We start from the raw sequence: 72,089 nt of genomic DNA, 5'->3' as shown, positions 1-72,089 counted from the left end.
AACCAAGCAAATTATTTTACCACTTCTCAGCCAGTTCGCTCCGAACACCTCACTCAAAATGCTCCCTTTTTGTTTACAACCACCTCTTCAAAAGCTCAACTCATACCGCCAGCACATGACACACATCAAGTTCCGCCAGTGTATACTTATACCACAGCTCCACCCATGACACAGATTCAAGGACAATGTCGCACAAATGTTGATCATTATGTCGAAGTTGAAAATGAGGCACAGTCAGTTAATGATGAAATGATAAATAGAAAGCTCAAAAGTTTGGAAGATGCCATGAGAAGTTTGCGTGGACTTGGTAGTAACCAAAGCGTGAGATATGAAGAATTATGTGCATTTCCTGAGGTAGAATTGCCACCAGGTTACAAGATTCCAAAATGTGAGAAGTTTGATGGGTCGGGGAACCCTTTCTTCCATTTGAAGGTCTATTGTGAAAAGTTGATTGGTGTGGGGAAGAATGAAGGGATAAGAGTCAAACTATTCAATCAGAGTTTGAGTGGAAAAGCCTTGGAGTGGTATTCTAAGCAAGATACAACCAAATGGCGTACTTGGGATGATTTGGCAAATGCTTTTGTGGATCACTACAAGTTTCATGTTGAGATCGCTCCTGACAGAATCTCAATTACAAAGTTGAAGAAGAAGTTCACCGAATCATTTCGAGAATATGCTATACGGTGGAGGGAAGAAGCATCTAGAGTACACCCACCCATGGAGGAGACAGAAATGGTTACTTTCTTCATTCAAGCACTAGAACCGGAATACTATGAACGTTTGGTGACAATGAGTGGAAAAACTTTTGCAGAAGTGATCAAAGCTGGGGACATGATCGAAGATGGCATTAAGACAGGGAGAATAACAAGTCTAGCAGCTTTGCAGTCTACCAGTAGGGCTATACAAACTGGTACTCTCGGAAATGGAAAGAAAAAAGAGAAAGAAGCAGCATCGGTGATGGCCTTGGGAAACACATCATACCGCCATCAACGACCACCGCGATACCAGCCTAACGCTCACCACTCACAATATTTCCAATATTCTCCACATCCCTACGACCAAGCTTTGTCATCTTACCAACCTCAATCACCACAAATATCCTACCCTGTTTACAACACACAACCAGCATATCGAGCTCCACGACCACCAACATATCCAGCTCCACCATCACAACCTCATCATCCAAACAATGCATCCGCACCTCGCCCAAATAAACCGTTTCGCAATTTCACACCATTGGGAGAACCACTGAGCGTTGTTTTCGAAAGACTGCAAGCTTCAGGCTTAGTATATCCCGTGGAAGGTAGAATTCCAGATCCATTACCCAGAAGCTTTGATCCCACTAAAACATGTGCATATCATTCGGGGGTAAAAGGCCATTCCACTGATCGTTGTTACGCATTGAAGCATAAGGTTGAGGATCTTATTGAAGCAAAACAGATCACGGTCAAACCACCAACACCAAATGTGGTTAACAATCCACTCCCGACCCATGATGGGGCCACGATAAATATGATTGGAATAGATGAAAATGTTGACGACCCAGCCGAATTTATAGTGCCTGTGGATCGTGTGGAGGATCATGATTTTGTAGCCGTTGCTTCTCCGGCTGTAGTGATAAGAGGTTGTGTGCCTGTCGAGATATTAGGAGCTTCATCAACGCCTGTGGAAGTAGTTCAAGCACCAAATCAGTTACCAGTGCTCGATACAAAAGCCGTACCATGGAATTATCAACAAACTGTGATGGAATGTCGAGGAAAGGACACGATCACTGACAAGGTTAAGACATCAGGAATGACAAGGTCTGGAAGATGCTATTCTCCAGAAGAGCTAGTTAGATTGGGGCAAGTTAAGGAAGCCAATGTACCTCCCAAAAGGGTCGTGACTGAAACCGAAGCAGAAGAATTTTTTAGGAAGATCAAGGCCAGTGAGTACTCAGTTGTGGATCAGTTGAAAAAGACCAATGCTCAAATTCCTATTCTCTCTTTGCTTTTGAGTTCAGATATGCACAGGAATGCACTGTTGAGGATTTTGAATGAAGCATATGTTCCAAGCGAAACAACTAGTGAGGCGTTAGCTGGGATGATTGAGCGCGTGCTTGACAGTCATCGAATCAGCTTCGATAATGAAGAATTGCCGCCGGAAGGATGCATGCATAACAAAGCACTCCATATAACTGTCAAGTGTCGTAACATGTTTGTGGCTAAGGTATTAGTTGATGGGGGTTCTGGACTCAACATCTGTCCATTAACAAGTCTGAAGAAGATCGGATATAATGTTAGCGAGCTCAAGACCAGTGATATGAATATTCGAGCATTTGATGGGGCTCCAAGGCGTCCTATTGGGGAAATAGAGTTGAAAGTGTTGATTGGCCCTGTTGAATTCATTATGGACTTTCAAGTACTTGATATTTCCACGTCATACAATATGCTGTTAGGTAGGCCGTGGATTCATCTGGCTGGGGCCGTACCATCTACTTTGCACCAAACTGTCAAATTCGAGTGGGATCAGCAACAAATATGTATACACGGAGAAGGAGACACGTCTTTCTATCTAGAGCAATCCACCCCATTCGTCGAGGCAGAAGGAGGGTTCGACGGAGCAGCTTACCACGCTTGGGAGGTTGTGAATGTCACTAAGGAGAGTGAAGTATGTCAAACTCAAGAGTTCAAAAGATCATGTGCCGCAATTATGGTTGCAAAAGAAATGGTGAGAAATGGGTACCAACCTGGCTTTGGGCTAGGGAAAACACTAAATGGGCGGGTTGAGCCAGTCGTTCTCCCTACGCAACAGTTTACATTCGGTTTGGGATATGAGCCAACTGAGGAAGAAGTGAAGAAAGCACGAAAGAATAAAAGGGAGGAGATTGCATTGCCAAAACCTATTCCTACCATTGATCAAACTTTCTCAAAACCTTCAGATCTGATTGTTGAAGTTGCCTATGATGATATCGTGGAGGGAGTCAAGAACCTGTTCGTGGAAGATGAAGATGATCATGCTGCGATAATCAAAGACTTTGCTGAAATATTGACTTTATAGGCTGCTGAGCCAGGACCTGAGTTGCAAAATTGAACTTCTATCTTAGCCCCGGTTCGTCGGGAGTTTCAGTATTTTCAGTTTAAATTTCCTTTTGTAGTAGGCCGGAGGCATCAACTAGAACATTTAGTTCCTTTTGTCATGTTGCCTCTATGTTTTGTTACGGCCTTTTTAAATTAAGATTCTGTCATTTTGTTTGTAACGAACTACGTTTGGCCTGACTTCCTGTTGGATACGTAGGCAGCCCACATCGGGTTCGGCCACTCTTTTCAAATCATTTCAGTATCTTTGTTTATGGTTGGAACTACGTTTGGCCTGACTTCCTGTTGGATACGTAGGCAGCCCACATCGGGTTCGGCCACTTTTTCAAAATATTTCAGTGTTTTTGTTGTATGAGTGGAACTACGTATGGCCTGATTTCCTTTTGGATACGTAGGCAACCCATATCGGGTTCGGCCCCCCTTTATTAAAAAAGAAAAACAAAAAATTCAAAAATCTTTATTTTTACCACGAACTACGTCTGGCCTGATTCCTTTGGGATACGTAGGCAACCCGAGGCGGGTTCGGCCCTTCTATCTTAAAATTTTTATCTTCAGTTTGTCCAAACATTTTGGTTCCTATAAAATACATAAGGATTTTTATACAAGACTTGGTCTTCCCACCGCTTAAATTCATGTGTCTTAGTATCTTGAAACTGGGTACAAATTTTTGAAATCGGTCAAATCACTTTCAAAAAATTTTCATTACAATTTTCTCACTTTTCGATCGTTTAGAACCAAGCGTTTCCAGGACTTGAAACTGGGACAAATTTCGAAGTCGGTCAAATCACTTTCGAAAACTTTCATTATAAGTTCTTATTTTTCAAATTGTCCAGAATCAAGCATCTCTAAGACTGAAACTGGGACAAATTTTTAGAAGTAGCATAAAAGTGGTCTTAAACAAAAGTCCATCCATATTTCTAAAATGTGAGTAAATTCAAAAATCGAGTCTTCTTAATCATGTTACATATTAGAGCCACTAAGTATTTCCTTTCAAAGTCATCTAAATCTCATTACTTTTATTTTCAAAATACATTTTTTTTATAACTGAAACTCCCCGGCAAAGCAAGATATATGGTGAGACATCGAAGAACGTGGACGCGACCGAGACAAAAGTCAATTCAAGGGCCAAGTTCCCCGACATGCACAAGTCAACCAATTTTCTTTTAAACTCACAATTTTTCTTTGTTGAGACAGGTCCAATTAACATGAACACGGTGCATGTATTAAATTATGGGCGTGATCAAAAAGTTAACTTTCTTCAAAATGCAAATACTCTTCAGCGTGGATGCAAAGGTAGCTTATGCCGAACGGTGGGCGTCGTTCCACTCATCACGAAATTTCAATTGCAACAGTGGACACAAGTTCATCTTCTCAACCAAGGGCTGTAAGTATAATTCTTTCAGACCCAACTATTTATTCTTATCACTAACAATTGTTTTAGCTCGTGACATTCATCGATGGATCGAATACATATAATCATGAACACTGACCTTGATCACCTGTTATCGGTTACAATTCCTCAATTTCGACATCATTTCATACATGTTCAAATCATTATCAAATTCTTTTAGAATGAAGTATGTTAATAAGATAACAAGATCGAAATATTGCATCGTATATCAAATTGTGGGGGTTAATTATATATTTAACCTCCGTCACAACGGGACATGGATTAAGATGTGGATATCTTTTTACAATACTATTTCTAAAGTGGACATGGATTTACATTTACATTGTGGATGCGAGCATGGAAGTGGAAGTAGAATTATATTACAAAAATATACATATAATTGTAGAAAGTGGATACAGATTTATGTTTCGAAAGTAAAAGTGAATTTATTTTTGCGCCGTATAATGCAGACGTGAAAGTAGATGTAAATTTACTGTTGTACCGTATAATACGGACGTCAAAGTCGACGTGGATTTATATTTTGTACCGTGAAATGCGGACGTAGATTTATATTTTGAACTGTGAAAGTGGACTTGGATTTATTTTTCTGCACCCTGAAAGTGGATGTGGATTTACATTTTTGCACCATGGGAAGTGGACATGATATAGGCACCCACCTTAAAATGCGGGTATTTCCAAATTCAAATTAGGCACCCACCTTAGAATGCGGGTATGTCAATTTTCAATTTTAGGCACCCACCTTAGAATGCGGGTATTTCAAAATTTAATTTGGGCACCCACCTTAGAATGCGGGTATGTCAATTTTCAAGTTTAGGCACCCACCTTAGAATGCGGGTATGTCAATTTCAATCCAGGCACCCACCTTAGAATGCGGGTATGTCAATTTCAATCCAGGCACCCACCTTAGAATGCGGGTATTTCAATGTTCAATTCAGGCACCCACCTTAGAATGCGGGTATTTCAATGTTCAATTTAGGCACCCACCTTAGAATGCGGGTATGTCAATTTCAATCCAGGCACCCACCTTAGAATGCGGGTATTTCAATGTTCAATTCAGGCACCCACCTTAGAATGCGGGTATTTCAATGTTCAAATTAGGCACCCACCTTAGAATGCGGGTATGTCAATTTCAATCCAGGCACCCACCTTAGAATGCGGGTATTTCAATGTTCAATTCAGGCACCCACCTTAGAATGCGGGTATTTCAATGTTCAAATTAGGCACCCACCTTAGAATGCGGGTATGTCAATTTTCAATTTAGGCACCCACCTTAGAATGCGGGTATTTCAATGTTCAGTTCAGGCACCCACCTCCGAATGCGGGTATCTTATATTTCAAGTTCAGGCACCCACCTCCGAATGCGGGTATCTTATATTTCAGTTCAGGCACCCACCTCCGAATGCGGGTATCTTATATTTCAAGTTCAGGCACCCACCTCCGAATGCGGGTATCTTATATTTCAGTTCAGGCACCCACCTCCGAATGCGGGTATCTTATATTTCAAGTTCAGGCACCCACCTCCGAATGCGGGTATCTTATATTTCAGTTCAGGCGCCCACCTCCGAATGCGGGTATCTTATATTTCAAGTTCAGGCACCCACCTCCGAATGCGGGTATCTTATATTTCAGTTCAGGCGCCACCTCCGAATGCGGGTATCTTATATTTCAAGTTCAGGCACCCACCTCCGAATGCGGGTATCTTATATTTCAGTTCAGGCGCCACCTCCGAATGCGGGTATCTTATATTTCAAGTTCAGGCACCCACCTCCGAATGCGGGTATCTTATATTTCAAGTTCAGGCACCCACCTCCGAATGCGGGTATCTTATATTTCAGTTCCGGCATCCACCTCCGAATGTGGATTCAACTTTCGAAACAGGGGCTGCAAGTGTAACTTCTCCAACCCTGTCTTATTTACATATATTTCTTTATTGCTAACAATTGTTTTTAGCTGGTGGCTTTTGACAACATCAAAGTTGGCATCACACATCAAATCGTGGAACTATTTCTTCGGCAGCGAACTGGGGAAATTTGTCGGGAAGGATAATCAGACTTCCCGACACGGGTCAAAGATCTACCTCGAACACTCGCCTCTAATTACAAGTATTCTATTGCATTCCAGCAATTCAATTTTCAGAATTCTCGAGTTTCTATCATAATACCCAGTGTTATCATAATTCAATACTGGGACAATATTTTGCAAGTTTCATGCCAATCGGGGTTCAGGTGTCGTAATTGTCCCAGAACTACACTCGACCCGATTCTCGTACAACCCGAGATATGTAGGCAACTCAGAGACCGGAGTTCGGTCATAATCCCCTCAAGTTTCCTTTAGCCGGGACAAAATAGGCTATTGAGTCGACGTCTTTGCCCGACAACTCTTTTCATCATTACCGGGCAAAGAGGGACAAGTTGTTGACACCCAATTTTGTCCCACCTCTCCTCCGAAATACCTATTTGTGCTTCTAATATTTTTGAGAAAAATAAAATAAATATATATTATGTTACTATAATTATTAGCCTCTTATTAATACCGTCATTGCATTATTCTATCAATTATTATTATTACTATTACCGCATTTATTATAATTCACAATTTTATCATTTCGGCATTTTATCAGCTTACGCACACGCATCGCATTTACCTTTGCATAATTAAATAATAGTATTTATTTCACTGTGGATTTTCAAAAATATTGTTGTACTGCTATTATAACACCATATGACTTTATTACCCGAGTCCTAATAATCACACATTTTGTATTAAACAATATTTTGTCACCCTCGGTATATCATTAATTAAAATGGGTCTTTTATTCAAATTTAAAGCCAAACTATTTCTTGCACTCGGTCCGCATTTTGACTTACCGGACTCCAAATTAAAGCCCGATTGACTCTTGGTAATTTTAGGACTAGTCCGTATCCCTTGTCTCAATTTTTTAGAATAATCCATGTTTAATTTACTAGTCCGTTCTTTTAATACCCAGTCTAAAATTTGACCCGGTCCACAAATGGACCGGGTCCAATTCATTTTTCAGCTGAATAAGGAAACCCTTTTAGGGTTTCCCCATCACTTTCCTCCATACCACCGCCGCAACTCCCTCGTCTCCCTCCCCATTTTCATCGTCATCTCCACCATCGCACCTCCCTCCGCCTCCCATCTCCGCCGTCTCCATCTATCTCTCCGTCGCCACCCACCTCGTCATCACCCACCTCCATCGCCATCGCCCTAACTCCACCCACCTTCCACCATCTCCACCGCACCTGTACCCCCCACGTGATTTCCACTTCCTCTGACTTCGCCCATACCTCTGCCATCCATCTGTTCCACTCAACTTCATCACTGACACCATCACGCCCCCCATACCCCCACGCTCCTCTGCCACTCCACTCCTTCTTGTCCCCGCTCCTCTCAAATTCAAACAAAAATTAGTCTATAAATATTGGTTTCATCATCCATGTTAAGGAGGATTTTTTCGGATCAGGGAGAACCCCCCAAGAACGAGGTCTTTCGATTCATGAAATCCCCCTAGAACCGTTTTTTCTTATTGATTGGTGAAATCCCAAGAACAACTTGTTTCAGCCGCAAAAACCCCCTAGAAATTAGGTTTCAAATTCGGAAAATCGCAGGAATTCCCCATAGATAATATTAATTCTTTTTCGTTGTATTGTTCGATATCGAGTCAAAATCCATATCGCTGTGTTCTGTTCTTCCCTTGACATCTGTTTGGGTTCAGGGGTGTATAAAATTCGGGATTTTAGTATTTCGAAGTATATTTGAAGTGTTCGAGGCTAGATCGAAACCTTCGCCACACTTCGCTGCCCCTGAAGAAGGTCGGTAAATCTTCCTTTAGTTGTTTCTCCTCCTATTTTAGTCTTAATTGCTAATTTCTGTCATGCCGTAGTTGTTGTATGTTTGGTTGCTTGTTTGATTTAATTTCCATTTAGTATTGGTTTAAGCATAATTAATGAGCATTAGTTGCTATTTCTAGTCATCTTCTGTTAGCAATGATTTAAGTACGATTAACAGACATTAGCTATTGTTATTAATAGACTTACGAATGTTAGTAGTTCAGCATGAGTAGTTATTTTTAGCTACTGGTTTTTTTTGGGGGGGGGGGGGGGGGGGTTAGTTACTTGTTGATATTAATATCGTCCAGTTTGATATGCTGTTCATATAATGCCTAGCCTATTCCCTGTTACAGCCTGTTATATTAAGTGTAGGATTGGTTGTTGGTCCAGGCCTGTGTTTAGAGATTCATTTCCCTAGGAAGATAATAAATGTGTTATCACAATAGTGATGTTTGGTCTAAGTTGTGTGTGAAGGTTTGTTTTTTTTCTTGAAACTGAAACTGGGATTGTCCAGCTTATTCTTTTCTGAATCAGTGTGTATGTATCAACTTTTCCCTCTTTTCTCAATCATGACTGTAAAACACCTGTGTTTCCTGGGAATCTGAATCTGTATGACCCTGTATGGAACTCTGCATGCTTGCTCTCATCAATTGTATGTTTGCTTGCTTCTGTTTGTTGTCTGTTAAACTAGAAGTTGATAATAAAAGCATGGCACCTATGAACTCACTGGGTAACCTGTGAAACTTGTTGAAATCTCTGATCATCTTTGTCCTTTAATGTCCATGGTTTGATGAATAGCTTAAGCACACTGCACTCAAGTATGTTACGTTTATGGTAAAGGTTAGATTTGTTTTGGAAAGTATGTGATTAAGAAGTCTACACGCCTTGCCCAAATCCCATTGTGATGGTGTAGTCTTGCCATGAATCTTGTTTAAGCTTAAAGTCCAGTCTACTTTAAAGGGTTATTCATGACTTGAAGCCTGAAGCATGCTAGACTTAGTGGATGTACCTCTGTATAAACAACCTGCAAATAAATGAAGTACTTGAATGTGTTAAAAGCTCACCAGAATCCTGTATGTATTCTCATGAAGTGGTCTGTGCCAAGATAAGTTTTAAACTTGATAGTTGCTAATACTCCATGTCCTCTGATAATCTCATATATGTTTGAATGTGCCATCTTTGGCTGAATATTTGTTTAGATGGTGTTTCTTTACACTTGACCATGTCTTTCCCTTTCTATGAATATTGGTGTTTCATCTTGATTGTCCCATGTGGATTGGAAGTGCATTGTTTCCTTTTTGAAATCTGATCTAAACCCATAAAATGTTAGTATCCTATTAGTCTGTTAGCCCCCTTTATGTGGAAAATTCATGCTTATTTTGATTCCTCGTAGTCATAATAAAACTGCAAATAAGTAACAGAATATCTAGTATGCATGCTCACCTGATCAAACACCATGTCTGATGTCTGCATATTATCCTCATGTTCGTAATGCTGTGCCTACTGGTTGTAACACCACATGCTACTGCCCTCTCTATGTGTCTGTTAAGTTTGAGACTGGGATAAATATTGAGTCATATATGCGGTATAAAATTCAGTGTATGAAGCCTAAGCATTGAGTATTTAGCTCACCTAGGCCCTGTTTTTGTCTTGTCGAGCTTTAAATTAGGTACTGAATTGCCTAGAACCCCCTTTGAGTATTAACATGTAAACAGAGATCTGGTATATCATGCATGCAGTTTGGTTTTTGCCTTTGTATGCTGCCCTTCCCTTTACTGCAGTTTGATCGAATCCAAGTGGAAATATAAGTGATAGAGGCTTCTAAATGCTTCTTCTTAGTCTGTTTGAATTGTGGGATTGGTTTAAATCTACACTTGCCGATATATCTGATATGTTCAGCTATTAGTGTTTGTCCTCTTCGGATTTTTCTTCCTAGCTTTATTTTATCTAGAATTAGGATGAACTAGTTTGGTTTTATAAGTTGTGCTCTGAGTCTAGTGGGGAAGGAAAGTATAGGTATCTGCAGTGTCTCCTTCATGCACTCTTATCTGTTTAGATGGCCTAGTTTGATTAAAGTTGCTCATGTAAGATTCTGGACTATTAATTTCTTTATAGAAGATTTATGGTTGCTCCTTCTTTGAAACTATTTTAGAATATGTTTAAGGTGATGTAAAGTGATCAAAATCAGTAGGTCAAGAATGTTGTATGTTTCCTATGCTGATGTGATTCGTCGTGTTGGAGTATGAATTTTATTCGTTTAAAGCATGTCGCATTTTGTTTCCTTTAAACTCTTCTTACTTTGTAACTTTGTCAAGGAAAATCTGGTATGGATAAAGGATTCGTCGAAAGTGATTTAGGTTGTTATCGAAAGAGCTGATTGTTTGGCCTCCCGTTTTCTCACTGTTTTAACTAAAATCAAGAATGAGCATTAATGTAGTTTCAATCTGAAAATATCAATTTGTTGCAAAAATAAGTAATTAAAACTCTCTCTATGCATTCAAATCTTCTATGTCTTAAGTCTGCGTATCAAAACTTCATCTATTACGTGTCATTTTTGGCTAAAGTACTGTTGCGAAGTTATCTAACCAGTCCAAATGATCTCCTAAAAAATATTATTCTTTTTTTTTCTAGTTTGCCTTTAAAATTATACTTAGAATACGCATAATCCGCTGATTTGTTTCGAGTCTATATTTCATACGTTTAACATTATTCGTTGAATCGTGTACTAATCCATTTTCTTTCGTTTTATGCATGACCATCGCATACGAGTCCTTCGGACTGGTCTTCTTCCGCATTTGGTGTTGGGCTAAAGGCCCAACACAATCTGCCCGAGTCATCTTCCATGTTCAGCCCAATCCGCAGTCAAAATAAAAAATTCTGCTGGGCCGAGGCCCAATAGACAGTAGCAGTGGCAGTCCAAACTGGGCCCAAGCCCAATCTTGTGCACAGTTCCAGCAGTTGTGCCTTAAAATGGGCCAGATCCATTTCATCTTTTTTTTCTTCTCCCTCTTCCTTATTTTATTGTTGTGTATTTTTATTTTGCCTTGTACGACTAACCTTATCTTATTTTATTAACTTAGATGAATCCTAATGAATTAGTAGATTTAGTTTTAGTAATGGGTAGTTAGTTTAAGAGAGACAAACAATCAATTCCATAAATTCCATGTTTCTTCTTTTTATATCAAAGTTATTTATAGTATCCATAATACTTACTTCTAGAATAATTGATAGTATAAAATTCATATTTTTTCGAATTAAAGGAGTCACATTCTTATTGTCTTAATTTCAAAGCATCATTAATATGCAAACATAAATTCAAACACTTTTAAATAATTCTTCAAGTTTTGAGTCAATCACGCATATTCTTAATTAAGCATAGTTGATAAAGATAATAAAATGAATAGAGGAAATCTATTAGCTATTTTACATTTTATCCACACTTCTAAACTCAAAATTCAATTAATACCTCATTGCTTAGTTCGTCAAATATTTATTAAAACATTGCATAAATTCGCATCTTCTTCTACTTATATGTAAATTATCATATTTTGTAAACTTCATTTTTATTATGCTACTTCTTTTAAATCTATTAGCAACTATTATAAATTTTATTCAAATAGTATTTTAAGATTTTCTTTTATACAAAGTATTAGTCCTTATTTTAATAACTTTCTTATTTAAAGCCTTAGCATATTTTTAAATCTTATTTTAAATAGCATAATTATGTTTTCCTTTAAAACCTCAATAGTATTTATAACTTATTTTTTTTTTTTTCTTAAGAGTTAAGCATTATATTTAATCTCAATTAATTAACCTAAGTTTGGTCGGATAACCGTAAGTTAACGGATTCTAAAGGATGCCTAACCCCTTCCCTTTAGGATAATATAGAGCCCTTACCTAGAATCACATTGGTTAAGCAGACTATTAACGGAGGTTTAGTTTTTAACTTTACCTTAGTTAACCTCTAGGTGTCCTAATTCACCGTTAAATTAATTAGGTGGCGACTCCTTAAAACAAACAAACAGGAATCACCAATATGTCATACTCTTAAATCTAACCCGGGTTAAAATGGGGTGTGACAGTGGTCACAAGTATATTATCGGTATTCTCTCATGATGTATGTGCTTTTATTGATCCGGGCTCCACGTTATCATATGTTACTCCTTACATTGCGGGTCAATTTATAGTTGAGCCGGAGTCGATCAAACCTTTTGAGGTGTCCACACCCGTGGGTGAATCGATAATAGCTAGCCGAGTATATAGGGATTGTATAGTCACGATTTGTGACCATCGTACCATGATTGATTTGCATGAGCTAGAAATGGTAGATTTTGATGTTATTATGGGCATGGATTGGTTGGCTTCTTGTTATGCCAATGTTGATTGCCGAATGAAGATGGTTCGTTTCCAGTTTCCGGGAGAACCAGTCTTAGAATGGAAAGGGAATGCGGCATCACCAAAAGGTAGATTTATTTCTTATCTAAAGGCAAGGAAGATGATCACGAAAGGATGTATTTATCATCTAGTGCGAGTTCAAGATGTAGAAGCTGAATCGCCGACCCTTCAGTTAGTTCCCGTAGTGAACGAATTTCCGGATGTGTTCCCGGAAGAGCTTCCAGGCCTTCCTCCCGAACGGGAGATTGATTTTACCATTGATGTGTTTCCAGGCACCACACCTATATCTATTCCTCCATATAGAATGGCACCCTCAGAATTTAAAGAGTTGAAGGAGCAATTGAAGGACTTGCTTGATAAAGGTTTCATTAGGCCTAGTTCATCCCCGTGGGGAGCGCCCGTATTGTTCGTCCGAAAGAAAGATGGCTCCCTGAGAATGTGCATTGATTATAGGCAATTGAATAAAGTAACCATTAAGAATAAATATCCTCTCCCAAGGATTGATGACTTGTTTGATCAATTGCAAGGCGCCAAATGGTTTTCAAAGATTGATTTGAGGTCCGGGTATCATCAAGTGAGGGTTAGGGAGAAGGATATCCCTAAGACAGCTTTCAGAACGAGATATGGTCATTTTGAATTCCGGGTGATGTCATTTGGGCTAACTAATGCGCCAGCGGTATTTATGGATTTGATGAATAATGTGTTCCGGTCCTTTCTGGACTTATTTGTAATCGTATTCATTGATGATATTTTGGTGTATTCTAGATCCGAAGCAGAACATGCGGATCATTTGCGTATTGTCCTTGGAGTTCTTCGAACTCGAGAATTGTTTGCAAAGTTTTCCAAATGTGAGTTCTGGTTGAACTCAGTGGCATTTTTAGGGCATATTATGGCAGCCGATGGTATTTGAGTAGATAGTCAAAAGATTGAGGCCGTGAAAACTTGGCCAAGACCCACAACTCCTACAGAGGTTCGTAGCTTTCTGGGCTTAGCAGGTTATTACAGGAGATTCGTTGAAGGTTTTTCCTCTATTTCTGCACCACTCACAAAGTTGACACAGAAATCAGCCAAGTTTCAATGGACAGATGCTTGCGAACGTAGTTTCCAAGAGTTAAAGGGTCGATTGACTTCTGCCCCAGTTCTGACACTTCCAGAGGGATTGGAAGGATACGTTGTGTATTGCGACGCTTCAGGTGTTGGGCTAGGCTGTGTGTTGATGCAACATGGCAAGGTGATTGCGTATGCTTCAAGGCAATTGCGGAAACATGAGCAGAATTATCCTACCCATGACTTAGAATTGGCAGCGGTGGTCCATGCATTAACGATATGGAGACATTACTTATATGGTGTCCACGTGGATATTTACACAGATCATAAGAGTCTTCAATACATCTTCAAGCAGAAAGAGTTGAATTTGCGGCAACGACGATGGCTAGAGTTGCTAAAAGACTATGATGTTGAGATCCTGTACCACCCCGGAAAGGCAAATGTGGTGGATGATGCTCTTAGTCGTAGGTCGATGGGAAGTCTAAGTGATGTACGACCAGAAAAGAAAGAGATGGCCCGTGAGCTTCAACAGTTAGCTAGCCTAGGAGTCCGAGTAGTGGACTCAGGTAGCAGCAGAGCTACTATCCAGAATACCGCAGTCTCGTCGCTAGTGGCAGAAGTGAAAGAGCGACAATATGAGGATCCCATGCTAATGCAGTACAGAAATACACTCCCTCAGAAAAAAGAGTAATCATTTGACATTTCAGGAGACGGAGCTCTCCGATGTAGAGGAAGATTATGTGTTCCCGATGTGGCAAGTTTACGCCACCAGATTTTGAGAGAACTTCATAGTTCCCGTTATTCTGTTCACCCCGGAGCGACGAAGATGTATCATGATCTTAAGTCTATATATTGGTGGAATGGGATGGAGAAAGATATAGCGGAATTCGTAGCTCAGTGTCCTAATTGCCAACAAGTGAAGATTGAACACCAAAAGCCGGGTGGATTGTTGCAAGCTATGGAAATCCCAACTTGGATGTGGGAAGTGATTAACATGGACTTCATTTCAGGCTTACCCCATTATCGACGTAAGTATGATTCCAAATGGGTGATTGTGGATAGACTCACCAAGTCAGCTCATTTCTTACCGGTCAGGACGACCTATGAGGCAGAAGATTATGCGAAGCTTTATCTTAAAGAGATAGTAAAACTCCATGGCGCCCCGGTATCTATTATCTCCGACAGAGGGACTCAGTTTACAGCTAAGTTTCGGAGGTCCTTCCAAGAGGGTTTAGGGACCCGAGTTAGCCTTAGCACGGCATTTCATCCCCAGACCGATGGACAAGCTGAACGTACTATTCAGACTCTTGAGGATATGTTACGAGCATGTATGATAGATTTTGGAGGGAATTGGGATGATCATTTGCCACTCATTGAATTTTCTTACAATAATAGTTATCATTCCAGCATTCAAATGGCACCATATGAAGCTTTATATGGGCGAAATTGTAAATCCCCAATTGGGTGGTTTGAAACCGGAGAAACTAAATTGATAGGGCCAGACTTGGTCCAGCAAGCTATAGAGAAGGTCAAGCTTATACAAGATAGGTTGTTAGCAGCCCAAAGTCGTCAGAAATCCTATGCGGATAATCGTCGAAGAGACTTGGAGTTCAAAGTGAAAGATTGGGTATTCTTGAAAGTGTCGCTAATGAAAGGCGTTATGAGATTTGACAAAAAGGGGAAGCTTAGTCCCCGGTATATTGGACCATATGAGATTGTGCGCAAAATAGGCAAAGTGGCCTATGAGTTAGATCTACCTCCGGAATTGGAGTCAGTCCATCCAGTATTTCATGTCTCGATGCTTCGAAAATGTGTTGGAGATCCCACTAGGATCGTCCCAGTAAAATGATGTGCAAGTGACAGAGAAATTGACTTATGAAGAGGTACCCATTGCCATATTAGACAGGCAAGTACGGAGGCTTAGAAACAAAGAGGTGGCCTCGGTTAAGGCTCTATGGAGAAGCAGTAAATGAGAGGAGATGACATGGGAAGCAGAAGAAAGTATGCGATCCAAATACCCACATTTATTTCAGTCCTTGGAAGAAGCCCAAGATGAGACGTCAAGATCATAAGGTATGTATATTTCCTTTTATGCTTTTGGGTCATGTGTGGCCAAAATTTTTATGTTGTTATGTTGTGGCCCTGTGTGGCATCGATATTATGGGTTGTTGTGGCAGGATGGTAGCGTCATATTATAAGGGGAACTCTGGCGAAATTTTTGTAGAACTCCCGAGCACTTTAACATTCGGGGACGAATGTTCTTAAGGGGGGAGAATGTTACACCTCGGAAAAAAAATTCCGTTGGTACGTAAGTGAACGAACTAGTGATAAGTATGAGTGCATGAGGCCCGTGAGCAAGAAACGACGTTTGATGTGAGATGAGAAAGTTGGTTAAGTTAAGATGAGATATAAGGTGAGCAATGCATGTGCATGGACGTGGGTGATTAAAATGAGAAGTCTAAGAGATACGAAAAGTTGCAGGTTTGAAATCTGCCCAGTGGTCGTAAAGTGCAAAATACGGACCGTAAATTGGTATACGGTCAGTAAACTGGCAGTCGTAAATTACCATGCAAGACTTCGACTTTCTGCCCAGTTGAGAAATGGTAAAATACGACCAGGAGGACGGACCGTAAAGTGATTTACGGCCCGTAAACCATGGTCGTAAATTACCATGCATGCAGCCAAAGTTTCTGGTTCTGGAAATGGTTAAAGACGACCACGAGGGACGGTCCGTAAAGTGGAATACGGACCGTAAACCTCCATGGACGACCACTGTTCACCCAGCACAGTTTTTTTGCAATTCATTAAATAAGAGAACCAACACTTATTTTATTTCATTACAACATTACACCACTTCTCTCTAAAACCTCTCTCTACATTTATTATACAAGTTTTCAAGGATATTTAAGGATCAACAACATAAAACAAGGTGAATCAAGAGTAAGAACATCATCAAAGATCATCTAGGTCAAGAAATCCAAATGGAGAAAAACTAGAGTTTTGCTCAAAGTGGAGTATTATTAATCAAAGCTTGTTCCTACAACTTCTAAGGTAAGATTTTTAGATGATGTTTAAGGTATTGAAGAGTTGAAATACATGGATTGTAGAAAATATGGTCAAGTAGGTCATGAATGATGAATAGTGACATTTTGACGAATAATTTGAATTGAATCATGAATGTTGTCGTGTTGTGATATGCATGCATTATAAATGGTACTAAGATCATGAACTAGACACTTTAGACGAATGGACGAAGTTAGATGTTATGACCATGAATATGGGTGAATTAGAGGCAAATTAAGGAATCTAGATAATGTGGATAATGTGAATGACTAATGGCCATCGTTACGATATTAATGAAGGTATAGAGGCTAGCATTGGAAGGAAGCGTGCAAGTGTAGAATAGTCCGACGAAAAGGTACGTAAGGCTAACCCTTCTTTCATAAGGCATGGTTCCTTGGACAAACTCTTAAATCCTCTATATGAGTATGTTGTATTCAAACGATTGACACTCCGAGCTCATAAGCTCACGATCCTCGATATGTGCTACGATTGTACTACGCACCCCATATGACGAGTAAGCATAAGATATAGACGTAGCGAAAATGATGATGATAGTGATGACGATGATAATAATAATGATGCTAAAGGTGCCTACGGGCTATTATACTTACATGTGCCTATGAAGGGCTATAATGATACCCCGAGCTTATAACGCCGGGTAGGATATATGTATATGAATATGTATAAAGTATGTATACGATTACGAAACGCGCGCATACCTCTGCAGATGGTACGGATAACCCTGAAGCCTTGGTAGGGCCAGGTATGAGTAACCTTGAGCCTTGGTTGGCCAAGTATGTATGAAACACCGATCCTATGAGGTCGGGTATGCTATGTAAATGCCATGTATATGAAATGACTATGTATATAATATGAATATGAATGTGATAAGACTATGTATAAGAATACGAATAAGGGCATGTATACGAATATGAGCACAAGTATGGTACGAGTACTATTATGGAATACGGATGATGACGCAGGTGTACAAATACGTATGAAAAATGGAAAGTCCTACGAAAGGCAGGTAAGCGCTATGACGATGATATTATTGTATCCCCCCTCCTATGCTATTTTATATGTTGTTCATGATGCTTATTTATTGATGTTGCTCATGCTTTACATACTCAATACATTCTTCGTACTGACGTCCTTTTGTTTGTGGACGCTGCGTCATGCCCGCAGGTGCACAGGGAGACAGACTTGATCCATAGGTGCCTATTCGGAGATTACATAGAGAACTCCATTTCCTTCGGAGCCATATCTTTTGGGTACTCATTCTTTTGTGTATATAATTATGGGCATAGCGGGGTCCTGTCCCGCTAATGTGATATGTTATACTCTTAGAGGCTCGTAGACATGTGTGTGTGTGGGTAGATGTGTTTGGCCTTGTCGGCCTATGTCTTGTATATCATTTTGTCGGCCACGTTGGCCCATGTACATTGATGTGGTATAGATGCCTATGATGATAGAAATGTGTTGTTGTCCAAATGGGACTAGTTGACGAATGAATGGAAATGCATGTATAATTATGTGGCTCACCTAGATGTAAGCATAAGAGTAAGCTAAGAGGGTGCCCAGGTGGGCTAGCACCGGCTGCTCATCGCGGCCCCGAGTCGGGTCGTGACACTATGCCAATGTTGATTGTAGAATGAAAATGGTTTGTTTCCAGTTTCCGGGAGAACCAGTTTTAGAATGGAAAGGAAATACGGCATCACCAAAAGGTAGGTTTATTTCCTACCTAAAGGCAAGGAAAATGATTATAAAAGGATGCATTTATCATCTAGTTCGGGTTGAAGATGTAGAAGCTGAATCGCCCACTCTTCAGTCAGTTCCTGTAGTAAATGAATTTTCAAATGTGTTCCCGGCAGAGCTTCCAGGCCTTCCTCCCAAGCGAGAGATTGATTTTGCTATTGACGTGTTGCCAGACACTAAGCCTATATCTATTCCTCCTTATAGAATGGCACCCACAGAATTGAAAGAGTTAAAGGAGCAATTGAAAGACTTGCTTGAAAAAGGCTTTATTAGGCCTAGTTCATCCCCGTGGGGAGCACCCGTATTGTTTGTCCGAAAGAAAGATGGATCCTTGAGAATGTGCATTGATTATCGGCAATTGAATAAGGTGACGATTAAAAACAAATATCCTCTTCCGAGGATTGATGACCTGTTTGATCAGTTACAAGCCGCCAGATGGTTTTCAAAGATCGATTTGAGGTCCGGGTACCATGAAGTGAGAGTTAGGGAGAGAGACATCCCTAAGACAGCTTTCAGAATAAGATATGGTCATTTTGAGTTCCGGGTAATGTCATTTGGGCTAACTAATGCACCGGCAGTATTTATGGATTTGATGAACAATATGCTCAGGCCCTTTCTAGATCTATTCGTGATTGTATTCATCGACGATATCTTGGTGTATGCTAGATCCGAGGCAGAACATGCGGATCATTTGCGTACTGTCCTTGGAGTTCTCCGAACTCGAGAGTTGTTTGCAAAATTCTCAAAGTGTGAGTTTTTGTTGAACTCAGTGACATTTCTGGGACATATTGTTGCAGCCGATGGTATTCGAGTGGATAGCCAAAAGATCGAGGCCGTGAAGACTTGGCCAAGGCCCACGACTCCTACAGAGGTTCGTAGCTTTCTGGGCCTAGCAGGTTATTACCGGAGATTCGTTGAGGGTTTTTTTTTCCATTTCTGCACCACTCACAAAGCTGACCCAGAAATTAGCAAAGTTTCAATAGACAGATGCTTGTGAACGTAGCTTCCAAGAGTTGAAAGATAGATTGACTTCTGCACCACTCCTGACACTTCCAGAGGGATTGGAAGGATATGTCGTGTATTGCGATGCTTCAGGCGTCGGGCTAGGCTGTGTATTGATGCAATATGGTAAGGTGATTGCGTATGCTTCAACGCAATTACGGAAACATGAGAAAAATTATCCGACCCATGATTTAGAATTGGCTGCCGTGGTTCATGCGTCAAAGATATGGAGACATTATTTATATGGTGTCCATGTGGATATTTATACAGATCATAAGAGTCTTCAGTATATCTTCAAGCAGAAAGAGTTGAATTTGCGGCAACGACGATGGTTGGAGTTGCTAAAAGATTATGATGTTGATATCTTATATCACCCCGGAAAGGCAAATGTTGTAGCTGATGCTCTTAGCCGCAGATCTATGGGAAGTTTAGGTGATGTGCGATAATAAAAGAGAGAAATGACTCATGAGCTCCAGTAATTAGCTAGCCTAGGAGTCCGAGTGATGGACTCAGGTAGCCGGGGAACTACCATTCAGAATTCAGCAATTTCGTCGCTAGTAGCGGAAGTGAAAGTGCGGCAATATGAAGATCCCATGCTAATGCACTATAGAGATGCACTCCCTCAGAAAGAGGAGTCATTATTTGAGCTTTCGGAAGACAAAGTCCTTCGATGTCGAGAAAGATTATGCGTTCCCGATGTGGTAGGTTTACGCCACCAAATTTTGAGGGAAGCTCATTGTTCCCGTTATTCTATCCACCCCGGAGCAACGAAAATGTATCATGATCTTAAGTCTATATATTGGTGGAATGGAATGAAGAAAGACATAGCGGAATTTGTAGCTCAATGCCCCAATTATCAACAAGTGAAAATTGAACACCAAAAGTCAGGCGGATTGTTGCAAGCTATAGAAATTCCAACTTGGAAGTGGGAAGTAATTAACATGGATTTCATTACAGGCTTACCCCGTTCTCGACGTAAGTATGATTCTGTATGGGTGATTGTGGATAGACTTACGAAGTCGGCTCATTTCTTACCAGTCAGAACGACGTATGTGGTAGAAGATTATGCAAACTTGTACGTTAAATAGATAGTGAGACTCCATGGTGTTCCAGCATCTATTATCTCTAATAGAGGGACCCAGTTTACAGCAAATTTTTGGAAGTCTTTCCAAGAGGGTCTGGGGACCCGAGTGAGCCTCAGCACGGCATTTCACCCACAGACCGATGGGCAAGCTAAGCGTACCATTCAGACTCTTGAAGATATGTTACGAGCATGTATGATAGATTTTGGAGGTAGTTGGGATAATCATTTGCCACTCATTGAATTTTCTTACAATAATAGCTATCATTCTAGCATTCAAATGGCACCGTATGAAGCTCTTTAGAGGCGAAAGTGTAGATCCCCAATTGGGTGGTTTGAAATAGGAGAGGCTAAATTGATAGGGCCAGACTTGGTCCAGCAAGCCATAGAAAAGGTTAAGCTCATACAAGATCGGTTGTTAGCAGCTCAAAGTCGTCAGAAGTCCTATGCGGATAATCGTCGAAGAGACTTAGAGTTCCAAGTTAAGGATTGGGTATTTTTGAAAGTATTGCAAATGAAGGGAGTTATGAGATTTGGCAAAAAGGGGACGCTTAGTCCCTGATATATTGGGCCTTATGAGGTTGTACGAAAGATAGGCAAAGTGGCCTATGAGTTAGATTTACCTCCGGATTTGGAGTCAGTCCATCCAGTTTTCCATGTCTCGATGCTTCGAAAATGTGTGGGAGATCCTACTAGGATCGTGCCAATAGATGATGTACAAGTAATAGAGAAATTGACTTATGAAGAAGTACCCATTGCCATATTAGATAGACAAGTACGGAGGCTTAGAAACAAAGAGGTGGCCTCAGTTAAGGTTCTATGGAGAAGCAGTAAACGAGAGGAAATGACATGGGAAGCGGAAGAAAGCATGCGATCCAGATACCTGCATTTATTTCAGCCCTTGGAAGAGATGCAAGATGAAACGTCAAGATCGTAAGGTATGCATGCTTTTCTTTTATGCTTTTTGGTCGTGTGTGGCCAAATTCTATTGATATTATGTTGTGGCCCTGTGAGGCATTGATATTATGGGTCGTTGTGACAGGATGGTAGTGCCATATTATAGGGGAAACTCTGGCGAAATGTTTATAGAATCCTCGAGAACTATAACATTCGAGGACGAATGTTCTTAAGGGGGGGAGAATGTTACACCTCGGAAAATTCCCCGTGAACGTACAGTGAATAGACTAACGAAGAATACGAGTATGCGATGTTTTAATAAGAAGGAAATGAAGTTTGACGACCCTAAGTTAGATTTCAAAGGCAATGAGAATAAGAGGTAGGTTATGAGCCCAACGACTACTTATGGGTCCTGAAAATGTGAAAAGTTGCAGGTTTGCACTTTGGCCTCGTTGATGAAATACGGACCGTAAAGTGGTATACGGCCCGTAAACTGCCATGTCGTATTTCAGCTTCCAAAACTTCAACTTTTTGTCCAGTGCTCGAATGGTTAAAAACGACTTAAAATACGGACCGTAAACTGGAATACTGACCGTAACGTGAGTTCGTAAACCACCATGTCCTCAGCCTGACTTTCTGGTTCTGTTATGATTAAATACGTCCACGAAATATGGCCCATAAACTAGAATACGGACTGTAAACTGAGTTTACGACCACTGTTGCACTTTCGACTACTGTTCATTGCAATCAGATTTTAAGTCATTAAAAAGGGGACTCAAGCTCATTAATTCATTTCATTTCCACACCCCTTATCTCTAAAAATATCTCTCTAGATTTATTCCACAAGAATTCAAGGATTATTAGTGATCAACAACATAAACCAAGTGAATCAAGTGTGAGAAAACCCACTAAAGATCATTCGAGTCAAGAAATCCTAATGGAGATGAACTAGGGTTTTTGCTCAAGTGGAGTATTATCAACCAAGGATTGTTCCTACAACATCCAAGGTAATATTCATGGTATTTCTATGTTGTTTAAGGTATTTGAGAGTTGAAATACTTGGATTGTAGAAGGGTATAGAAAGATGGGTCATGAATGTGGAATAGTGTCATTTTGAGTAATAGCTTGAATTGAGTCATGATTCTTGATGTGTTGTGATATAAATACGTTATGAATGACGTTGAGAACATGGGATAGGCAATGTATGTGAATGAACGTCGTCGTGTGTATTATGACCATGGATATGGGTGATTGAAAGTAAATTGAGAAATGTGGATAATGTGGATGAATAATGACTATTGTTATGATATTGTGAATGTATTATTGACGTTTGGGAGTTGATATACGTTATGGAGGAATGTCGTATAAATAAAGGAGACGCTGTCCGATTTTCTCTAGTTTTAGTCATGTATGCTAGCCATCAATTTCTAATGATAGTATGACTTTAATGAACGTAGAAACGTGAGCATTGAAGAAGCACGTGCAAGAGATAGAATAGTTGAACGAAAAGGTATGTAAGGCTAACCCTTCTTTCATAAGGCATGGTTCTTTGGCCAAACATCTAACTCCTCTATAAGCTTATGATGTCTTTCAATGATTAATCTTCCGAGCTAGTAAGCTCACGATTCTTGATACGTTACGATGGTACTAAGTTCCTCATATGACGAGTAAGCCTATAGAGATAGAGGTAATGAATGACAATGATAGTTATAACGATAATGATAACGACGATAGTAGCAATGACGATAATTATGACGATAACTATGACGATGAGGATAGTACGATAACAGTAAAGATGCTTATAAGCTACTATGTATATGTAACTATGTATGCCTATTATGGAACCCCGAGCTTATGAGGCTAGGTAGAGTATGTATACGATTACATAATGCGCGCACACCTCTGCAGAGGGTACGGATAACCCTGACGCCTTGGTAGGGCCAGGTAGATGTAACCCTGAAGCCTTGGTAGGGCCAGGTATGTTAAACCTTGAGCCTTGGTTGGCCAAGTATGTATGAAACACCGAACCTTCGTGGTCGGGCACGCTATATAAATGCTATGTATATGACATCAATATGAGTACGAATACGCTGAGTATATGTAAATGTTATGTAAAGACTATGTGTATGAAATGTGTATAGGATGTAAACGATATGAATAAGACTATGTATACGAATACGAAAATAGATACGAAAGGTAAATGAATATGGATACGGATATATGTACACGGATACGCAATAGAAACGGAAGGACCCTATGGAAAGCAAGTAAGTGTTATGACAATGATATTATTATCTCCCATCCTATGTTGTCTCATATGTTGTATATTATGCTCCTATATTGATGTTGGCCATGCTTTACATACTCAGTACATTCTTCGTACTGACGTCCTTTTGTTTGTTGACGCTACGTCATGCCCGCAGGTGGCCAGGGAGACGGATTCGATTCGTAGCTACATTCTCAGGGACTACATAGCGGAGCTCCATTCCATTCGGAGCCATAGCTTTTGGGTACTTATTCTTTTGTGTACATAATTATGGGCATAGCGGGGTTCTGTCCCGCTTATGTGATATGTTGTACTCTCCTTAGAGGCTCGTAGACATATGTATATGGTTGGGTATGTCTGGCCTTGTCGGACTATGTTTTGTACATCATTTTGTTAGCCTCGTCGGCTCATGTACATTAATGTGGCATAAATGCCAATGATGATATAAAAGATGTTGTCGTCCAATGGGACTAATATGATTGATGGATAGAATGCATGATTTGGTTTATGGCTCACCTAGATGTTATGTAAAAGTATGTTAAGGGGTGCCCGGGTGGGCTAGCACTGGGTGCTCGTCGCGGCCCTTAGTCGGGTCGTGACACCAGATCTATGGGGGCAGACAGTGATTATAGAGGGGGATCGATGCAGACTTATTCTCAAAATTCAGGCCAGTCGGTGACTAGTGCACCTCCTCGATTCACGGGTAGGAGATTTGATCGCTCCTTTCGTTCAAGACCGGGTCAGAGTTCGAGGGCCTCAGATTCTCAGTTCAGGGAAGATTATAGTCAGAGGAGACCCCAGTGCCACGGTCCAGCCAATGCGGTAAACTACATTCCGAACAATGTCGCCAAGGTTCGAATGCTTGCTATGCCTGTGGGCAGGTTGGGCACATGATGCGAGATTTCCCATCGACGAGTGGTAGAGTTGGCATTCAGCCCACAGGATCAGCAGCTGGCTCCTCTTCAGTGCACCCGATAGGGCAGACTCCTCAGATTCCAGCGGGTCGAGGTAGAGGCCGAGGGGGATTAACTACTTCAGTTTCCACTCAGCCCCGTATATATACTTTAGCCGGACGACAGGATCTTGAGTCCTCTCCAGATGTGGTTACATGTACATTATACATATTTTCCTATGACGTATATGCCTTGATAGACCCAGGTTCTACACTCTCTTATATTACCCCGTATGTTGTTGGTCGTATCGGGGTGAAACCTGAGCCAATCAAACCTTTTGAGGTATCTACTCCGGTTGGTGATCCCTTGATAGCTAAGCGAGTGTATAAAAATTGTGTGATAGTGATATGTGATCGCCAAACTAAATCTGATTTAGTTGAGCTTGAAATGTTAGAATTTGATGTGATCATGGGTATGGATTGGTTGGCCTCATGCTATGGTAATGTTGATTGCCGGATGAAAGTAGTTCGATTTCAATTTTCGGGAGAGCCCGTGCTTGAATGGAAGGGTAATACAGCGTCTCCAAGAGGTAGGTTTATTTCCTACCTCAAGGTAAGAAAGATGATAGCCAAAGGCTATATTTATCATCTAGTCCGAGTTCACGATACCGAAGCAAAGTCGCCAACTTTCCGATCTGTTCCGGTAGTGAATGAATTTTCAGATGTATTTCCAGATGAACTTCCAGGCCTTCCTCCAAAAAGAGAAATTGACTTCGCCATTGATGTGTTGCTGGACACTAAGCCTATCTCTATTCCTCCTTATCGAATGGCTCCGGCAGAATTGAAAGAGCTAAAGGCGCAATTGAAAGATTTGCTTGAAAAGGGGTTTATTAGACCCAGTTCATCGCCGTGGGGAGCACCAGTCTTGTTCGTGAGAAAGAAAGATGGTTCCCTATGAATGTACATCGATTATAGGCAGTTGAACAATGTGACGATAAAGAACAAATATCCTCTCCCAAGAATTGATGATTTATTTGATCAGCTGCAGGGTGCTAAGTGATTTTCTAAAGTAGACCTGAGGTCGGGCTATCATCAAGTGAGGGTTAAAGAAGAAGATATTTCTAAAACAGCCTTCATAACGAGATATGGTCATTATGAATTCCGGGTGATGTCGTTTGGGTTAACAAATGCTCCGACAGTGTTCATGAACTTGATGAATAATGTATTCAGGCCACTCTTGGATTTATTTGTGATAGTATTCATTGATGATATTCTGGTGTATTCTCACACAGAATCAGAGCATGCAGATCACTTGCGTACCGTACTTGGAATTCTTCGAGCCCGAGAATTATATGCAAAATTTTCAAAGTGCGAGTTTTGGCTGAATTTCGTAACATTTCTGGGTCATGTTATTTCAGATGACGGTATTCGAGTTGATACTCAGAAAATTGAAGTTGTGAAGAATTGGCCAAGGCCTACGACACCTACAGAAGTTCGTAGTTTCCTGGGATTGGCAGGTTATTATAGAAGATTCGTAGAGGGCTTCTCATCTATTTCCGCCCCATTGACGAAACTAACCCAGAAGTCAACTAAATTTCAATGGAATGATGCTTGTGAACGCAGCTTCCAAGAGTTGAAGGACAGATTAACCTCAGCTCCAGTCCTAACACTTCCAGAAGGGTCAGATAGTTATGTAGTATATTGCGATGCTTTCGGTGTTGGATTAGGATGCGTGTCAATGCAGCACGGTAGAGTTATTGCTTATACTTCGAGACAGCTGCGGAAGCATGAAAAGAATTATCCGACTCATGATCTTGAATTGGCCGCAGTCGTTTACGCATTAAAGATATGGAGACATTACTTGTATGGGGTGCACATCAATATTTATATAGATCACAAGAGTCTCCAATACATTTTCAAACAGAAGGAGTTGAATTTACGACAAAGGCGGTGGTTAGAATTATTGAAAGATTATGATGTGAGTATACCACCCCGGAAAAGCAAATATAGTAGCCGATGTGCTTAGCCGTCGATCAATGGGTAGTCTATGCGAAGTTCCTACGGAAAGGAAAGAAATGATTCATGAGCTTTACCAGTTAGCTAATCTTGGAGTACGTGTAATTAATTCAGGTAGGGTAGGGATTGGTATTAATGATCCCACGGTTTCGTCTTTGAATGTGGAAGTGAAAGAGTGTCAGTATGAAGATCCTCAGTTGAGCCAGCATAGAGACACACTCCATGAAAAAGAGAGATTTCCGTTTAAAACTTCGATGGATGAGATTCTTAGATACCAAGGCAGGCTGTGTGTTCCAAATGTTGCAGAATTGCGCCGATGAATTCTGGAATAAGCTCATTATTCTCGGTATTCTATTCACCCAGGTGCAACAAAGATGTATCACAATCTTAAATTGATATATTTGTGGGATGGCATAAAGAGAGACAAAGCAGAATTTGTAGCCCAATGCCCAAATTGTCAGCAAGTGAAGATAGAACATCAAAAACCAGGAGGATTTTTGCAAGCGATGGAAATTCCTACGTGGAAATGGGAAGTTATCAATATGGATTTTATTGTGGGGTTACCCCGTTCCCGAGGAAAGTATGATTCTATATGGGTAATTGTGGACCGATTAACAAAGGCATGTCATTTTCTTCCAGTCAGGACCACATACTTAGCAGAAGATTATGCAAGGTTATATCTCAAAGAAATTGTGCGACTTCATGGTATTCCACTATCCATTATTACAGATAGGGGAGTGCAGTTTATAGCCAAATTCTAGAAGTCCTTTCAAGAAGGTCTAGGTACCCAAGTGAAGCTTAGCACGGCATTTCATCCACAAACTGATGAATAAGCCGAACGTACTATTCAAACTTTGGAAGATATGCTACGGGCATGTGTATTAGATTTTGGTGGTAGCTGGGATGATCACTTACCCCTTATTGAGTTTGCTTACAACAATAGCTACCATTCCAGTATCCAAATGGCTCCGTATGAAGCCCTATATGGAAGTAAATATAGGTCCCCAATTGGATGGTTTGAAATAGGAGAAGTACAGCTAATAGGCCATGAATTGATTCAGCAAGCGGTAGAAAAAGTCAAAGTTATCCGAGATCAATTCTTGACAACCCAAAGTCGCCAAAAATCTTATGCGGATAACCGCCGATGAGATTTGAAATTTCAAATTAATGATTGGGTGTTTTTAAAGGTATCGCCAATGAAAGGGGTGATGAGATTTGGTAAGAAAGGGAAATTAAGTCCTCGATATATCGGACCTTACAAAATCATCCGCAAGGTGGGTCATGTAGCCTATGAATTGAACTTGCCTTCAGAGCTTGAATCAGTTCATCCAGTCTTTCATGTCTCGATGCTCCGTAAGTGCGTTGGAGATCCTACGAGGATTGTTCAGATTGATGATGTCCAGGTGACAGAAAGGTTAGCATATGAAGAAGTACTCATTGCCATCTTAGATAGGCAAGTGCGAAGACTTCGAAACAAATAAGTGGCCTCAGTTAAGGTCCTATGGCGGAATAACAATAGAGAGGAGATGACTTGGGAAGCGGAAGAGGAAATGAAATCCAAGTATCCACACTTATTCCAACCCCCAGGAAAGGTTCAAGATGAAACGCCGGCAAACTAAGGTATGTATGCAGTAAATGAAGTGTAATAATTAGAGTATCTGAATACCCCTATTTCCATCATTACTCAGATATTATATCTCCTATCTTCGAGAGCTTTCGTAGTCTTTCTTAGAGTATATTGTGTTGCAGCCCTGTGAGGCAGATTATTATGGGTTGTTGTGACAGGATGGTAGCGCCATATTACAGGGGAAACTCTGGCGAAATTTTTGTAGATTTCCCAAATACTTAACATTCGAGGACGAATGTTCCAAAAGGGGGGGAGAATGTTACACCTCGGAACTTTGGGTTGCTGAGCGGCGAAGGAACTAACGTAACTTAAGGTGAACATGATGTCCCCACCAGTAAGAAGGGATACTTAATAATTCTAATTAAGATTCCAAAGAAGTTAGACGCAAGAGAGAAACGTTCGTCAAATGAAACTCCAACGCAGTTCTGCGAAAAAGGGGGTTCGACGGCCATTCTTTGTACCGTCGGACGAGTCGACGTTTCATCAACGGTACCGTAGAATTGAGTTAGAGCGAAGACCATCCGACGGATAGGTCGAAACTCCGTCGATCAGTTTGACGGACCGTCCTTCTCACCGTAGAATGAAAGGAAACGGCAGATTGCTCACTGGAAATTTAGCGACTTCGACGACCAGATTGACGCTCCGTCGATCGCACCGTACATCTCGGTCGGGACTGATTTCATGAATTAATATAAGGACCCTCCCTCATTTTATTTCATTTCATTTTCATTCTCCACACACCAAAGAAACCTCTAGAACCTTCTCCATCATTCATCCATAAGAAATCAAAGGAAATCCAAGATCAACTACACCAAAACCATGAAATCAAGTGTATGAAACCCATTAAAAGTTCATCTAAGTCAAGAAAACTCAAGAAGAGTGAGTTAGGGTTTTGGTGCAAGAAGAGGAGCTCCACTTGAGTGTTGTTCATCCATCATCTAAGGTGATTTTTATGACCCTTTTACAATGGTTTGAGTGGTTAAAAGTTGAAACACTTGGGTTGTGGAAAGATATAGAAATTGGGTCATGAATGTGTGAATAGTGGTTGGGATGGATCATGAATGTTATTATGCTATGATTGTGAAAATGTTATAAATGACATCTAGACCATGGAATAAGTATTATATATGAGAAAACGCGATAATGAGTTATAATCATAATTGTGGAGAAATCAAAGGGAAATGGTGAATTGTGGTAAGTGTAGATGAATGATGATTGTTGTTGCCATATTGTGAATGTTGTTATTAATGTTTGGGAGTTGATATAGAATGTGGAAGAAGTAGTATAAACAAAGGAAGTGCTGCCCAATTTTCCCTAGAAATGATAAAATGTTCTTATAGCCGAGTAACTAATGTTAATGTGATTCCTCTTGAAGGTAGAAACGTGGGCATCGAAGGAAACCAAGCGAGCAATAGATTAGTTAAGAGCAAAAGGTATGTGAGGCTAGTCCTTTCTTCCCATGGCATGAATCCGGTAACATGATTTTCCTTCTCCTTCATCAATCTCTTAAATTCCAGAAAACTATGAGCCTATGATCATAAAATAGCTACACAAGGTAATGAGTTAAAGTACAGAAATTTTAGATGTTCATGATATGGTGTTCCTAAAATGTTAATGATGTAATTTATTGCTTACACTCACCTTATATACTATTCCCTTCAAGGTGAGGCAGAATGTTAATGAGCACTCCATAATAAAATCGGGGAAATCACGACCTTACGTCACCCCGATAAAGCATGGTTAACATTGAGTCTTTATGCATGCACTATAATGAGCATATTATGATGACGAGATTACACCGCGCCTATTTAGCCGGGCAGTCACCGCTAAGGCGGGCAGCTATACACCATGGCCAGATGGCACGGGCAGACACCACTAGTAGGCGGCATGAGATGGTACCCCGGACACGGGAGGCTTGAACGCGGGCTGATGTTATTGATTATCACACCGTACCTATATAGTCGGGCATCTTATATATTTATGCATACATGAGATTATGATGATTATGAGAGTAAGCCAGCATGCATTATTTTATTTATGATTCACAGTCAGTTACAAATTGCTCTTCATTGATGCCTCCTTATTTCATTGATGTATTGTTATTGTTTATGCCTCTCATACTCAGTACAATGTTCGTACTGACGTCCGTTTTCTTTGGACGCTGTGTTCATGCTCACAGGTAGACAGAGAGGTGATCTTGATCCAGACTCGTAGGAGCTGTTAGCTGATTTGAGAGCACTCAATTGTTCCGGAGGTGCTTATGGTTATCCTTTTATGTACATGTATATTTTCGGCACGACGGGGTCTTGTCCCGTCCATATGTCTAGTACTCTTGTAGAGGCTCGTAGATGCGCAGTGTGGGTTGTATGGTCTCACGAGGTTGCCATCAAAATATATGCATATATTATTTTAATGACCAAAAGGCTTGTGCATATAAAACTATTTATGTTTCCGAATGAAAGACGATTTTCTTATAGATTGAGTCTGTATTTGACAAAAGAGCGTTAAATAAGTATGATGAGTAATAGAACGAGCGGTGCTCGGTGGTTAGCCCCGGGTGCCCGTCGCGGCCCCTAGTCGGGTCGTGACACTCATAACTCTCAATGTTCTCATGATATGGTTGACAAATATTTTCTATATTGATGATGATAAGGATTATTCCGTAATATGAAATCGGAGGTTCACCGACCTTATGTCACTCCGATAGGGTTGTAATGTTTCCTTTAGACTCTCATGTATGTTATATATGTATATAGCTATTTTCCGACACCGAGCTTATATGGTCGGGTATGATATCTATTGTGCACACCACTGCAGTTGGGTAAGGGCAACACCGATCCATGTTATAGCTGGGTAAGGACAACACCGAGTCTTATTATGACCGGGTATGGGCGCCACCGAGCCTATATGGTCGGGTATGGTATTATCATATGTATATATGTATGAAATGTTTCCTCTAGAGAAAGGTTAAGTATATATGACAATTGTCTTAAGAGGTATTATGGGGTACAAATTGTTCTCTTTATCTTATGATATCTTCATGCTTTCGTCATATTGCTATTCATGCCTTACATACTCAGTACATTGTTCGTAGTGACGTCCTTTTGTTTGTGGACGTTGCGTTCATGTCTGCAGATAGACAGGGAGACAGACCATACCCCTAGGCTGCTTTATCAATGATTGCATGAAGGTGCTCTATTTGATCCAGAGCTGCAGTTAGTTGGTACCATTCTTTTTTGTACATACTTGGGCATGGCAGGGTCCTGTCCCGTCTTTATGATATTACATATTCCATGTAGAAGCTCGTAGAGAGATATACATAGTTAGATATCCCATAACCTTATCGGTCTATATTTTGTATATCATTTTTGGGTAGCCTTGTCGGCTTGTATATATGGGCATGGATAATGATATTTATACAAATGTGTCCACCTTCGGTGGAACTTGTGCCCTTTTGTTCGTGGTAATTATGAGTTGGTCATGTGGCTCACCTAGATATGATTATGAGAGTATAATGAGAGGTGCTCGGTAAGTTAGCTCCAGGTGCCCGTCATGGCCCTCCGATTGGGTCGTGACAAAGTGAATACTATTGCGGGTGTACATATTAGCTCTAAGCTAGGTGTTTGACTAACCTCTTTCCTCGATGCAATTTGTACAACATAAATAGTGTAGAATGTAGGTGAAGATGTTAAGATTTCAGAGTACATGGTAGGATAACAGAAACCAACAATAGCTAGAACAACTTAGTCATTCATGATGAAACTTCAAGTGTTGGTCCTCCCCCAAAAATTACCGTCAATTTGAAGTGTCTTGATTGGATCCTTTCAATCAGAAATTCATGGAATTTAGCAAATGAAGTCATGCATCATGACAAACAAGAGTATTAAATGACTATTTCTTGATCATTTTGAGTCCAACACTAAGCTAAGATGACATCCATAAAGAACATCAATACTGTAAAAGAAATTAATATTACAAAAGGAGAAGTACCAAAAAATAACTATAAGAAGAAAAACTCTCGCGAAACTCAGAAATACAGTAGAGGTTAAAGACAAACTGGTGAGAAATAACCGCACCCAATAGCGAAGACCTGAAGCAAAGGAAACAAAAAAAAGGTCTATGTGTGAGAGAATAACAATCCAGGAACTGAATTTTGGCATTTAAGAATATGATAAAGATGAAAACTCATACTTATCAGTACCTTACAATATTTGACCAAAGTGAAGAAGAAGCTTAAAACTGGAAATGGTCGAGAGATTTTCTGAATCAAACAAGAATACATAGAGGGCAATGAAGAACCAAAATATTAAAGGAAAAAGAAAATAACCAACACGCTAAAAGAATTAGAATCATTCTTATCTTGTCAATTCCCGAAAAATTTGAACAATCAAACGAGAACTTATACTTACTTACGACAATCTAGTCTCTACCGGTACAGAAATATCTGACTCAATCGTCAATATTCATGTCTGAGCTTCAAAACTTTCAGTTGTCTGTTCCATCTTCGAAATAAAAGTTCAATATAAATTCTAAAAGCAAATTTCAAACCTTAAGTGAAAATCTCAAAATCCTGCACATAAAACTATAAATTAAAATAAATTACCCACATGCAACACTTGATTGATGCGAAGTAATGTCAAGTAAACCAAAAATAAAAAAGGAGGACACTAACCGACAGTCCAACAGAGGGAAAGGCAAAAAAAAAAAACAAGAGAACACTGATCGAAGAAGGAAGAAAGAAACGGACCAAGCTTCAATCGATGAAAAACTACCTTTAATTTTAGCCTCCATTGTTGTTTGATAGAAAGTTTGGAAAGTTGAAACCAATTGTATCACACTAACTGAAAACGTGTCATCAAGGGAGTAATTGAAAATGAAATAACGGAAATACCAAAAGTACCCTTCTCAGGACGACCAAAGCTTCACTTATTAATAGTTTAAAAATACCATATGCTAAAGTAAATTATTTGGGCATAAGATAACTCATGAAGTATGAGTTTTTATGGCTAGATACTCTGATATAATTTCTAATTTAATGATGGGCTAACTAAGAAATATAAAAATTATATACAACTATAAATAGAATTATGGTCCCAAATCGAACGATTTTTTTTTATTTTTTATTTTTATTTTTTTGTTTTTTATATTTCGTGTTAAAAAGAGAGATTCTCACGTCTTAGATTCAAGTACACTTGCTCATCTAATTATATGTAATTTGATATGATGTATCTTTTCATCTAAGATTTTATCCCAGTAATTGTTACCAGGACATATATCATCTTAAATCATTAAGCTTCTTTTTTTTTCCAGACATTTTTGATAAACAAAAAAAAGTGTTGAACTGCGACATGCGATTTGGGTAAGCATTTGGAGATTTGCCCTCCGTTTGCTGCAGGCTAGAGCCGTCAAAATGAGTCAGCCTAGTCCAACCCAAGTCTCAGGGGCTTAGGAATTTGATGGGGTAGGATGGGATGACCCTTCATTTAAAAGGGCTAGCCCAACCAGCCCTAAAAGGGCAAGTTTTTGCATGCAGTGTCCTTCAGATGAACTGGTCTTTAATTTTTACCCCTCAAATAGATATTCTTTAATTTGGTCGTACTTCTTATTTAATGAAAATTTATAGGCCAAAATACCTTTATTCGTTGGTCTACAAAATCAGAGATTCTGGGATGAAACACCAGCATAGTAACAAAAACAATTTTGTAAGATAATGTTTCATAGAAACTATGTCTATTCGGACAAAGTTACATAGAAACTATGCCTTTTCCGGCATAATTCTGTAGACATTAAGTTATCCTACAGAACTATGTCAGACAAGGCATAATTTCTATGTAGTTACATAGAAACGGCATAGTTTAGTTAGAAACCGGGCAAACCACGGTTGTTTCTTACTTAACATATGCAAACGAATTTTATAAAGTAAGGAAAAGGAAAGAAGACTGATTTACAATAGATAAAACTTTCTCATTCAAGTTCGATTGCTTTTGATGTCGAAGAGTTACAATTTCTTGATGGTAGCCAGCAGAGTTGTTAAGAGAAATGAAAAAGGAGACGGAGAGAAATCCCGGAGAGAGTTAGGGTTTTCATTTCGGTAAGGATATTTGATTAATACAAAATAATATTAGGGATAAAATAGTAAAAAGCTTGGTCAAACCTAAAGAGCTTATAAGCTGAAAAATAACAACTTAGGAATGACTAACTTATGGTTTTTCATTTATTTTGGCTTATAAGCACTTGATTTATAGGCATTTTAAATTTTACCAAACGCATAGATAAGCGAAAAAGTACTTATAAGCCAGTTTAACCAACTTATAAGCTTAGCCAAACACCCTCTAAATCAGTGTCAATTGACTTTAAAACTTCTTCAGTCCAAGCCAATAACTAAAGCCTGCCAGCCCGCTAATAGATATATTTTTAAAGTAAATTTTAGTCCTTAATTCTCATACTATTTTCAATGGATAATTCTCATAATTTTTAGTGGATCACTCACCATCAAGTTTGTCAAATCAAAGTTGCCGGCTATAGTCGTTAGACCATGGTCCAATGGTCTTCCCTTGAAATGTTATATGATTCTAGAACTACTTCTTGTTCCATTCAGGCTGCTCACCAACGACCACTAGAAAAAGCAGTTAATAAGACGAGTATTTAGTGGATATATATTTGTCTAAAACTTTTATCCATACTTTGTTGAAAAGAATCCAATAACAATAGCCTGACAAAAGGAATTTCTGTAGATTGACCTGAAACCAAACAAGTTAATTGGCATTCCAACTAGTCAATACATAAGAAGAGGTAGATTTCCAAAATGAAAGATATACAACACAGTATTTCAACCAATTGGCCCCAGCGATTTGGTTTAGTAATAAGAGAACAGCGAAATGTTTGGATTAAGTGCATGTAACGAGTTCAAATGTTGTTACGGATTAAAGTTTTGTGTTCAAGCGGAGAAGGGTAGAGCTGTAGAGGAACGAGTAGGGAAAGATCTATTGTATAACTTAATAAATAAGTACAAATAATAGATGTCGAATAGAGTAAATCAAATGAATGTAATAGAATCCCTAACTCAAACCCATAATAATCAAATTTTAGATCAGTCTCTAAGAACGAATTCATTATCCATGGAGTTTCGACCTGTGCGCCAACTAACCCTCCAAAATTTCTCGGTTATCAAAAAAAAATTATACAACAAATTGATTTCTATCTAAAGACTGATAGCGAGGAATAAAGAGGTAATATGCCCCTGCTTCTCAGTTATTCAATCTCTATAGCTATTCCTCTAAATGCTATTTCTGGCAATTAGCAACAGCAAGCACTTCAAAGTGAGTAACCATCAGGAAAAGAAAAGAAAAAAAACAGTATAATTTATTATCAACAAGTATAGAACTTTAGCAGGGATAAGTGTAGCCTTTTTGGTAAGTATGAAATATCGGTCTATTCGAGGGAGCTGGAGTGGGTAACACAATTACACAATACTCAGTATGAGAGGGCGTATCCATATTTGGAATAGTGGAAGAAATCAAGAACATAAATCTAGATGTTGCATATTGAATCATCAGATATCTTAAGGGTTCACTTGGAAAAGGTTTCTATTCCTCTTCCAATTCTCTTCACTATTTGTCTAACATTCAAAGTTTGTGTTAAAAATATACCAAACCGACTTCATATTCTAAGAACTTACAATCCTCCCAAATGGTCCTCGACGTTAGCCAGTCACCTGGTGCCTAGAACGGCCTGCAGTAGCATTATCTAGTATATCTAATTCTTCAAGCACAAAAATTGATCTCAACACAATAACATGGTTGCAGGAGGAAAATTAAAGAATATTTAAAGAGACAAATAAAGTGTGCATTCTAATATACCAAACTGTATCATGTTAAGGAGAATTGGAGCCTTAACTATTTGTATAACCTTCAAAGTTTGTGTACAAAAACATACAAAGACCAACTTCAAAAACTAAAATTCTAAGAATTCTCCATAACTTTTACATTAGCCAGTCGCCTAACTCCTAGAAGGGCCTGGACTGACATTGTCTAACAACAACAACGCCTTAATCCCAAACAGGTTAGAGTTAGCTATATGAATCCTCACTGTTCATGTCACTCCATTTAAGCCCGTCTCAGTTCAATAACAATAATTGAACTGGCATTGTCTAACTAATATAACTAATTTTCCGAGCACAAAAAATTGACCTCAACACAGTAACACGATTGCAGGATGAAATGAGAGAAACTTCTAATATACCAAACCGTATCATGTTGAAGAGATCGTCGAGATACCACCGGAAACAGACAAATCAACCGGAGCACGTACCATTGGCCTTTGTTGTAAAAGTCTCAAACTTTGATCCATACTAACTTGCATCACTTCAGCAAGCAACCCCTGCGCTTTTCCACCTTGCTCCTTGCCATCTATCTGAGATATAAGATTCGAAACAATGTTCTCCAATGTATCAGGTCGAAATTGAGACCTTTGATAAGGACTATCTCTCAGAAGCCTTAAAAGTGTTTGTGACTTTTCTTTAGCCTTATCCGTCCCTTTAACAGTCAACTCAAGAAGTCCAGGAATCACACCTTCTCTAAGAATTGGTTCCCGGTATTTACATCGATCACTTTGACACATTATCAACAGAGCTCCTACAGCATGTTCACGGCTTTGTAAAGATCCAATTTCAAGAACTTCAACTATCGCAAGTATTCCTCCTTCTTCAGATGTCAACACTTCCCTACTTGCTTCGTAACTCATTAAAGATTCTATAAGAGCGGTACATTTTTCAGCAGTTTTTGAAGACTTTTTACAAGATTTAAGCAGCGAAACTATAGAAGGAATCGGTTCTGTTTGAAGGATCAACGTTAAATTTCCTTGAGAAGTTGAAAGATTGTATAGAGTCATTATAGCGTCGACCTTGGCTTGTGGGGTACCAAGTCTTAGAATATTCACTAGTAGAGGGATGACACCGAAAGAAGCAAGGGTCGGCTTTGTGACGGAAGATGCTGATAATGTGAGTAATGAAGCAGTTGCATGCTCCTGTAGAGTTGGATTATTTGATTGAAGAAAGCCGACTATGGGTTCCAATGCACCAGCATCTATGATACTTTTCTTGTTCCTAGAAAGAAAGGAAAATAAAATCAATTATCAAAGTTTTAGTTGCACATTAGAACACTGTTTGATGTTGGTTGTAAAATAAGTTTTCCATTATTGGTACACAACTGCAGAGAAGCATATAATTTCAGATACAGAGGAAGTTGCAGCCCTACTTATCGAAGAATTAACGAATAAAACGAAGGCAACAAATAGTAGCTCGTGAAATTAGTCGAGGTGTGCGCTAGCTGGCCTGGACAGTGGACACCACGGTTATTAAAAAGAAAAAAAAAAGAAAAAAAGGCAAAATAAACACTGTGAAAGAATAGTAAATTAACAGGCTACCAATAATAGTACTTCACAATTTACCAAAATGCAAATCTCATAAGCTTCATTTTACTTTGTGACTTAATGGTGTAGTTCCCATACAAGATTATAAAAACAAGTACTAAGACTTAACAAAACGTTCCGATTTACTGGTAAAGTTCATTTAACTATGGAATTTTAAATTTTGATAAAAGTTTTTATTATGAAATAAATCTTGTAAGTTGTACCTACTACTGTACTTTACTATTCTCTGCGACTACCTCTGATCTAATACCCAAGTCAAGTTACCGCCTTAATTAGGTTTAAATTGTAGAGTAAAAAATTATCACTCATTGGAAGGTAAACTTTTCCGACAATTGTGATTTTGGTGTTAGTATAGTGAAGCGAAAGTTTTGTGATTTTTCTATTAGAAAACATAGTTATGCGACTTTGGTGAAAAACAGTTATAGCTATGTGACCATATATTGAAATTTTTTCCAACTCGAAGCTAAGGCACATCGAAATTAACCAGTGAAATTTGAAAATTACCACCACACAGAATTCAGGAAACTCCCTTAGAAACTACTATTTGCCAAGTCAATAATCAATAACTAACGTTTAAGTAGACGTACCCTTCATCTTTAACTGAGAGATTGAGGAGTGCAAGGAGAGCAGCTTCATTGGTTTCAAACGACGTTGAACGAAGCATATCAACAAGTGGTTTAACGGCGTCAGAAAAAAGACGCCGGTAACGTAAAGAACTCTTAGTGAGCCGTCGAATATCACGAGCACCCACCACTTTCAAAATTGGGTCTTGGGATAGAATGAGATAAAGAGTTTTTTCAACAACGGAGCAAGACATTATTCTTGTCTGCCAAGAAGAGTAAGTTATTAGTAGTAGGACACAAATGGACCGAGTCTAAGCTGTAGTTGATATATATAGGGGTACACACGTCTTGACACTCCAACTATGAGCTATTTTTTTTTTTCTATCTAGATTATCACCATCTATGTATTAAAATACATCAACTATTTTCTTTTCCTATCTGAACTATCACTATCTATATATTAAAATACACCTTGAAGCTGATTAGGCTTTCCTATTCGTATATCAACTACTCTCCTCCGTCCTAATTTATATAATACTCTTTCATTTTTAGTCAGTCCCAAAAAAATTACACCTTTGTATATTTAGTAACAGTTAAACTTCAAATTTATCTTTTCACCTTTCTTCATTTATTTCTTAAATTCTGCGCCCAGTTAAACACCCTAATATAAAATGAAATGGAAGAAATATGTATATTTTAATATATAGATGGTGATGGAGTTCATGCAGAAAAAAAAAATAACCGATTGTTGGCCGTGAACTTGCCAAAAATGATAAGTAATTCACTATGTTTTTAACCATTATCAATTAAAGGAGAATTTTCGTGATACAAACTTAAATTTTGAGTGGCCCAGAGAAAAAGAAGAAAAGCTTAATTGACTAGAGAAGGTTCGAAAATACGGGTCACTATCGTAGTGCCATTGACTTCCATTCAACGGCTTTTGGTAGTCGGTTTTCTCTTCACTCTTGTATAGGCGGGTTCCATGCATTTTCCTTTTCCTTTCTCATCTTATCCAAACTAGGAAAAATACTAGGACGGTGTTTGCCAAAGTTATCACGTTTATGTTAGTATTTTGGACATAAAAAATGTGAAAAATGCAAAAAGTACTAGTATTATTTGGAAAAAAGTTGAAAATTGATACCCTTTGAAAATTGAAGTTATATTTGAACATGATACAACTTGGAACAATGTTACTTCCCCCGTCCCAATTTATATGACACTTTTCTTTTTTAATCAGTTTAAAAAAGAATGACACATTTCTATATTTAGAAATAATTCAACTTTAAATTTACTTTTTTGTCATTAATAAAATGATTTCTAGCCACACAAATTTCTATGATTTGATTTAAACCACAAGTTATAAAAGTCTTACTTTATTTCTTAAATTGCGTGCCTAGTCAAATATCTTTATATAAAATGAGACGGAGAGAGTAAAATTTTTGTGAGTGATTTGCAATTTTTCGGATACCAATATATTCTGAAATTCAGTATAAAAAATGATCTACAATAAATTTTTCTTCCTTAAATACTAACCCGACCAAGACTCACCCAACAACATAACTCCGCCCAGGGGCGGATTTAGAGGGTTGAGGGTGTTCACCCGAACACCTTCGGTAAAAAATTACAGTGTATATATAGGGTAAATTTTCTGTGTTTATGTGTATATATTAATTTTTGAACACCCTGAATAAATTATATTTAGTTTTTTCTTTTTTTTTCGAACTCCCTGAATGAAAATTCTGGATCCGCCACTGACTCCGCCTATGTTTTTTGAAATGTCAAACTACTAAAATGCTTTATATATATATATTTAATTTATTTATTTAATTTAAACTATTAATAAGTAAAGCTTTTGGTACGACGAAGGGCAATTCGGAAATATTTTTGTTTCTTAAGGGTGTTTCTTATCTTGATTACGAGTTATAGTCCTTTCATCTACTTAGTGATGACACGTGGGCTGATATTTTTATACAGCGAACTTTCACTGTCTCCTCTTTTTACAGTCCGATACATACCCATTTGGCTTTCTCAGATTTTGGCGCTCTGATCTCTCTTCTTGAAACAGATTAATTCCGTGATCATTCTCATTGATTGAGTTGGTAAATATATCATAGTTACAATGTCCTATTAGGATACAAACTATACTAACTTAAAATAGAAGATTTATAAAATATTCTTTTACTACATATTTACACTATTTATCACACCCCCGCAGTCGAAGCGGGAGGTTTACGAACGCTGAGACTGTCCCAAAAATCCTCAAATAAGACCTGTGGCAGTCCTTTAGTGAAAATATCGGCGAGCTGATATCGGGACGGAACATGAAGGACACGGACGTGGCCGCGCGCCACCTTTTCACGAACAAAATGTATATCCATCTCAATGTGCTTGGTGCGCTGATGTTGGACTGGATTTCCTGACAGATAAATGGCACTGGCATTATCACAACAAACTAAAGTAGCCTTAGGGATCGGACAATGTAGTTCCAAGAGAAGATTACGTATCCAGCATGATTCAGAAACAACATTAGCGACCCCCCTATATTCTGCTTCCGCACTAGAGCGGGAAAGAGTAGGTTGGCGCTTAGATGACCAGGATATCAAATTATCTCTCAAAAACACGCAATAACCCGACGTCGAGCGTCTGGTGTCTGGACATCCCCCCAATCAGCATCAGTGTATGAAACCAAATCAGTAACTGACAATGAGTAGAGATGCAAACCATGATCAAGTGTACCCTGAATATACCGAATAATCCGCTTAAGAGCAAGCATATGCGTATCTCGTGGAGCATGCATATGAAGACAAATCTGCTGGACAGCATAAGAAATATCCGGTCTGGTGAAGGTAAGATACTGAAGAGCACCTGCAAGGCTCCGGAAATGAGTGGGATCTTCACACAGATCGCCAGAAGAGGCACTGACCTTCGGTTTAGTGTCAACCGGAGTAGAAGAAGGCTTACACGAGTACATTCCTGCACGTTCAATAATGTCCGCCGCATAACTTCATTGTGATAGAAACATACCCCCCTTGTGACGGGTCACCGCAATGCCAAGAAAATAGTTCAAAGGACCTAAGTCCTTCATAGCAAATTCTGAGCCAAGAAGGTCCATAATAGAACAGCGGAGAGCATCTGACAAAGCAGTAAGAATAATATCATCCACATATAGTAAAATGTAAGCCAAGTGGTGGCCTTTGCGATAGATGAACAAGGAGTGGTCAGACCTGCTATTAGCAAAACCAATGGAAGAAACAAAGTCAGCAAATCTTTTATACCAAGCTCTCGGTGCCTGTTTAAGCCCATATAAGGACTTGCGCAACAAACACACATAATCGGGACGAGATGGGTCTCTAAACCCCATAGGCTGATGCATATAAACCGTCTCCTTGAGCTCGCCATGAAGAAATGCATTTTTGACATCCAACTGATGAATGGGCCAATTCTTAGATAGAGCTAGGCTTAAGACAATGCGGATTGTTGCTGGCTTTACGACCGGACTGAAAGTCTCACCACAATCAATTCCAATATGCTGTGTTTTTCCATCACCTACAAGACGGGCTTTATGCCTCTCAAAATAACCATTAGACTTTTCTTTATGAGTGAAAATCCACATAGACCGAATAACATTCACATTAGGTGGACGGGGTACCAAATCCCACGTCTTATTTTTAATAAGAGCATCATATTCATCATCCATGGCCAATTTCCAATTCGGGTCACGTAGTGCATCCAACGGTTTACGAGGTATGGGGGACTTGGTAACCGTCGCATGTAGATTAAATGGGTGCTTGGGTTTGAAAATCCCGCGCTGACTACGAGTGACCATGTGAGTGCGGGTATTGGGCTGGACAGGTGTAGGAATGGTCGAATTTGGCGGGCTGGTGGCAAGCTGGTGGGGGAGAGGGGCGGGCTGGTCCTGCGTAGAGGACGATGGAGGCTGCTGACCAGGTTGGGAGGGGACGGCGTGGTGCTGTGTCGCGGGCAGCGACGGAGTGGGACAGGGCAGCGATGGAGGGCTGGCGGCTATATGATGGATCAAGTAAGGAGAGAGGCCATCATCAAAGAAGTCATAAGTGGTGGGAGCCGGAGTATGGAATTTGGAAAACGGAAATTGAGTCTCATCAAATAAAACGTGACGACAGATAATGATTTTATTTGAAGATAAATCAAAACATTTGTAGCCACGATGGTTTGGTGGATATCCCAAAAAAAACACATGGAGTTGACCGAGGGTGCAACTTGTGAATAGTAGTAGACGGAAAAAGGGGATAACATAAACACCCAAAGACTCGGAGATGAGAATAAGATGGTGTCCGTTGGTAAAGGACCTCTAAAGGTGATTTGTGACCCAATAGCTTACTTGGTAAAATATTAAGGAGATACGTCGTCATTTGCAATGCATGATGCCAAAAAGACAGAGGAATGGAAGCATGAGCAAGAAGAGTCCGGATGACATTATTTAGTGAACGAATTTTTCTTTCTGCTTTCCCATTTTGAGAGGATGTATGAGGACACGAAAGACGGAAAGACATCCCATTGGACGCACAAAACTTTCCGAATTGGCTATTAGTATATTCCCTCCCATTATCACATTGGACATTCTTGATAGGACGTTCAAATTGAGTAAGAATATGGGTCTTAAAATCCATGAATTTTGAGTAAACATCAGATTTTCTAGCCAAAGGGAAAGTCCACAAATAGTTGGTAAAATCATCCAAAAACAGAACATAATAACGATGGCCCATAGAACTCAAAATTGGAGAAGTTCATAAATCACTATGAATAATGTCAAATGGAAACAAAGTTTCGGAAATAGAACTAGCAAATGGCAACTTAACATGTTTACCAAGAACGCAAGAATGACAAATACTAGATGAACTAGAACTATTACATTCAATGCTTTTATTACGCCTAAGAAAATCCAAAATAGAAGCTCTCGGGTGGCCCAAACGATCATGCCAACGGGCAGAAGACAAGGCAGCAAAAGTCGACGGTGAATTGGTGGAAAAATTGAAGGTGGACAATGGATAGAGAGCACCCCTACTATTACATCTCATGAGAGCCATCCCCGTCCGGAAATCCTTCACAGAAAACCCATAAGGATCAAATTCAACACTCACATAGTTATCAGTAGTAATTTTACGAACCGATATCAAATTCTTTATGAGTTTTGGCGCATGAAGGACATTGTTTAACAATAAAGGAGGGTTCGGGGGAGGCAATTTAGCATGACCACAACCTCGAATTGGAATTGAATTACCATTACCAACAACAATGCCAGTATTACGATTGCTCAAATTAAAATAAGACGAGAGAGTACCTTTTGTGGATGTCATATGGGACGTGGCGCCGGTATCGATATACCAATTCGAATCGGGTTGGTTCAACGTCATCGTGTGCATGGCCGATTCAATATCCGTGGGAGTCCATTGCGGCGGGGGGCCCGCGGCTGCATATGCCTGCTGCTGTGGTCGCGAGCCCAAAATGCCAGGCTGGGCCAGCGACCTCGGGGCAGACGAAGAAGATGGCGGCTGCCACTGCTGCTGTGGCCGAGCCCACTGCGTGGTAGGATAAGGGGCAAGGGGGAGCCCACTGAGGCATCCAACCCCACTGCCACGGTGAGGAGGGCTGTTGCCACTGCTGCTGGTCACCTGAGGGGCGTCCTCCACGGCGTCGGCTGCCACTGCTGCCGCCCGAACCACGACCACCGCCGTTATTATTCCCGCCGCTAGAGCCGCAGTTTTTGTTGTTATTTTTTCCCCGATGATGGTGAGAACGACCAGAATTTTCCAGATGAGAAGAGTCATCAAAATCACGTTTGGAATTAGCCACCATAGCCGCGAGCGAGTCATCGTGCATTTCAGCCAACGCCTTTTCCTCAAGGCACAAACTTGACCGAGCTTCGGAGAATGGTGGAAGAGGCTTACTTTGGCGGATGTAGGTACCCAAATTCTTGTATGCCTTTGGGAGTCCAGCCACCAGTTGGAGAACGAGGCGGTTGTCGGTCACTGGAGCCCCCACACTCTTAAGTTGATCGGCCAAGGTCTTGAGACGTTGGCAATACGCCGAACCGTTTGGAAAATCCCGCATCTTGACATGAGAGAAATCATGTTCCAAAGCAACGACACGAGAGTTTTTGTTGTCTTGAAAAAGATTACGGAGGCGATCCCAGGCCTCCTTTGCCGATAGGTCTTCTTCGATGATTGTATGCAATAAGTTCGTGGAGATGGTTGCATATACTCATTGAAGTACCGTGGCATCCAAAGTGGACCACAACTCCTTTTCGTCGTCGGTGGTAGAAGCCTTCTCCTTTCCGGTTGGCAGAATGTGGGAAAGGACACGGTGAGACCGTGCATGAAGTTTGAATAATTCGGCCCAAGCCGAATAATGATCCGTTTCCATCTCAAGAATGATTGGGATGTGATTCTTGATGTTGGAGACAGCCAAAGCAGGATGGAACTTGGTGTCTGCCAGTGATGGAAGGCAAGAAAAATGGACGGAAATCGAAGAAGAAGAAGACGTCGGAAAAGTGGGTATAGGACGTCGGAGAATTAGGGCAGCGGAAGAGAAGGAAAAGAAACCCTAGTATCTGATACCATGAAAGAGATTAATTCCGTGATCATTCTCATTGATTGAGTTGGTAAATATACCATAGTTACAATGTCCTATTAGGATACAAACTATACTAACCTAAAATAGAAGATTTACAAAATATTCTTTTACTACATATTTACACTATTTATCACTTCTTCCTCTTCGATTCCATCTCCATGGTGCACAACTTTCTCTTGGAACTTGCTAATGTTGGTTCGCTCTTTAGTTTGTTAGTTTGTTCCGATATTGATTTTTGCCTCTATCTGTGAGTTGATCTTGCAAGATTGATGGATTTATAATGAACTTTTTCCCCTTTTTCTACATGTTTCTTTACTGAATTTTTATATGCATGTTGACTGCATGTAGAGACCCAGTAGAAGAAATGTAACGATTGAGTTTAGTTTGGTTTTGTCGGTCTTTGTTTGTTGCTGCTTTACCTTTCCGCTCTTACAATGGGCTCTTTTTATGCGTGTCCTCCTTTATTGTAATGAAACAACGTAAATTGTAAATTTCTAGCGGCTCTTTTTATACAGGTAGAACGATTGAAAAGATGTTGGTAAAATCGGAAGAAAACAACAACCTCAAAAGGCCTTCTGAGTATATCCGGTGCTTCTTATACTGTTCTGCGAATTTATTTATATTTTGTTCAGCCTCAGGTAACTCTTATAGTGGACTATTAACATATTTTCATAGATTCTTAGGTGCTTTCGTCTGTGAGAACTGAGAACTAGCTTAAGGTAAAGTACGAGTTATCGGATTTTCGATGGTTTATTGATGCATGCTTTACAGGACTTCTGTGCTAACATAAGTTGATTGTGTATTAGGCTATCGGAATTCAATGTTTTACAAAGCTACTTCAACAGCATTGAAATTAGCAACCTAAAGTTTCAAATTTGTTTTGTTTTATTTTTAAATGTAGACAAAAGAAAAATACTTTTGCTCTCCTTCCCTTCTTTTTATAGAGATTTAGAATGTTATAAACCTACTTTGGGGAAATTGGCAAATGAAGTATTTGAAAAATTAAGGCGTTCTTTTGTAAATCACGTGATGTGGATTTGCAGAACAATCCTAATGCCACTTTCGGAAAGTATAGTTTGGGGTTGAGCTTGAGCAGATATGAATCAACGTTTTTACTAAGTTGAGTTTTTTTTTGGTTTCAGGATAAGTGTGTTAACCTGTAGTTTTGTTTGATTTGCCGGCTTTTATTGTTGAAGATAATAACTCCATTAATGAGCTAGAAGAGAAGAAGAAGAAGCAGCAGTTGTGTTTTGCTGTTTGTATGTTAGCACAAATACAAATGAAGCCTTTAGGCTTTGACCCTCTTTCACGGACTGGGCTTTCAAAAAGTATTGGGCCATTTCACACAACAGACAACACAACTCACAGCAGCCCACTCTCACAAAGCAAGCCTTTATTTTATTCAGATCTTATACCTAGTAAATATGGTACCTAATTTTCTTATTATGTCCTTTTATACATTGTAAGGAATAATTAGTGATAGTGACATAGGACAGTGGGACAGTGGGAACAGAAGCATGTTTCTTTTTATTCCTTTTGTCCTTTGGTTTTGTATATGTACCGTAAGATGGATGATAAAATAGACAGAGGAGAATCATTTGTTCTCAATTTCCTTCATTTATTAAAGGAAGTGTGCTAACCAGGTATGATTTTATATACTTTGAACTCATGTTCTCCTTATATTTATTTTGATCACAAAGGTGTTTCCTTGATTAGCAAGCTTTTATTTAAAAAAAAATTGTGCTAACCATATCTGATGTTTTTTTTTTATTACAAACAACACAACGATTGTGCTGATATGTACAACAAACTAGCTGGAGTACAACTGCCTCTGCTATTACTTATAACACAGAATTGTGCTGGTATGGACTGTCATCTTACCAGCTATATCAACATTTTTCAAATTACACGAAAGATCTTACAAGAAACTACATTGGAAACACCAAGGAATCAGCTAACTCGGAACAAAGAGTTGACATGCATCTTTTTGGACGTACAAATTTCAACATTTGTGAAAAGTTTCATTTTCAAACCTCCTAATGTCAACTCTCTCACTCTATTCGTCTACAACAACAATGGAAGACGAGAGTTTAGTACCTTTTTCGTCACTGCTTTTTGGCTAATGCAGTTTTCGAAGAAAAAGGATGAGGTATGGAAAGGAGGTTGACTGATTGGACTACTTGATTAGGGAAAGCATTAAAATTACTTTCGTTCTTTGATTTGTGAGGTAAATACTCAGGAAATGTTTGTCAGAAAACAAATCTAAAGGATTGAAAAATATTAGGAAATGCATTATTTAGATAGAGTAGATGAGAGGCTCTTACTTTTACTGATTTGGGTGATTTTACATATTAGAATTGCATCAAGAGTTAATAAAAGTGCATTGATAATTTGTTTAGAAACTGATTCAAGAATGTCAGTGTCTTTGTTGTTTGTTGCTTCAGAAAGTAAAATAGGGGTGCTTCAATTTTGCGTCGTTAAGCCATCTCAATGTATATGCGCCTTCTCTCTCTTTTCTTTGGGGACTGGTTCCCTATCCCGAGTAATGATTTTTGTCCAAATAGGCCTACGTTTCAACAGTAGCTTTCAGATTTATGCAATATTATAAGGATAGTCAGTTTTGTTTCTCCATAGTTGCTACGTCATTTCTGAGTTTTTCTACTTCTGATTTGCGGCTTGTAACTCCATAAAACTATTATACAATACAATATAAAAAAAACGAAGGAGGAATTTGTTATTGATGCTTTTAGTTACAAAGGAAATTCATTTGATATTAAGATTACTCTAGAATTTGAGGAATTTTTGCTCTATGCAGGTCTTTAATGATGATAGAGAGCTTTCATTTACTGGATTCTCTGATTTAGTTTATCCACTTGAAAATCAATTGGCATCTTTATATATACACATGTTCTTAACAACTTTTTCATATCACATGTTTTTGGATTTAGATTTCTCATGCGGATTACTTGCTTATTTATAATTAAGAGAAAGCTTTCATTCTATCTCTTTGTCTGGAGTATCTATTTAAACACTAAGCGTAGATAATTAATTTCATTATCTCTTTCGTTGCATTTGATATCTTGGTGAGGAGAAATGTGTATCTAGAAAATACTTTTAATTTGTTTGGCAACCTAATGATGACTAAATGCAGCAATTGTGATGTCTCAACTCCTTGCTTGCGTCGATCTATGTCCATGATGTAAATGAAATGTCATATTTCTGCTGTGGCTTTCTTGATGATATGCGATTTTTAGAAGCGAGTTGTTTTATTACTCACCCTGTTTTCAATTTATGTGAATCTATTTGATTGGGCACGAAATTTAAAAAAGAATAGAAGACTTTTAAACTTGTGGTATTGAACGAGTCGCATATATTTTGTGTGGTTATAAATCATTGCATAAAGGTAAATTTTTTCCAAATATAAAAAGCGGTCATTCTTTTTGGCACGAACTAATAAAGAAATAAGTTCACATAAATTGAAACGGAGGGAGTATATGTTAATGTAGGAGATGGACACACTGACTCGCCCTGTGGTTTATGCAACACTTTGAGTAATATTATGTCATTTTGTCATTCATATGCGTGGTCTGCTTTGATAAGTGAACTGCGGACAACTCATAGTCAGAGGTAAGGAAATGAACTATTTGCTTCCTCAATAAAGTAGAAGACATTTCCTTTTCGCAGAATATATAGCCACTCTATGTAAACTAAGAAAGTCAATTAGATGAGTTAGTCCTAACTCCGAAGTTTGCAGTTACTTCATTAATTATATATCCGACCACATAAGACAAAACAACTACTAGTAACAACCAAGGATCGCGTTTCTGCAATTGTATTATTTACTTGCTTTAACAAAGTAATACTCACTCCGATCCTGTTAGTAATCATTTTAATAAATCACTGGTTTCAAAATATTAATATTTATTTATTTTCTCACTCTGTTCCATCTTATATGACTCTCTTTTATTATTAATTTGTTTAAAAAAGAATAATACAATTTTATGTTTGAAATCTCTTCAATATGAAACATTTAATTTACCTTATGGAATGATCATATAGCTATAAAAAAATATCAAGAAAATCTAAGGCCACAAGTGTTGGAAAACTTTATATAGTCCACACAAGATCGCAAGCAAATCATTAGACAGTGACATGAATCAAGAAGAACAATAAGGGCACTTACCTTGATCTATTATAAGAATCGATAGAAGGAAGACAAGATCTTCTAAGTCTTATTACTTTCTTTATAATAACACTTCTCTTAATGAGACAGAGTGGAAAAGAAAATCGTAACAGACTTAGGGACCATAACCAATATATAATAGCGAGACACCTATTCGGAAGAGACATAACTCTTTAGATGCAACCTTTCAGAAGTGGTGTAACTTTTCAGTTATGAACCCATTAATTATAACTGAAGAGTTAACTAGGTTTCGACGCATATAAAATCCATACCTCATAAAATTATATTTATATAGCCCATAAAAATAACACTTTATTAGATCAGAAAATGGGCGTCTTTAATTGATAGAATATCTATGTATAATTATATTAAATATGTGAGTCCACTAAATAGAGAATTTCTAACAATCTCCCACTTGGACCACATATATTTCTAAAAAATTATACATAACCAAAAACTTTATAGTGCGCACAATTTGCTATCGCTAAGCAATCTGGTCCATTAATAGTACTAATATAGGATCAAAGCGATTTTCGTGACATATATTCGCCACTAAACCCATCAATGGTCACGATATCAGCAAAATCAATGACATAGATCAAGTATGGATGCATACCAAAATTACATGTAAAATTGATCTCAGTCATGCCTATTTCGAATTGGTCCTACTTTATGACTATAAAGAGTCCAAAATGACTTTCTTACACTTTATGCAAAACCGTAGTAGAAAGTCAATAACTTTATTTTCAGAGTTTCCAATAAACATACTGTCACGACCCGACTAGGGGCCATGACGGGTACCCGGGGCTAACCACCGAGCACCGCTCGTACCATTACCCAATGTACACATCAAGCGTTCGTTCATTAATCTAATGCTCAAATCATAGGAAAACCATTTTTCATTTGGAAACATAAATACTCTTATACACATAAGCCCTTCGGCTATCAAAATAATATACATACAATAATAACATCGTGAGACCATGCTACCCACACATACGCATCTACGAGACTCTACTAGAGTACTAGACATATGGACGGGACAGGACCCCGTCGTGCCCAAAACATATATGTACATAAAATAGTAAATCAATGGCACCTCCGGAATAATGGAGTGCTCTCAAAAGTCTGCTTATCGGCTTCTATAAATTTGGGTCGACTCCCTGTCTACCTGTGGGCATGAGCACAACGTCCAAAGAAAACGGACATCAGTACGAATATTGTACTGAATATGTAAGGCATGAATGAAATGAATATCACAGAGAAATCATAATACATAAGATGAAGATATAACCTGCTTGACTTTTAAGAGAGGATACCTTTCATGCCTATATCATATATATTCACAGTACATGTATCATCATAGTGCATACATCGTCATATCATACGTATATCATAATACCGTATCCGCTCATACACATTAAACGTTATCCGTATTCGGCCATGTAGAGGCTCGACAATATCACATACATATCTTCCGGGCTTTTCATACATGTATCATATATTTAATCATAGTAGTATCGTACCTGACTATATAGGTTCGGTGTCTTACGTGCCCAACTATAATAAAGCTTGGTGTTATACATGCCTGGCCCTACCAAGGCTAAGTGTTGTCCGTGCCTGGCCCTACCAAGGCTTAGTGATATCCATGCCTGGCCCTACCAAGGCTCAGTGTTCTTTGTACCCAACTGCAGTGGTGCACGCGCATCATCGTGTGTATATATATATATATATATATATATATCATATATTCTACCCGGCCATATAAGCTCGAGGTTTCATAATAGCCATACATAGGCACACATACATAAAAGCCCATAAATATCTTTAGCGTCATCACTATTATCATCGTCATCATTATCATCATCGCTATCGACATCGTCATCGTTATCATCACATATATCTCATAAGATTATCATAACTTTTCATAGAGCATGCATTTGGATTTAAAGACAATCTATGAAAATCATATCGTATTCGTAGCATGAACTTTGTAAAAATATCGTATGATAGACTTTATAATCTCTAACCTTAGACTCATCATTACCATCATCGTATCTATGTCATATCTCTTACCTTTATCTCATATGGAACCCCCTATGAACATAGACTCGTAACGTTTCGGACATTGATCATAGGACATACATTAGAGCGTATAGACAATCTATAACAATGTCGGGGTGACATAAGGTCGAGAACCCCGGATTACATTATGGAACATTCATAAGCATTCTGCCTCACCTTGAAGGAATTAGCATATAAGGTGAGTGTATACAACAAACATCATTAATAGATCATAGTTAACATCATTAGCTCATCATCTTCATGATCGTATTCATGACACATTTCTCCTCTTTATCTCATAGGAAACTCTTTATCAATGTTGACTCATGGTTCTCGGAATGTAAGAAAGTCACGGAGAGGTAGGGAAATAATATCATAGGAATCATATAAGGATCATTAGCTTCGTAGGGATATCGTATCATGAGCTTTAGGACTTCTAGACTTAGATTCTGTCACGACCCAGCTAGGGGCCGCGACGGGTACTCGGGGCTAACCACCTAGCACCGCTCGTTCTATTACTCGTCATACTCATTTACGCTCTTTCGTCAATTATATTCAAATCATAATCATTAGACAATCGTTTTTCATTTGAAAACATAATTGATTTATATACATATGCCCTTCGGCTATCAAAATAATAACATATACACCATAGGAGTATCGTGAGACCATATTACCCACACGTACGTATCTACGAGCCTCTACTAGAGTACTAGACATATGGACGGGACAAGACCCCGTCGTGCCCAAAATACATATAAATATATATACAAAAGTATAAACCCGATTAGCACCTCCGGAATAATGGAGTGCTCCTGAAATTCTGCTGATAGCTTCTATAGGTCTGCACCGTCTTCCTGTCTACCTGTGGGCATGAACACATCGTCCAAAGAAAACGGACGTCAGTACGAATATTGTACTGAGTATGTAAGGCATGAACGAAATAAACATGATAGAGAATCATAAGTCATGAGGTGAAGGCAAAACCTGCGCGACCTTTAAGGATGAATACATTTCATACATATATCACATATACATAATCGTCGTACATGGATCATCATAACGCATGCATCATCATGTCATATAATTCATCATCGTAATACCATATCTGCTCATACACATATAACATTATCCGTATTCGGCCACGTAGGGCTCGACAGTATCCGTATTCGGCCACATAGTGGCTCGACAGTATCACATACATATCTTCCATATTCGGCCACGTAGTGGCTCGACCATATTACATACATCCTAACATGGATCGGTATATCTCATCATCATCATTGTCATCGCATACATCTCATAAGCGTATCGTAACCTTTCATTAATGCACACATTTAAATGTAAAGACAATCTATGAAAATCACATCATATTCGTAGCACGAATTTCGTATACGTATCGTATGATAGTCTTTATAATCTTTTTGGCTTAAGCTCATCATCACCATTATCGTTTCTATAGCATATCTCTCACCTTTATCTCATATGAAATCTTTTATGAACATAGACTTGTAATTTTTCGGAACCTTGGTCATAGGACGTACATTAAGGCTTATGGACAATCTATAACAATGTCGGGGTGACATGAGGTCGAGAACCCCCGAGTCCATTACGGAGCCTTCATAAGCATTATGCCTCACCTTGAAGGAATTAGCATATAAGGTGAGTGTAGTCAATGAACAATATCAATGGATCATAATATGGACCACTAGCCTTGTAGAACCGTGATATTATAGGCCTTAGTATCTTTAGACTTAGACTCATCAATCATCATCATCATCGCATTCGTAACATACCTCTTATTTTATCCCATATGGGCTATTCATGAACATAGGCTCTTAGTTTTCCGGAAAGTAGGAAAGTCATGGAGAGGTAAGGAAAATACTATCATGGGAATCATATAAGGATCATTAACTTCGTAGGAATATCATATCATGAGCTTTTTGACTTCTAGACTTGGATTCATCATCAACATCGTCATGCTCGTAACGTGTCTCTTTTCTTTATCTTGTGAGGCTCTTTATAATCGTAGACTCATAGTTTTGGATACGTAGGAAAATCATGAAGAAAGAAGGAATATCATATCATGGTATTCATGCCTTAGAAATAAGGGACTAGCCTTACATACCTTTGTCATTTGCTAATGTGTCACTTGCTTGTTTTCCTTTGATGCCCATGTTTCTACCTTTAAGAGAAGTCGTACTAACATTAGTTAATCAACTATAAGAATGCACCACTATTTCTAGAGAAAATTGGGCAACACTTCCTTTGTTTATACTACTTTTCCCACGTTTCGTTTCAACTCCCAAACGTTCACAACAATACTCACAATATCGTATCAACAATCGTCATTTATCCACATTTACTACATTCCACCATTTTTCTCCAATTTCCCTACATTTATTGGTTTTAGCTCATCATCACGTTTTCTCATACATAATACTTATTTCATGGTCTAAACGTCATTTATAACATATTTATACTCACAACACACCAACACTCATAATTCAATCCAACTATCATCCAACTATGGCACTATTCACATTTTATGACCCATTTACTACACTCTTCTATAATCCAAGTGTTTCAACGTATAAATACTTCAATCATCATGAGAAAGTCATAAAACTTACCTTGGATAGTGGTTGAACAAGCTTTGAGTGGAGTTACCCCTCTAGTACCAAAACCCTACTTCACCTTTCTTGGGCCTTTCTTGATTAGATGAACTTTGGCCAGGTTTCATACACTTGGGTCATGGATTTGGTGTTATTGATCATGGATTTCCCTTGAATTTTCGTGTGGATGAAGGTTAGAGAGTATTCTAGAGGTTTCTATGTCAAAAATGGTGAAAAATATGATTTTTGGTCGAGCTTGGTCTATTTAAAGTGGTCCAGAAAATTCAGGACCGACACAACATGTGGCACGTTTTGCGAGACGCAAAGCATGCTCTGCGAGCCGCATGTTGTGTCGCAAAGCTTTCCAGTTGACCAACTCTCACTGGCACACTTTGCGGTGGAACTGCGTGGCCGCATGTCGTGTTTGCAGTCCGCATGTTGTGCCGCAAAGTGTGCCAAACTGTCTGTCGTAGAATGGTCATAACTTTTGATCCCGATATGTTGTGAAGGCCCACGGCCTATGGTTGGAAATCTCTTTCAATCATCTACAACTTTCATTCTTGGTGCCTTTCCAAATTCCAACTTTATAATAGCGTTTTGTCCCCTCCAAACCAGATCATCCGAAAATGTTTCCTTAACTCGCCCTTTTGGATGGCCTATGCCCATATTTGGCTTATGGGTCCTTCTTGAAACTTACTTGACACTTCATTACCAATATAAGGGACATTATAATTCTTTTCTAAAATGTCATTAAGGCATCATTAATTTGATACTCGTATTTCTCGCCCGACACACAACATATACCTTGCTTTCCTTAACGACTTTCGTCTCCTTCCTCGAATGTCCTTGAAATCTTATTTAGAATCATTAAATATTATTTATTACTTATCAAAACATCGTATTCATCAAGCCCTTCGTCAGTCAATTCACTGTGCACGAACGAAAAATTTTTCGAGGTGTAACAGATTCATCATCGGTATTGTCATGCTCGTAACGTATCTCTTTTCTTTATCTCGTATGAAGCTCTTTACACTCATAGATTCATAATTCCCGATATGTAGGAAGATCATGGAAAGATGGGAAGATTCATACCATAAGAGTCATGACTTAGAAAGAAAGGACTAGCCTTACATGCCTCTTTCGTTTAACAATTCCATCGCTTGATTGTTCTCCTTCAACGCTCACGTTTCTACCTTTAAGGGAATTCACATTCACATTAGCCAATCAATTATATGAACGTGCTTACTAAAGCTAGAAAAAAATTTAGCGGCATTTCCTTTGTTTCTACTACTTTATCCATTTCATATATCAACTCCCAAACGTCAATAATAACATTCATAATATCGCCATCAATAACTTTCGTCAAATTCATCATTGTCAAATCCCCACAATTTCCTCTCAAGGTCATCCATAATCATGACCATAATACAACATTACATTCATTCTCATCTAATGTTTTTCTCATTCTCTTAACATTATTCATAACGTAATTACAATCACAACATATCAAGAATCAAGGTTCATATTAAGCTACTACTCAAAAGTGTCACTATTCTCATATTTGTAACCCATTTTCTATTTCCTTCTATAATCCAAGTGTTTCAACTTTTAAATACTTTAAACAACATGGAAATACCATAAATCTTACCTTAGATGGTGTAGGAATGAACCTTGGGTAGAAACTCCTCACTTGAGCAAAACCTTAGTTTCACCTTCACTTGGATTCCTTGCCTTGGATGAACTCTAATGGGTTTCTTACACTTGATTCACTTAGATTTATGATGTGAACCTTTGATTTGTCTTGAATTTGTGTTGATGGCATATTTAGAACCCTCTAGAACTCTTGAGAGAGATGAAGAAGTGGAAAGAATGAGAAAATAAAAGTGGGAACCTGTATTTATACTTGCAAAATAATCAGTCCGCCGGGCATTATACGGACCACTTATATGGTCCGTATAATATTGTACGGTCCGTATAAGTGTCCGTGGTGAACCACCATGGAAAACATTCTTGTTGTTGGGTTATACGGAACCTTATACGGTCCGTATAAAGTTCTACGGTCCGTATAATGTGGTCGTGTAACTCACAGTTTTTCCAAAGTTGTCCTGGTCGTTTCGTTTGATCTCCAATCCTTATACAACCTTCTTAACACTTGTTTAATACTTCATTAACAATCTAAGGGACATTATAACTCTTCTCCAAAACATCATTAAGCCATCATTAATTCGATACTCGTAAATCTTTCCAAAACACAACATATGCTTTGCCTTCCTTAACAACTCCCGTCTCCTACCTCACATGTCTTTGAAATCTCATTTAGAATCATCAAATGTTATTTCTTACTTATCAACACATCGTATACGTCGTGCCCTTCGTCAGTCTACTCACTGTGCATGAACGGAAATTTTTTCGAGGTGTAACACATACATAATTCATGAATTTTATAAAACTTTAATCTGTACAGAAAAATATTCTTAAACATGTCAAAAGCATAGATAAAATAACAAACTCCCACTGAAGTGGCTCATAATAGAGTCCAGCGACATCCATATAAGCTACAGGCTCATTAAAAAAAACTTTATGTTGCAACCTTTCATGAGTGGATATGCAATGACAGAGTTTGTACTAATATGTTCTATTGACACAAGAAAACTCTAAACTCTTCCCTTCACATAATTAGAAATTTAATGTGTATATGCTTTAGTTTCGACAAATCTCATATATGCATATTCCAAACACATATGTATCCTAAAAGGACTCGTCTCAAGAGACCAAACACAACATTATTATTCGGTCTTTGGACATAAATAGTAATTTGTAAGTGGTACTCTTATACATAATTCATAAATATTGATCACTAAAACGGCCTAGCAATATGCCTTTCTTTGGACCGACAAATCACTAGCATGCATTACAAAATGTATCACATATTCATGACTATCCATAATCTGACCAAAATAATTCTCCTTTGGGATAATTATTTCGCATAGACAAAACATGGTTAATGTTCAAAATAAATAAATTTTATCTAATGGAGGTTACTTTGGCAACATATTAGACTAAGGTTTTGCATTGAAACAAGAATCACACATGGTATAATTCCATTCTCAGTACAAATAACTATTTCTTTTATACACAATGGAAAAATAGCAAAAAAGACATCCCAAAGATGCAAATGGGAAAATGCATATCAATATTCTCTTTAAGACTGCTTTAGAAAATCGAAAAGCACATCAAAAATCTACATAAAGTTCTGCAGAATAATGCTGCCAAAAAAATTCAAAGTTACATTTATGCTAAAACAAATGAACTTGACACTAGTAAATTCCAACATCACCTGGCAAAAGTTTGCAAACCGCATGGAACTTACTTACTCTAGAACTGAAATAATTTAACTACAAAAACCCTTCGAACTTTACCGTACCTTTGGGCGACCGGAAAAGTTATGTTCTTAATATTTAAATGTCTCATTCTACCCCAATTAAATCCGTCATATTAATCGTACCTTTGGGCAACCAGTTAACTACCTAATGAATTAATTGCAATATTAATACCATACCTTATAAGGTTGACACATCTTGACTATCAAATTTAAGATGCTTTAGTTACTCTCGAATTTGTAGACATGTAACCTTTGGTATTAATGATATTGTGTAATGACATATTCTATATGGAATTTTCAAATCTAATACCTTATACTTTTGGATGCGTTAGCAATCCTAAAATCTTAAATTTGAGAAAATTTCATGACTTTTTTCCTTTAATTCAATGTCATTCCAAATGAAATATATCACAATCTAATACCTTATGTTTTGGAATCCGTTGGGAAATACCTAAATCTTAGATTTAATGAAAAATTCTTGGCATTTACAAATCAAGTTCTAATGTCATATTTCACATGAAATCTTCCAAGCTTAGTACTTTATGGTGTTAGAGTGCTTTGGCTACTCCGAAAACCTCTTTAAATCCGGAAAAATTGACACTAAATTATCCTTTAATATATTTTGGTTTGCCCTTTAAAATATTAATCTCAAAGAAACCATCAAATAAAGATTAATAACTTAAACCAAAATATCACTTTAAAATTGCATAAACTTAAAACATATATGCAGAATCGGATATGCATAAATGAGGATCAAACTGTATCTTGCAAACATAGGAATCAAATTACAAAAATTGTAATTTATTTCAAATTGGACAAGTAATACAATGCTTTAAAAATGATATAATTTCCTTAATATCCTGACCAAAACTTTTGAAAGACCCGGAAATTTTTAAATAGGCCAGTAACTTAATTCTTGGTCCTAAGGAACTAAAACGGGAAACTTACACAAATAACTACCTTTTAAGAGCTTCTAACTAGTTATAACTACAAATTGAAGATTTACAATTCGTAGCTGCTTTTGGCTGAATTTCAGTTGTATCTCGCATTTTTGAAATACAATAAAATATAGCGAAATACAGAGAAATACAAAACACGTTAGAGTAAATTTAGGCTCTATTTTTTAAACATATTTTTTTAAAAAAAATCAGAGAGAAAAAATAGCCTATATTTTTGGAACATAATATTCTTTTCCTTTTTAAATAGTAAGTCAAATTAAATCAACCATCTTTCACACAAATCACTAAAGAGTAAAATCAGGCCTATTTATGGAACAGTTTTAAAAAAAAATATGGGATTCAATTTAAAACTTCACATAAATCATGCAAAACGGTTGTTCTTCCATAAAAGCTTACGAATCTCTCTCAACTTTTATCACAATCAAAACTTTTTTGAATTCAAAAACCACTAAAGATCTAAAAACTTCCAAATACAAAAAAAATATACACTGAAATATAATGAAATATGGTTAATTGTTTAAGAAATATAAAGTTGTAGTATGCGTATATACAATGGAATACAATGAAATATATCAGAAACTATTTCATAAATTAGAAATACAAAATGCAGAAATACATTGAAATACAGCGAAATACAAAAGTCGTTAAAACAAAGTGTAGTAAAAATAGGCTCTATATTTGGAACATTCACAATATTTACACCAAAAAAAGATAAATATATTGAAATACAACGAAATAATATGCTGAAATACACTGAAATATACTGAAAATTAAATATAATGTTTGTTAATACACAGAAATATACTGAAATATACACTAAAATACACTGAAACATTTTATCAAACACTTGGTGGGCATGAAGCTCCAAAACTCTCATCAATGGTGTTCTCATGGGAAAGAAGCGAGTCGTCTCAGATTGCTACAAAAAGGACGTTATCCGGAGATAAAGACTTTCAATTGAACTAGTTAATAAAGCTTCACTCCATCGTCCTTCACCGTTGTCAAAGCTCTTTTTTTCACTCCGTCGTCGACCATGGCTTCACTCCGTCATTGACCATGGCTGCTGCTACTACTGTAGGATTCTTCTTAGTTGTAAGAGAAAATGAGATCTAGGGTAGGTGATGGAACAGAGAGAGAAAGAGGGGTGAGGGAGAAAATAAATTTGGTAGGTGAGAAAAAATCAATTTAAAAGACTAGGAGATGGAACAGAGAGAGAAAGAGGGGTGAGGGAGAAAATATTAGTAGTAGGACACAAATGGACTGAGTCTAAGTTGTACTTGATATATATAGGGGTACACACGTCTTGACACTCCAACTATAAGCTATTTTTTTTTTCTATCTGGACTATCACCATCTATGTATTAAAACACATCAACTGTTTTCTTTTCCTAGCTGAACTATCGCCATCTATATATTAAAATACACCTTGAAGCTGATTAGGCTTTCCTATTCGAATATCAACTACTCTCCTCCGTCCTAATTTATATAACATTCTTTCATTTTTAGTCAGTCCCAAAAAAATTACACCTTTGTATATTTAATAGTAATAGTTCAACTTCAAATTTATCTTTTCACCTTTCTTCATTTATTTCTTAAATTCTGTGTCCAATTAAACACTCTAATATAAAATGAGACGGAAGAAATATGTATATTTTAATATATAGATGGTGATCGAGTTCATGCCAAAAAAAAAAAAAAACAATCGATAGTTGGCCGTCAAGTCGCCAAAAATGATAAGTAATTCACTATGTTTTTAACCATTATCAATTAAAGGAGAATTTTCGTGATACAAACTTAAATTTTGAGTGGCCCAGAGAAAAAGAAGAAAAGCTTAATTGACTAGAGAAGGTTCGAAAAATACGGGTCACTATCGTAGTGCCATTGACTTCCATTCAACGGCTTTTGGTAGTTGGTTTTCTGTTCACTCTTATCCAAACTAGGAAAAATACTAGGACGGTGTTTGCCTAAGTTATCACGTTTATGTTAGTATTTTGGACATAAAAAATGTGAAAAATGCAAAAAGTACTAGTATTATTTGGAAAAAAGTTGAAAATTGATACCGTTTGAAAATTGAAGTTATATTTGAACATGATACAACTTGGAACAATGTTACTTCCCCGTCTTAATTTATATGACACTTTTCTTTTTTAGTCAGTTTAAAAAAGAATGACACATTTCTATATTCAATAACAATTCAACTTTAAATTTACCTTTTTGTCATTAATAAAATGATTTCTAGCCACACAAATTTCTATGATTTAATTTAGAGCACAAGTTACAAAAGTCTTACTTTATTTCTTAAACTGCGTGCCTTATTAAATATCTTTATATAAAATGAGACGGAGAGAGTAAAATTTTTGTGAGTAATTTGGAATTTTTCGGATACCAACATATTCTAAAATTCAGTATAAAAAATGATCTACAATAAAATTTTCTTCCTTAAATACTAACCCGACCAAGACTCACCCAACAACATAACTCCGCCTGTGTTTTTTGAAATGTCAAACTACCAATAATATATATATATATATTACATTTCCTTTTCGCAGAATATATAGCCACTCTATGTAAACTAAGAAAGTCAATTAGATGAGTTAGTCCTAAGTTTGCAGTTACTTCATTAATTATGTATCCGACCACATAAGACAAAACAACTACTAGTAACAACCAAGGCACGCGTTTCTGCAATTGTATTATTTACTTGCTTTAACAAAGTAATACTCACTCCGATCCTGTTAGTAATCATTTTAATAAATCACTGGTTTCAAAATATTAATATTTATTTATTTTCTCACTCTGTTCCATCTTATATGACTCTCTTTTATTATTAACTAGTGTACTTGCCCGCACTTCGTGCGGTAGTGAGAAAAGACTATGTGACTGGATATTAAAATCACACTTAATTTTTATAAAATAAAATGAGTTTTACAAATCAAATAACTTTTCATGATTTTTTGGACATCCTATTTCTTTGATAGAAAACAGATGCTTAAAATATTGCATGTTAAAAAAACCGATCTATTTAAGTAAGTGTATAGAAATAATAGAAAAAAAAAGTAATAAAAAGAAAACAAATGGTAATGAAATCCAGGGATATTGTAAACCTAAGACGTAACCTACTTCTTTTTTCTTCTTCTTCCAAGGCATTTTTCTTAATATTTTATTTCATAGCATGAATTGTTGATACTTATGTTTTATTTTTTTCATTTCTTGTTAAATAAAAACTAAAAAGGAAAACAAAATAAAAGTGTGGTTGCAATTTCCTGATTTCTAATACTTCATTTTTCCTTTTCTTCATTTCTTTTGTAGATTTCCATGTACCTAGATTTAGGTGCATGTACTCCTTCTCTTGGACTATATTTCCTTGAAGAGGTGTTGTCTAGTTCTCTGAAAAAGGCTGTAACTGGTGATATGAAGAACCTCTATAGAAAAACTGCAACTTGTGTGAGACGGAAGACGTTGAAATAACAATTGAAGACAATATAAAATTAAAAAATACCTTCTGGTTCCTTAACAAAATGATAAGCAAATATATACATGTATCAGCAGCCATTACCAATTATTCCTCTTAAATCACAACTCTATAATTCCTTTTAAAATTGAAGAATAATAAACATTCAGTCAAAAGATTTGTATTTGTGTATTAACAGAAAGAGAGAGAAAGATAATATGAAAGGTGAGACTCACTATCGATCTTAGCTTTGCTGTTAAAGATGAATTCTTTGTTTTGAAGTGGCAGGGATGTGTGTTTGGAATACTATTATATACTGTTTTTGTGGCTGTTAAGCTATTGAAATTTACTTACGTCACACTGATGAGATTCAATGAGAAAATAATGTGGGTATAGAAATTTAATGGGGAAGGAATATGGGCATATGAAAAGCAAGAAAAATCAGTGGAGTAAAAGCCAAGAGTCTGATAAAGATAAAACAAAACGTTACATTCATCTTTGGAGTAAAAACTTGAGCATATTTAACATAATAAAGAGAGAGTTTAATGAGTGAATTTAAGTCTTTTTACATAGCACATAAATCAGAAAAAAATAGGAAAAAGGCCAAAAAAAGGAGAAAAAAGATAAATAGGAATGATGGTCATAGAGAGGTGCCACATCACCTTGTCTATGCCTAGCTTTATATTATATATAGATTTGTTTAAAAAAGAATAATACAATTTTATGTTTGAAATCTCTTCAATATTAAACATTTAATTTACCTTATGGAATGATCATATAGCTATAAAAAATATCAAGAAAATCTAAGGCCACAAGTGTTGGAAAACTTTATACAATCCACACAAGATCGCAAGTAAATCATTAGACAGTGACATGAATCAAGAAGAACAGTAAGGACACTTACCTTGATCTATTATAAGAATCGATAGAAGGAAGATAGGATCTTCTAAGTCTTATTACTTTCTTTATAATAACACTTCTCTTAATGGGGCAGAGAGGAAAAGAAAATCGTAACAGACTTAGGGACCACAACCAATATATAATAGCTAGACACCTATTCGGAAGAGACATAACTCTTTAGATGCAACCTTTCAAAAGTGATGTAACTCTTCAGTTATGAACCCATTAATTATAACTGAAGAGTTAACTAGGTTTCTACGCATATAAAATCCATACCTTATAAAATTACATTTATATAACCCATAAAAATAACACTTTATTAGATCAGAAAATGGGCGTCTTTAATTGATAGAATATCTATGTATAATTATATTAAATATGTGAGTCCACTAAATAGAGAATTTCTAACAATCTCCCACTTGGACCACATATATTTCTAAAAAATTATACATAACCAAAAACTTTATAGTGCGCACAATTTGCTATCGCTAAGCAATCTGGTCCATTAATAGTACTAATATAGGATCAAAGTGATTTTCGTGACATATATTCGTCACTAAACCCATCAATGGTCACGATATCAGCAAAATCAATGACATAGATCAAGTATGGATGCATAGCAAAATTACATGTAAAATTGATCTCAGTCATGCCTATTTCGAATTGGTCCTACTTTATGACTATAAAGAGTCCAAAATGACTTTCTTACACTTTATGCAAAACCGCAGTAGAAAGTCAATAACTTTATTTTCAGAGTTTCCAATAAACATACATAATTCATGAATTTCATAAAACTTTAATCTGTACAGAAAATATTCTTAAACATGTCAAAAGCATAGATAAAATAACAAACTCCCACTGAAGTGGCTCATCATAGAGTCCAGCGACATCCATATAAGCTACAAGCTCATTAAAAAAAAAACTTTATGTTGCAACCTTTCATGAGTGGATCTGCAATGACAGAGTTTGTACTAATATGCTCTATTGACACAAGAAAACTCTAAACTCTTCCCTTCACATAATTAGAAATTTAATGTGGATATGCTTTAGTTTCGACAAATCTCGTATATGCATATTCCAAACACATATATATCCTAAAAGGACTCGTCTCAAGATACCTAACACAACATTATTATTCGGTGTTTGGACATAAATAGTAATTTGTATGTGGTACTCTTATACATAATTCATAAATATTGATCACTAAAACGGCCTAGCAATATGCCTTTCTTTGGACCGACAAATCACTAGCATGCATTACAAAATGTATCACATATTCATGACTATCCATAATCTGGCCAAAATAATTCTCCTTTGGGATAATTATTTCGCATAGACAAAACATGGTTAATGTTCAAAATAAATAAATTTTATCTAATGGAGGTTACTTTGGCAACATATTAGACTAATTTTTTGCATTGAAACAAGAAGCACACATGGTATAATTCCATTCCCAGTACAAATAACTATTTCTTTTATGCACAATGGAAAAATAGCAAAAAAGACATCCCAAAGATGCAAATGGGAAAATGCATATCAATATTCTCTTTAAGACTGCTTTAGAAAATCGAATAGCACATCAAAAATCTACATAAAGTTCTGCAGAATAATGCTGCCAAAAAAATTCAAAGTTACATTTATGCTAAAACAAATGAACTTGACACTAGTAAATTCCAACATCACCTGGCAAAAGTTTGCAAACCGCATGGAACTTACTTATTATAGAACTGAAATAATTTAACTACAAAAACCCTTCGAACTTTACCGTACCTTTGGGCGACCGGAAAAGTTATGTTCTTAATATTTAAATGTCTCATTCTACCCCAATTAAATCTGTCATATTAATCGCACCTTTGGGCAACCAGTTAACTACCTAATGAATTGATTGCAATATTAATACCATACCCTATAACGTTGACACATCTTGACTATCAAATTTAAGATGCTTTAGTTACTCTCGAATTTGTAGACATGTAACCTTTGGTATTAATAATATTGTGTAATGACATATTTTGTATGGAATTTTCAAATCTAATACCTTATACTTTCGGATGCGTTAGCAATCCTAAAATCTTAGATTTGAGAAAATCTCATGACTTTTGTCCTTTAATTCAATGTCATTCCAAATGAAATATATCACAATCTAATACCTTATGTTTTGGAATCCGTTGGGAAATACCTAAATCTTAGATTTAATGAAAAATTCTTGGCATTTACAAATCAAGTTCTAATGTCATATTTCACATGAAATCTTCCAAGCTTAGTACTTTATGGTGTTAGAGTGCTTTGGCTACTCCGAAAATCTCTTTAAATCCGGAAAAATTGACACTAAATTATCCTTTAATATATTTTTGATTTGCCCTTTAAAATATTAATCTCAAAGAAACCATCAAATAAAGATTAATAACTTAAACCAAAATATCACTTTAAAATTGCATAAACCTAAAACATATATGCAGAATCGGATATGCATAAATGAGGATCAAACTGTATCTTGCATAACATAGGAATCAAATTACAAAAATTGTAATTTATTTCAAATTGGACAAGTAATACAATGCTTTAAAAATGATATAATTTCCTTAATATCCTGACCAAAACTTTTGAAAGACCCGGAAATTTCTAAATAGGCCAGTAACTTAATTCTTGGTCCTAAGGAACTAAAATTGTCTTTATGGCTTAAAAGAAATGTAGTAAGCCCATCATCAGTCTATATAACTTGTGCCCTAAGAAAATTGAAATTTGGCATGTTGTTGTGAAAAGGGGAGTAATCTATTCTTAATATATGATGACAAAATCAAATAAATAAGGCATAACTTAATGAGCCAAATTCAATGATAAATAAAAATTAATTTGATCAACAGAGTTGAAAAATCAAATTTGGCCAAATGGCTCATGCTGCCCCATATTTCAACAACAAAAAAAAAATTGTTTCAAAACAAAAAAAAATAAAAAATCGGAAGACAAAAAAAATAAATAGAGAGATTGCCGTAAAAATTAAGAATAACCAGTAAAAAGTATCTCAAATACTTTGCTCCAAAAAATAAAATGTGGGAACCGAAGGAAACGGCAAAATCTCAACCAAAATCTTGGAAATCAAAACGTTATAGGCATTAAACCTTTACTTAACTTTATCCCTTTTCTTTCCTTTTAAATAAGGAAAAAATATTAAATAAGAAGTTAATGGTGACTTTTACGTGAGTCTATCTTCATCCCTTTTCTTTTCCTCGAAAAAAAATATGAGAGGAGCAAACAGAAAGGACTACGTCAAATATGAAACGACACCATGAAGGTATTCTGTTGAACCGAATATTTCGAACAGTTTTTCTCTTTTTAAGAAATCAAAGATAACTTAACAAAATAACAAATTCAAAAAGAATCAATTTACACAGAGGAGAATTCAATGAACAAGTCAACTTTATTCTGCCGTCCCCCCCCCCCAAAAAAAAGGCTGGAAACTTTATTCAATTTTGAAAACAACAGTATTTGTTTTGTATATTAATGCGATTCTAAAATACTAAAAATCATGTCTAATGATCTAACAAGACCGTGCTCTGATACCACTTGTTGGAAAACTTTATACAGTCCACACAAGATCGCAAGTAAATCATTAGACAGTGACATGAATCAAGAAGAACAGTAAGAGCACTTACTTTGATCCATTATAAGAATCGATAGAAGGAAGGTAGGATCTTCTAAGTCTTGTTACTTTCTTTATAATAACACTTCTCTTAATGGGGCAGAGAGGAAAAGAAAATCGTAACAGACTTAGGGACCATAACCAATATATAATAGCGAGACACCTCTTCGGAAGAGATATAACTCGTCAGATGCAACATTTCAGAAGAGGTGTAACTCTTCAGTTATGAACCCATTAATTATAACTGAAGAGTTAACTATGTTTCTACGCATATAAAATCCATACCTTATAAAATTATATTTATATAGCCCATAAAAATAACACTTTATTAGATTAGAAAATGAGCGTCTTTAATTGATAGCATATCTATGTATAATTATATTAAATATGTGAGTCCACTAAATAGAGAATTTCTAACAACAAGTTCTAACAGCACATCTAGCTTAAATTTTGTGTACAGTTAAACATGCATATGAAATTTAACTGGATGGAGTAGTTCTTTTTTCTCAATATATATTCTTATTATTTTAATTAGTGAAATATTAACCAATGAGATATTTAATAACAAATAAAGAATGGTTTACACAACCATGTTCATATTTAATATTATTATTATTCTTTCTTTAAGAGCGTGTGCAAGAATAGACCGATAATATGAACAGGATGAAATTAAACCATGGGAAATGATCAAAGGCTAGACTGGTCTAACGTTGTGCTTTTAATTTATATAGTATGTTGGTTTTTTATTCATACAATCGAAGCCACGCACAATACGCCAATAATTTATTTAATTCGGTCTTGTAAATATTAGTCACGTTTTTGGCGGCCGTTTGATTGAATTTTAGACCCTACTTTTACTAAGTCCTTTTTTTGAGAATTTTCTCTAGAGATAGCAAAAGCCAATATTTGAAGCGTAATTATAATTATTAGAGATATTTATACTTAATTATTAATATCGCAAGATTTTAAAACGTAACAACTCTTCAATTTTAGGCATCAAAAAAATTCTATTTTCTCTATGTTTTGATGATTGTCAAACTGATGAAAAAACAAAGAGAGACCTGATCTGGGACTTGCTCTCTCTGTACCTCGTACAGTTAGCAGCAACAGCTGTAAAGCTATGCCACTCACTGCACATGTGCCGCTGAAAAGTACAGCAGTTGATGCGGCCCATACATTTGAAGAGCGGTCTCTTTCCACCCCACATGCTCGCCACTATATATATAACATGTTGCAGCATATTATGCATCACTTGAAAAACCTAAAAATCACTCAAAAGGTGCAGTAGTCGCAAGACTCTCCAAGTGTTCAACAAAGCTAATCACAAACTGAAGGACCTGCTTCCAACACTGAAGATGCCTTAGTCTCTTAGTTTGTTTATTAACCTTTGTTTCATGTGCTTTAACTCGTAAACCTACTCTTCTCTAAAAGAAGCTGTTTGTAGGTACTTCAAATTCTTAGTAGTTGTTAGGCAGTTTACCTTTCAATCCATTAAGTGGTACCCTTGGCTAGTGTTAGTCTACGGTGTATTAGTTTGCTTGGCTAGAGGTAGTCAAGTGTGAAGATTACAAGATAGCTATTGTAAGGGTGAGGGATTATGAGAGTTAATTCTTAGTTTACAATAGGTTGTAATCTGAGTTGCTCGGTGTAGTGGATTTGAAATCCTACCGGAGTAGGTCGTGGTTTTTAATCCCTTGAGCAAAGAGTTTTCCACGTAAATATCTTGCCTTTTTTACTTTCGCACTGCATCAGGGAACTGGTAAACAACCAGGTACCTCATATACTGTTTGGTGAACACACAACCTATAACAATTGGTATCAGAGCAGGTCCTTTCTAAAAAGTTAACACCTAGAAAGAATCTGTGAAATGGAAGCCCCACCAAACTTGGATGAAGGTCAATCATCTACCAGACCACCCAGATTCAACGAAAATTATTATGGGTGGCGGAAGGCTAGGATGCATGAATTTATTATAGCCAAAGACTCAGAGTTATGGGACATCATTTGTGGTTGTCCTCATGTTCCTGCAAACAAAGATGAATCTGGGCTAGTAACCACTCCAAAGACAATGAAGGAATACATTGAAGCAAACAGGAAGGCCGTGGAGAAGAACTGTAAAGCGAAGAAGATACTTGTCTGTGGTATAGGTGCAGATGAGTACAATAGAATCTCAGCATGCACAACCGCTAAGGAGATCTGGGAGGCCCTCCAAACCGCCACAAAGGGATAACGCAGGTGAAAAACTCCAAGATCAACATGTTCACCACAGAGTATGAGCTGGTCAAAATGAAATAAGGTAAATCCATCCATGATATGCACACCAGGTTCACCTCCATAATCAACGAGCTCAACTCCCTAAGAGAAGTCATCACTACTACTAAACTGGTAAGGAATTTTCTTGGTGTTTTACCTGATTCATGGGATAGCAAGGTGAATATCATCTATGAAGACAAGGATCTTAGCAAGCTGACGCTTGATGAACTCATTGAAAATCTCAAGACCTATGAGATGAAGATGACCTTGAAGAATGTGGGAAAGAACGAAGCAAAAAAAAAAAGATCTGGTTCTCAAAGCTGCAAGAGAAGATTCGAGGGATGAGGAATCTGAAATGGCCTATCTCACCCACAGATTTAATAAGATGATCATGAGAAATGGCAGAATTCCCGAGATAGGAAACTCCAGCAGGAACTTCAAAGAAAATGATTACTCTTGTCATATATGTGGGAAACCTGGTCACTTTATGAAAGATTGTCCTCAAAACAAGCAGGACAGCTATGACAGAACTGGATGGAGGAATCAGGTTCCTAACTAAAAATTCAGAAGGAAAGAAGTTGCGGAAGAAATGGTGAAGCAAGAATTGACCGGATGGAGAGACTCCTCTAGTGAATCTGAGAAAGAGGATGACAGAGGAGATACGTCAATAATGGCCATCAAAGATAGAAACTAACTATGAGACAAATCTTACACTCATGGTTAAATCTAACACAGATAATGACAATGACATCGATATGATGATGAGGACAAAGAGGTAAGAAAAATTTACGCCAAGAAAAAATTGAAAGTTTACTCTCAAATTAAACTCATGTCAAGCATGCTGATTGATGTGTATCACACTCTGGTCACCGAGAAAGGAAACTTGAATCTTGCTCTTGATGAAATAGAATTGGATAACGAAGACTTGTGTGTGCTAGCTAAAGAAATGAAGAAACAAGTTCATGAGACAAACCACTAAAACATCTTGTTGGAAAGTCAATTGAGAAAAGATGCGGAAATCTCCTTAAAAAAGGAAGGAGAAACAAGCGAGACCTCCTTGAAGCTTGAAGACGAGCTGAAGAAAGCAAAATTAAGGCTCACTGCTGAAATAAAAAAGAATGAGCAGCTAAAAGAAGATTTGGAAAGGGTTAAGTTCGATCTTGATAAAACTCTCAAATGGACCTGGTCGTCGGACGTACTCACTTTCATAAATGAGGGAAATGGAAACGACAGTAAAGGACTTAGTTTTGAGGAGGAGAAGACGTGACTTAGTTTTGAGGAGGAGAAGACGCCCTGTAATCTTCACAGAAAACATATGTCCATAACGGAAAGCTGGCTATACACACATTATGGTCAAGCAGGCTACTTCCAGGAATCCTCCAAAACAAGAACTAAATTTTCTCAGACAAATGAGAAGTTTGTCGAGAAAGGAACTAGAGTGAAAGGAGTAGGTCCTCAAAAGAAAGGATCTCATAAGAAGAAAAAGAACATGCTGCCCGAATGGGCTAAAAGAAGATTGATCCATCCTTTTTATAACTGCAAGGGACCCAAGCTGGTTTGGGTTTCTAAATTCAATCATTGACACCGCTTATATGTTTGAGAGAGAAAAGGAGCAGTGAACATGGTTGATGGTTACTGACAGCTCCAAAATGCATGACTAAGATTAAGAAATCTCTCATCAAAGCTGTCATAGCATGATATGTGTCTCTTGGTGGTAAAATATGACGCATCCTTGATGTCAAATGTTGTAGGAAGGAATCAATCGAAATGGATACGCTAAGAGAAAAGGTACACTGCTAGCAAGTGTTTTTTTGGCTATATCTAACTCACTCTTATACTGTTACAGGTATACATGCATGGGAGGATCAGGAGAACTTAAGCATAAGCAATTCTGCACACTTCATAGTGATTGCCTGATATTTTCAAAAATTATAGTTCAAGGACCTAGTCTCTGTAACTCAGGTCAGTAATCCCCATTGACACCTAATTTTTGACCTCCCGTAATTTATTTTAAGTTCTCGGAGTCTTCGGACAATAAATAAAATTAGTTGTGCACCCTAAAAGGTCTAGGTAATTTTTTATGAAATTATTTGGGATAATATTTCACCCTTTTAACTGTATAAAGAAACCTCCAGGGTATTTTAAATTTTGTGGAAATTAAGGATATTCAAGGAATATTTTTATTGAAATTAATCAAAGGGCTAAACCCTTTTTGGATAATTATTTGCTTAATTAATTAGATCCAGGAAAATTAGATTAATGGGTAATTTTTTTTCCATTATATTGTCCAAAGCACTTTGAGTAATTAAAAAAATTGACCATTTTACCCTTTAAATCTTGATTCTGTGTGCGTTTGCATAGTTGATTAATTTTTTTTATCTGATTAATTAATTCAAAGCAGTATCCGCAAAATGTTTTTTATCTATGAGTCATGTTTTAAATTAATTAAGTCCTAATGGACTAATATTTAGTTTTTCTTTATTTATTTATTATTTTATTTTTCCCCGATCCTCTATACATATATATATACACACTATGTATATACCAATATACATGGTACGTATATATATATGTGTGTGTGTGTGTATATATATAAAAAGGACCAGGCCCAATCCAAATATGGACCAGGACCCGGTCCACTAAGGAATTAAAAGGGAGGGAGTATATACTCCTCCCACTTCGTTCATTTTAGAGACCCTAGGGGTCTGTTGGCAAAAAGAAGAGAGGCGAGGCGGCTAGGGGTAAAACCCTAGCGCCGCCCCCTGTTCCACCACCTACCTCGCCCTTTTTTCAATCCCATCCTATCGTAGTTGGCATGTAACATGAAGAGAGAAGGAGAAACCATTAATGCTTCCTCCTTCTCTCCACAAAATCAGGCCAAACAGGCCCTTAAAGGTACAATCCTTACTTTTATATATATTTTCTATCATTATTACTAGTCTTGAAGTATTTGAACCGTTGATTTCATTTTCTACCTTAGATCTGGACCGTATGTTGGTTTTGTGAGTGAGACTTATGTAAATCCACAAGTCCCACATCAGTAGTATGTAATTTGAGAAGCATTCTAGGGTTTCTATAAATAAAAACCCCCCATTTTTTCGAGGAAAAGGGTTGGAAATGAAAAGAGGATGAAAATTGCTATTTTAAGTCTTAGGAGTTCCAAAGTAAAAAAAAAAATAGTTTTAAAGCTAAGGGTTTTCAGCTTTCTAGTTCTAAAGTTTGTCTTTCATTTGTTTGTGTGGTGTTTTGGTGGCCTGAGTTTGGCATTGGAGCACAAAAGCCTCCAAGTCCATTGCTTGACCCCGGTTGCACTCACAAAAGGTACATACCTTTTAGTTTATTGGTTTATTATTTAGATTTATGTTATATTATGTGTAGTTTTCTGATAAAGTTTAAATTAGTATTTTAGTTTATTGCTTTTATGCTTAGATTCTGTTTATGTTATATTTAGTTAATAAGATTGTGTGTGGTTTTATGATAAAGTTTAAAGTTAGTGTTTAGTTTATTTCTTTTATACTCAGATTATGTCTACATTATACTTAGTTAAGATTATTGTGTGTGTTTAAGATAGGATTTAGGTTAAGATAGGATTTAGGTTAATATGTTGGTTTAATACCTTTCCTTCCTGTTCCTGTTCCTGCCCATGCTATGCTTATTT

At 37.5% G+C, this 72,089-nt stretch overlaps 2 protein-coding genes and 1 long non-coding RNA gene across 3 annotated transcripts; 1 reads left to right on the top strand and 2 right to left on the bottom strand.

The window, feature by feature from the left end:
• Nucleotides 1–32,248: 32,248 nt before the first annotated feature.
• On the bottom strand, nt 32,249–33,146 carry LOC132617074 (uncharacterized). Its single transcript, XR_009573574.1, has 3 exons — nt 32,790–33,146; nt 32,582–32,641; nt 32,249–32,470 (listed from the first exon to the last, which is right to left on the bottom strand). It is a non-coding gene; the product is annotated as an uncharacterized LOC132617074 (long non-coding RNA).
• Nucleotides 33,147–36,210: 3,064 nt separating this feature from the next.
• Nucleotides 36,211–38,682, bottom strand: LOC132618620 (U-box domain-containing protein 4-like). Its single transcript, XM_060333647.1, has 2 exons — nt 38,397–38,682; nt 36,211–37,483 (listed from the first exon to the last, which is right to left on the bottom strand). Exons 1-2 carry the CDS (start codon nt 38,624–38,626, stop codon nt 36,631–36,633), a joined length of 1,083 nt encoding a protein of 360 aa, XP_060189630.1. The 5' UTR covers nt 38,627–38,682; the 3' UTR covers nt 36,211–36,630.
• A 7,927-nt stretch (nt 38,683–46,609) lies between these two features.
• Nucleotides 46,610–61,655, top strand: LOC132620087 (uncharacterized). The gene is made up of 3 exons (XM_060334801.1): nt 46,610–47,133; nt 47,800–47,871; nt 61,497–61,655. The coding sequence occupies exons 1-3, from the start codon at nt 46,741–46,743 to the stop codon at nt 61,653–61,655; spliced, it is 624 nt and encodes a 207-aa protein (XP_060190784.1). The 5' UTR covers nt 46,610–46,740.
• Nucleotides 61,656–72,089: the final 10,434 nt, after the last annotated feature.

The sequence above is a fragment of the Lycium barbarum genome, chromosome 11 (genome assembly GCF_019175385.1).
Source record: "Lycium barbarum isolate Lr01 chromosome 11, ASM1917538v2, whole genome shotgun sequence".
Lineage (NCBI taxonomy): Eukaryota > Viridiplantae > Streptophyta > Magnoliopsida > Solanales > Solanaceae > Lycium > Lycium barbarum.
This window is presented reverse-complemented; position numbering and strand designations above follow the sequence as displayed.

Excerpts from the sequence above, each read along its gene's own strand:
- LOC132620087 (XM_060334801.1), top strand. The coding sequence starts at position 46,741 with ATGTTTTTTTTTTATTACAAACAACACAACGATTGTGCTGATATGTAC. Across the intron at positions 47,134-47,799 it reads TTTCGAAGAAAAAGGATGAG|GTCTTTAATGATGATAGAGA; the intron begins GTATGGAAAGGA and ends TGCTCTATGCAG. Across the intron at positions 47,872-61,496 it reads ATCCACTTGAAAATCAATTG|ATTTCCATGTACCTAGATTT; the intron begins GCATCTTTATAT and ends TTTCTTTTGTAG.
- LOC132618620 (XM_060333647.1), bottom strand. The coding sequence starts at position 38,626 with ATGTCTTGCTCCGTTGTTGAAAAAACTCTTTATCTCATTCTATCCCAA. Across the intron at positions 37,484-38,396 it reads CTCTCAGTTAAAGATGAAGG|GAACAAGAAAAGTATCATAG; the intron begins GTACGTCTACTT and ends CTTTCTTTCTAG.